Source organism: Alosa pseudoharengus, unplaced genomic scaffold, assembly GCF_046254945.1.
Source record: "Alosa pseudoharengus isolate Yale_2024_CS ecotype anadromous, Long Island Sound unplaced genomic scaffold, YU_APseudo_1.1 YU_APseudo_1.1_scf_18, whole genome shotgun sequence".
Taxonomy (NCBI): Eukaryota; Metazoa; Chordata; class Actinopteri; order Clupeiformes; family Clupeidae; genus Alosa; species Alosa pseudoharengus.
Window position 1 is genome coordinate 20,083,134 of NW_027468650.1, and position 72,089 is coordinate 20,155,222.

The 72,089-nt window shown below is 40.7% G+C and overlaps 4 protein-coding genes across 4 annotated transcripts; 2 read left to right on the forward strand and 2 right to left on the reverse strand.

The window, feature by feature from the left end:
- Window positions 1–6,398: 6,398 nt before the first annotated feature.
- LOC143131480 (perforin-1-like) lies at window positions 6,399–9,063 on the forward strand. Its single transcript, XM_076291132.1, has 2 exons — window positions 6,399–7,615; window positions 8,010–9,063. The coding sequence occupies exons 1-2, from the start codon at window positions 7,104–7,106 to the stop codon at window positions 9,061–9,063; spliced, it is 1,566 nt and encodes a 521-aa protein (XP_076147247.1). The 5' UTR covers window positions 6,399–7,103.
- Window positions 9,064–11,543: 2,480 nt separating this feature from the next.
- fastkd3 (FAST kinase domains 3) lies at window positions 11,544–15,879 on the forward strand. The gene is made up of 7 exons (XM_076290458.1): window positions 11,544–11,648; window positions 12,120–13,627; window positions 13,986–14,071; window positions 14,474–14,648; window positions 15,187–15,256; window positions 15,367–15,481; window positions 15,595–15,879. Exons 2-7 carry the CDS (start codon window positions 12,148–12,150, stop codon window positions 15,691–15,693), a joined length of 2,025 nt encoding a protein of 674 aa, XP_076146573.1. The 5' UTR covers window positions 11,544–11,648; window positions 12,120–12,147; the 3' UTR covers window positions 15,694–15,879.
- A 136-nt stretch (window positions 15,880–16,015) lies between these two features.
- chmp5b (charged multivesicular body protein 5b) lies at window positions 16,016–20,697 on the reverse strand. Its single transcript, XM_076290459.1, has 8 exons — window positions 20,537–20,697; window positions 19,617–19,721; window positions 19,372–19,418; window positions 18,877–18,970; window positions 18,701–18,772; window positions 18,450–18,558; window positions 16,924–17,039; window positions 16,016–16,431 (listed from the first exon to the last, which is right to left on the reverse strand). The coding sequence occupies exons 1-8, from the start codon at window positions 20,603–20,605 to the stop codon at window positions 16,381–16,383; spliced, it is 663 nt and encodes a 220-aa protein (XP_076146574.1). The 5' UTR covers window positions 20,606–20,697; the 3' UTR covers window positions 16,016–16,380.
- Window positions 20,698–28,264: 7,567 nt separating this feature from the next.
- LOC143131668 (delta-type opioid receptor-like) lies at window positions 28,265–31,622 on the reverse strand. Its single transcript, XM_076291288.1, has 3 exons — window positions 31,390–31,622; window positions 29,238–29,590; window positions 28,265–28,809 (listed from the first exon to the last, which is right to left on the reverse strand). Exons 1-3 carry the CDS (start codon window positions 31,620–31,622, stop codon window positions 28,265–28,267), a joined length of 1,131 nt encoding a protein of 376 aa, XP_076147403.1.
- Between the last annotated feature and the right edge of the window lie 40,467 nt (window positions 31,623–72,089).

Consider the following 72,089-nt stretch of genomic DNA (forward strand, 5'->3'; position numbering starts at 1 on the left):
ACCGCTTGCGGTTATATTTAGGGGTCCGAGCAGCGTAGCTGCAGGAACCCTATTGTTTCTGTACCGTTCATTTTTTGGCCAAAATTCTGTAAAAGTCATACTGCAGCCTAAACCGTAACTCCAAAACTCTTGAAATTTTCAGGTATGGTTACCAGTACCCCCCTCTACCCATAACCCAAAATTTGGGGTACTGCACCCAAAGGTGGCGCTATTGAAAAAAAAAGTTAATTATGCTTATTTCTCCTTACCAGATTCACCTAGACTCAAAATTCTTTCAGAATATTAATCTCTAAACTCAGATGCATATTTTTGGCCCTGGTCTTATGGTCTACAAATGTTTACTTTTTCCACAATTTCATGGAAAAGCCAAACATTATAAAAAGTTTCACACTCTTCAAAAATAATCGAATCTTCACCAAAATTCTCACAGACAATGTTTAGACCAAGCCTCACAAAAGTTATCGCTCAGAATTTTGATATTTTGTTCCATTTCAGAGATATAGGCCAATAAAGTTAGACCACTTAGGCCTTTTTTCCTAGATCACCTATATTCCTATAAACCGTAAGTCCTAGAAACTTGACTTTTTCAAGTATTGTTACCAGTACCCCCCACTACCCATAACCCAAATTTGGGGTACTGCACCCAAAGGTGGCGCTCTTGTCAAAAACACTTATTTCTCCTTACCAGAGTCACCTAGACTCAAAATTATTTCATCATATTAATCTCTACATTCAGATGCATCTTTTTCACCCTGGTCTTATGCTCTAAAAATGTTTACTTTTGCCACAATTTCAGAGAAAAGCCAAACATCATAAAAAGTTTCACAGGCTTCAAAAATTATCAAATCTTCACCAAAATTCTCACAGACAATGTTTAGACAAAGCCTCACAAAAGTTATCAAAAGAATTTGGATACGTTCTTCCATTTCAGAGATATAGGCCAATAAAGTTCGACCACTCAGCCCATTTCTCCTATATCACCTATATTCCTATATCAGTAATTTTTTTTTCTTGGCTAACAACCATACAACCATCATTAGGTGGATACCATTAACAGTGCACATTTTCAGATATGTACTCTTTTTTATAAAGCCCTTAATTCTATTGTCAAATGTATGCTAGGAATTTTCTTGATGTTGTGTGTTTGCCAACACACATTTTCACCATTTGAACGTGACTGCTCAATGTGTATGATTGTCAGTGGCTGAGTGGGATAATGCCTAGTGCTGGTGTTTGTTAGGTTGAGAGTTCGAATCCTGCTAGAGCTTTAGGCTCAAGATGCACATGCTATTGGTTATTGAAGATTCACACTATTGAACAGCACCTGAATGACATCAGACAATTAACATTCACACTCATTAGTTGCCAAGAATCAGAATGCCGACACACTCTATGACATATAGGGGAACTTATTTGTTTACTATTTTTCCTTCATCATTAAGTCTATCATATTTATATTTCATCCATTACTGTTCTTCTCTATAAATGTCTAATTGCCCCAGAATATCCAAAAGTTTTCAGGTGTACTTTTTCAGGAAAGCCCTTCATTTTATTGTCAAATATATACTTGGAGTTTTTCTTGTGTGTCTACCAACACACATTTTCACCATGTGAATGTGACTACCCATTATGTAGGATTGTCAGTGGCTCAGTGGGATAATGCCTAGTGCTGGTGTTTGTTAGGTTGAGGGTTCAAATCCCCGGTAGTGCTTTAAGCTCTAGCTCGAATCCTATTGGTTATTGAAGATTCACACCATTGAACAGCACCTGAATGACATCAGGCAATCAACATTCACACTCATCAGTTGCCAAGAATCAGAATGCCGAGACACTCTATGACATTCAGGGGAACTTCTTTGTTTACTATTTTTCCTTCATCATTAAGTCTATCATATTTATATTTAATCTATTAGTGTTCATCTCTACAAATGTCTAATCGCCCCTCCATGCTTGGAGTTTTTCTTGTGTGTTTACCAATACACATTTTCACCATGTGAATGTGACTGGCCAACATGTAGGATTGACAGTGGCTCAGTGGGATAATGCCTTGTACTGGTGATCCTTAGGTTGAGAGTTCAAATCCCACTTGAAGCATTAGTGGGTTGTGGATGTTAGCATACTACAATAGAATGCTGTTGGGTTGTGGAGGATAACACACTATAACATTACAGCTACTTGTCAATATGGACTTGTAGTGCAAGGCAAGTATTACTGTATAATTATAAGCTGTAGCCTATAATTATTTGTCATTTCTTATACATATTTAGTCGTCTCTTCCACTTGACAGAACAACTCTATATCGGTTGTCACGCATGAAACAATGCTGCAGAAACACGAAAATACGACTTTGAGTTTAGTAGGCTATAATTTTCAGTTCCTGTTTATCTATTGCACAATGGGTAATAATTTAAAGGAATCATGTTGCAGTCTTGTAAATAGTGACCCTGCAAGATCCCTAGTCATTGCAAAATCATAGTCTGTGACTTAAAACTCTACTACTTGTCTTTAGATGTGAGAGGGTCTGAGACTGTAGTCTTTCAAAAATCTTTTCCAAATCTTTGCAAATCTTTCCAAAGTTTACCCGCTGGGAAACCCTGTAGCTCCGGAGCAGGGGCTCAGACCAGGATAAATTGTTTGCTCGCCCTCAGTTCGCTCTTTTGTTCATCTCAACCCAGCACTCCAGTGTGTCCTGCTCTGTGTGCGTCTTTGAGTTAACGTAAGTCATCACTTTAATCACCCTCACTATGACTTTTGTGATGTTTATCAGTTTGTAGAGTAGCTCTGCCATCATGTGTAAAGTTAAGGTCTTTGTTTGTTGGTTTGGTGTGTTGGAGTCCCATGTGAGAGATGATTAGGTGATGTTGGTTGACTTGGGATGTCAAGTATTGTTTAGTTGTACCTTATATAGCCATATGATTTCAGTTTATTGTTCAAATGTCAATTGGTTTGTTTGTGAGTTGGGATCTGTACTGATTTACCCCATTTCACTGATTACTCCATTTTCTGTTTGTTTCCTCTTTGATGCAGCACACATACAAGTAAAGAACAAAAGAACAGATGAATTGAAACTCAAATAAAGTTAACTTGTGTTGCACCGAAACCTGCCATCTCCGTGTCATCACTCCATACCATTGAGCCTTCTGAGTCACACCATTGAACAGCACCTGAATGACATCAGGCAATTAACATTCACACTCATTACACACTGCTGGTGTTTGTTAGGTTGAGAGTTCGAATCCTGCTAGAGCTTGAAGCTCAAGATGCACATGCTATTGGTTATTGAAGATTGACACCATTGAACAGCACCTGAATGACATCAGGCAATTAACATTCACACTCATTAGTTGCCAAGAATCAGAATGCCGACACACTCTATGACATATAGGGGAACTTCTTTGTTTACTATTTTTCCTTCATCATTAAGTCTATCATATTTATATTTCATCCATTACTGTTCTTCTCTATAAATGTCTAATTGCCCCAGAATATCCAAAAGTTTTCAGGTGTACTCTTTCAGGAAAGCCCTTCATTTTATTGTCAAATGTATACTTGGAGTTTTTCTTGTGTGTTTACCAACACACATTTTCACCATGTGAATGTGACTGCCTAATATGTCGGATTGTTAGTGGCTCAGAGGGATAATGCCTAGTGCTGGTGTTTGTTAGGTTGAGAGTTTGAATCCTGCTAGAGCTTTAGGCTCAAGATGCACATGCTATTGGTTATTGAAGATTCACACTATTGAACAGCACCTGAATGACATCAGACAATTAACATTCACACTCATTAGTTACGAAGAATCAGAATGCCGACACACTCTATGACATATAGGGGAACTTCTTTCATTAAGTCTATCATATTTATATTTCATCCATTACTGTTCTTCTCTACAAATGTCTAATTGTCCCAGAATTTCCAAACGTTTTCAGGTGTTCTCTTTCAGGAAAGCCCTTCATTTTATTGTCAAATGTATACTTGGAGTTTTTCTTGTGTGTTTACCAATACACATTTTCACCATGTGAATGTGACTGGCAAAAATGTAGGATTGACAGTGGCTTAGTGGGATAATGCCTTGTACTGGTCATCCTTATGTTGAGAGTTCAAATCCCACCTGAAGCATTAGTGTTAAAATACTGTTGGGTTGTGGAGGTTAGCATACTAGAATAGAATGCTGTTGGGTTGTGGAGGTTAGCACACTATAACATTACAGCATTACAGCTACTTGTCAATATGGACTTGTAGTGCAAGGCAAGTATAACTGTATAATTATACGCTGTTTATCTTATTGACTCCGACACAGAACCCACCACCACAAATACAATTCAATTCTGTGGGAAACACTGCCTTCCATTATCAAACCCTTCATCTTATCCACAACAAATAAATAGTCCTGTAGAATCAAGTATCGTTAGAATACTGTTGGGTTGTGGAGGTTAGCACACTATAATGTTACAGCACAGGGTAATCCTAATTTTATGCATCAAATTTATTCCAATCCAACTCAAAAGTTTTGAACGACACAAAGTGAAGATTTTATCCAGATCAAAACCAAGAATAGATTGTGATCTAATCCAATTTCAGGATCCTTGTTTCCCTTTGAACAACCCATTTTCAAAATTTGATCCAATCCGATAGCTGAAATCCGGTAACTGAAATCCGATAACCGAAATCCGATCACGTTTCTTTTGAACAATTGTGCCCAAACAATCAAAGCATATGTAAAACTAAAAAGCTATGCTATCATGTTCGTTTTGCTCGGACCCCGTAAATCACCGCTTGCGGTTATATTTATTATTATTATTATTACACTTCTGCCATTGGAGTCTATGGCAGCCCATAGAACGCCTGGCTAAAAAGTTCAGATTTTTTCGTCGAAAGTTTCGGGACACTCCACTGACCACTCACACTCATTTACGGACCTCTAAACCCAGCCGTCTAGCGCCACCAACAGGTCAAAGTTTGGCTGAAAGTTGAAAAGCTGGGTTGAAAGGTATTTGCAAGTCATTATTATTATGAAATTTAGCGCCCTGATTCAGGACCGTCCCATGATCACTCTCACGAATTTACAAAGCTCTATGCCGAACACTCTAGCGCCACCAATAGGTCGAATCTGGACTCACATTTACGCATGTAACAATTGAACGGTGTGTTCGATTTTCACAAATTAAGCACCGTTGGAATCCCTGGACTGACTTGAGTTGATTGACCCCTATTACATCACTTTTGGCCATACTGGACCTCCGCCATATTGGATTTAGTCCAAACTCTACGAAAAGTTTCAGCGGTTACAAATTTCCTCAGATTTTCACGAAACTTGTTGGAGATGATCTTCTGCCCGAGCCGCACAAACGATACTGGTCAGATTTTTCAATTTCATTTTTGTTTGCCCGTGACAGCCAATCAAATATGGTGACGAGGACGCCAAACAGGAAGTGGACAAACATCTAGGTGACGCTTTGAGATAACATAACAAAACTCAAGACCATTAGTCAGGACACTGTCCCAATCACTCACACCAAATTTCATGCATATACATTGAACACACTAGCGCCACCACCAGTTTAATGCTGCACATGCGTTTATGCGCGTGATCCTTGACTCTTTTGTCTGATTTTCACAATTGAGGTAGCGTCTGAATCCTTGGACCATCCCGAGTTCATCGACTCCTATCCCGTCACTTTCTGCCATATTGGACCATCGCCATATTGGAATTGGTCTAAACTCTACGAAAAGTTTCAGCGGTCACAAATTTCATTTGATTTTCACAGAACTTGGCAGAGATGAACTTCAGACCGAGCCGCACAAACGATACTTGTCAGATTTTTCAGATTCCACTTTATTGGCCTATGGCAGCCAATCAAATATGGCCATGAAGCCGCAAAACAGGAAGTGGGCTAACATCTCGGAGACGCTTTAATGTATGAAGTCCAAACTGGGTACAGGGACTTTGTATCTGATTGTGAGGACACAGCAGGAAATTGGCATCATTTGGCCTCTATAGGGGGTGCTGTAATACAGGAAGTGAGCTTGTATCTCAGCAACGCTTTGGTGTACAAACTCCAAACTTAGTATAAGGACCTGTTACCTGATTATGATGATGCACTAGGAAATTGGAATCATTTGGCCTCTACAGGGGGCGCTGTAATACAGGAAGTGAGCTCGTATCTCAGCAACACTTTGGTGTATGAAGTCCAAACTTGGTAGAGGGACATGGTAGCTGATTGTGAGACCGCACAAAGACATTGGTGTAATTTGGCCTCTTGCTGTAAGTGCTTGCTCATGCCGTGGCAACGCCATTTCTGCTATAGCGCTCTGCTAGGCCCCCGCATTGCTGCTTGCAGCTATATTTTTTTTTTTTTTTTGTCTATTTGAGAAATGTGGTAGTGGGTCTTTTATGGGAGTAGAATTGTCTCAAAGATTTGTACATACTCAAAGAGGTATGCACAAATAGACAAGTATTTGTAAATACAAAAACACAAATATACAAATGTAACATACAAATATATAAAGTAATTAGTCTTCACCTGATCTCTCACCTTCATACAGTCATTTGGTGTACTGTTATATATTTACAATTTATTCATCTTACACCATAATGACTCCATGTTAAGCTGCTGTAAAATTTAGATGTAAATTTGGTAATGTACTGGAAAAACACAGTAATATTTTTGATGCTTGTTTTTCTTAAATATTCTCCTCATGAGAATGGCACATCTGTTATATTAGTTCAGTTTGCCAAAATTATCACCATCAATATGAGAATGGTCCATCTGTTTAAGTTTGGCCTTGCACCTTCTGTATTAAAAGATGAGGAAAGGTTCAAAACTTGTAGAACGAGCAGAGATAGAGCAGCAAAACAGAGAAGTCCAAAAAAGGTTACGTTTTCATTCTGACAATAACAAAAATTGAAAATGTATGTGTTTTTATCAAGTTTTTACATAATCTTACAATTTTACAGTTTATTTATTCTTGTTTAATATGGTCTTGATATTGAAATAACGCTATGTATACTTTCAATATGCTAGCCATCTTTCCTACACTGGATAAACTGCTGTTACTGAAAGTATTCATTACTATTACGGTTTTCTTTTAGGTAACATATAACCATGCCATTCCCCCTACCCTTACTCCTCATCTTAAGCCACTTGGGTGTCATCCACACCTGTCGCACAGGGACTCTACAGGAGTGCCACGATGCACCATTCGTCCCAGGCCACAACCTTGCTGGAGAGGGGTTTGATGTGGTCATGATGCAGCACAAAGGAGCCTATGTGCTGGACCTCCAGACATACCTGACCCCATCAAACACCTGCACGCTATGTGAGAACCCACATCAGGGCGACCAGCTGCAGAAACTGCCTCTTTCTGTGCTGGACTGGCGCCCTAACACCAACTGTAAGCAGGAGCTGACCAGTGCATCGCTCAGCTCTGTCACTAATGTGGCAGAGAGTGCCACCTCTGTCATAAATAATGATTGGAGCATAGGGCTGGAACTGGGTGATATAGGGGACGTGAATGTCGGGGGCAGCCATTCCAATACTGTGGAATATGCCATGGTCCAGTCTAGAATAGACAAGTCAGCCTTTACTTCTCACGAACTCAGCTGTACCCATTACAGGTATGTTAAGTGGTATCTTCTGAAACTTCATTTCAAACATGTCCATTTTGTAACATTATGCTTAACTGTACACCACAGAGCCTAGGGTGGCCATTGCAGATGTTTTTTTTTTATGCAAAGACACAATGCAAAGACTAAACAATGCATAACTTCAAGGAAATAGTGCCTTTGCATAATTTGGGAGATGCATATAAAAGTATATATTCTCAAATGAATTGTCAATTAAAAAGGCCATTAAAGTGTGATGTGATCTTGAAGTTAGGAAATATTTCTGCTTTCTCTTTTAGCACTGCTTCTCCCAGTGCATGGTTTGACAGGAATTGCCATGGAGCCCAATGTTTCAGTTTATTGTTATACCTCTAAATGTTATTTCCAATTTGTCTCCTCTTCTCAGTTACCGTGTCCCAAACTTTCCTCCTCTCAGCCCAGAGTTCCTTACCCATGTGCAGTCTCTTCCAGCCCAGTACACTACACTAACTCAGCACCTCTACAGTCGGTTTGTTGACACGTACGGCACCCATTACATCCGACAGGTGGAACTTGGAGGGCGTCTGACCCGACTCACCTCCATTCGCTCCTGTCTTGCTACTGTAAATGGTCACTCTTCTTCCCAAGCAAAGGACTGCATCAGTACTGGGCTTTCCATCGGCCTGGGCTATGTTGAGCCATCAATGACAACCAGCAAGTGCAGCTCACTTCTACAGAATAGCAACTCCCAAATAGAGTCAGAGCTATCTTACTTGAACCATGTTACAGAGGTGGTGGGTGGAGACGGGTGGTTTGGAGAAGTGTCACTCTCCAAGAATGATTCTGCTGAGTTCAGAAGCTGGCTGCAGAGCTTGAAGGAAATCCCTGACATTGTCTCCTACTCTCTGTTTCCACTCCATGAGCTGGTAGCTGACCTTACTGTTAGGAGAAATGTGAAAAACGCAGTGAGGCTGTATCTTAGGAACAATGCTTTGCCTAAGGAGCAGCCTTCAGAGCAGTGCACTGGCCAGCCCAACCTTTCCCCTGAATGTTGCCCACTGTCCCCTATGAAGGGAAAGCTTAGTGTGACCATCCACAACGCCTGGGGTATGGGGTCTGGTTTGGATCCTATTGGACCACCTGACCCTTATGCCAAATTGTTCTACGGGCATATTCACTATCAGACTCACCATGTCCAAGACAATGCTAACCCCCACTGGAACGCCTATTATAATCTTGGTCATGTGGCAGCTACACATGGGCTTAGAATTGAAGTGTGGGACAAGGACTTGCAACATGACGACCATCTTGGACGCTGCACCGTCTTTCTACATGAGGGCTCTCACACACATTCTTGTGGGCTTGATAAAGGGGGGGGGTTCTCTTTTTCCTATACTCTTACCTGTGACAAATACCTTACGGGGTATCAGTGTTCTCAATACAAGGCGAGCCAGGTAGAAACAACTGAAGAGGGAAAATAATGAGAAATAGTAAAATAAAAAACTCAGATGAATGAATTTTATTCAGTTTTGCTGTGTGTGGTCATCCTTACATGTAGAAGCAACCAGTATGATTTCATGAAGAGAAATATCTAAGAATAAAGCATTCTAGGAGAGTCTAACGTCTGAAGTGGGAGAAAATGGATAAACATTTTCTCCTGAATATTTTTAATTTGGTCGTTGTGGTTACCCTTTCAGTATAAGGTCTTTACAAGGTCTTTAACATTTTATAAGAGCAAACCAGTGAGTCAGTATGCACAGTTATTAAAACAATGAAGAAAACAAATGGTAAGACTTATGAGTAATCAGGAATTATAAATAATACACAAGGGTCATTCTGTGTCAAATCAGAAAATCCAGGAAGATGGTTGCTGCACCATCCCAGATTTTGCTAAAAGTTATTAAGTCCCAAAACTAAGACCTGTAAAATATTTGTGTTAACTTCCGACGTTTTCATACATTTTTCACTCTTGATTTTGTTTTTTACACTCTTAAGAAAAGCCTTATCTTGGAGGCCTGTTTGGGCATTAATATCTTGAAAAGTATTATTCCTAGTCTGCCCAATCGTAGGGTGGAAGACAGACATGTCCTTAGTATGATTGGACCATTACAAATTTGTACTTCATGCCCTAGTTTTAAGGCTCTAGATATGGAACAAAGTGCAAAACTGGTGATATTGGGGGTCTTGTTAACTAATTTTCGTATCCATATGGCTACAATCATTATTTTGTCTACAAATGCAATACTTTAATGTTGAGTTGAGGTCCCTGCAACAAATGCATCAAGGTATTAAGGATAAAACAAGACGTGATTGCAGTAATTTTTTAGTAATGTTCATTGACTGAAATGGTATGTGAGGTAGGTAGTAGGAACAAGAAAATCAATGTGCTCAGGTATATAGTCATTTTGTGTATAAGTGCCAATGATGTACCATGTTTCATAATATAAATAGGCTACACTTTGTTGCATACCTATGCATTTACATTCTCGTCCCTGAGGCAAAACAATGATTTGTCTATGCAGTGGCACTTTGTACATTAAATGCTCATACACTGAGCTATTTCACATACATTTTCAAGTGCCTGAGCTACCCCACATAATATTTTAATCCTATGAAAATGACAGAAAAACACAACCTCCTCTTGTTTAATCCTTAAAATCTTCAAGCGCATTATATGTAGCTCAAATATTGGTATAACATTAATACAATATAGTATGTAGGCCTATAAAGAAAAATAATGACTGATACCAAATATAAAAACAATTTTATACCATACACAGGGTTCCTACACATTTTCCATTTCACAATTCCATATTTTTTCCATACTCAAATTTCCAAACTTCTCGGTAGATTTTTCTGACCATATTCTAGACATTGTCAATGGAGCGTTCTACTAGCATTGTGAAGAGCTGTAATAATGTTTTTTTTTACTTGTTAGCCCAGAAAACACTTGCCCATTGTTGGATACTTTTCGTTGGGGAAGTGCTGTGGAAGTGCACTCACATGTTTAGTTCTCTGTTGATACAGCATAGCCTACATATGTTGGAGACTAGTGCACTGCTGGCAGAGGCCTCAGAAATCGCTGTAAACAGTATTATTTGTTTGCAATAACAGTTTATCAGATAATGCAGAATCCATGTCTTGGTAACTTTTACAAAATCAAAAAAGTCTACCAGTGTTTTAGCCGAAAATAGCAGAGCTACGCAAACATACCAGTGCACAATGGTATAGGGCACGTGCATAGAGCAGGGGTTCTCGATTTGGTTTTGGTACCAAGGTCCCCTTGTGGGAGAGATTTTTTTCTGAGGACCCCCATTCAAGATACCTTGATGATGTGGACTGACAGTTAAGTTACACAACAGTAGGAATGGTTCATTTTGACCTGAGTGAAGTGATTAGTACTGTAGATGCAATAGTCTGGAAACACAAATATTTCTCCATACCCTTATTTGTTTTTTCCATACTTATCTAGACCATGAAATTACTCAAATCAAATTCCATACTTTTCCAGGTTTTCCATACTGCGTAGGAACCCTGCATACACTACTCTTGATGGAAGCCATACATATGTATATTTTTTTAAATAGGGAGAAAACTTTGATATGCTATAGGGCAATTCCATGGAAATGTTTTGTCACATATAACGCCAGTCAAATGCCTTGGCATTTGTATGATGTGAATGATAACATTATTTTTTTGTGCATTTTTCTCATGTACATTCTTCAGCCAAAAATAGCAAATGCTCAAATTTCATGTAATCATTCACAATATAGGCTACCATACCATCACAATTTATTGGCGTTATGGATGTTACAAAAAACGCAATTTTCCATGGAATTGTTAGAATCTATTTTAGAACTGTCTGTTATGTCGCCTTGATTTTACGTCTCCGCTTACGTCAATCTATTGGTTACAAAATTACATCCGGGGATTCTCTTTGATCCCGCCCAGGGCACCGAGGCTGCATGAGTGGTTGTGTAAATTGTAGAAGAACCGCATGTAGATGCTAAGCAGCAACGATGGTGGCGGCGTCGGCTGTTGTAAATAGCTATGTGTAATGCAGAAGGTAAATACATTTATGTTTTGTTCATAAGCCAGAATGCCTTGTGTACGTCTCTGTGAACATTATGTTTACTCACTTGTCTTCACTCACACAATGAATTAACCTGTGTCTGGGTTAAACTGTAACAACTTCCGCTTAGCTAACAACTGCAAGGGCAAAGTCATGTCAAGTTAGATACATTACTTTTTCAAATTACGCAAGTAAATAGATTTAAGGAGTCTCACAGCATTGTTGAATACTACCTTTTTAACAATCAGGTTGCCTAATCTTATGCGAATCATTATGTAAATCATATTCCATTGTCAGTGTCGTAGTTTGAATGAATTAATCCAGGGAATTTAAAACATATAACGTTAACCTTATTGATTATATTGTGTTGGTTTGTTTTCCTTTGCATGTCAGTTGACATACATCCTTAGCTTGTCTTTGGATTACTTAATCTCTACATGAACTTACATTTGTGTCTGTGCTCAGGTTTAGCTGGTCAACTTGATATCCAGCCATGGCTCTAAAGGTGTTACAAAGAGCTCAGCAGCTGGGTTTGATTGGGTCTCCTCTCCTCTCCTCTGTACGCTTCCTGAGTGTGTGTGGCCCTCAGGAGCAAGCTTGTGTGGTGTGTCCGTGGACTTCCTCCAGCCGCTGCTCCCTAAGACATGGCTGTCGTCGGGCCCGTTGGCCACTGCCATCACCATCACCAGGGAGAATGGGTGTCTGCTCAATGGCCGTCCGTGACCCATTGTTGGATGTGGCAGGAACGGTGCGTCTGCATCGGGACTCTCCTCCCGATGGTGGCGTGCGCCTGTCCCTGACAGGGGTAGCGTTGGGCTCGAGGGAAGAGGAGCAAGCCATGTTGGAGCGTGTGTCCTCCTGTGGCACCTCGCGACAACTGCTACGCACGCTGCGCTCCTCACTGCTCCTCTCTGACCGCGTCGCCGCCGCCATCCTCCACCGGCTGGCCGACCTCGAGCAGGATGGGGCGGGTGGGCTGCGGGACCCCACGGTCCTGTCGGACGAGGCCTTACGGGGCCTGTGCCAGAGGCTGGAGCAGGAGAGCAGCCGCCTGGGGGACACAGCACTGGTGTCCACCCTCCTGGCCTGCACGCGCCTCTACCTGGACCCCTGGAGCCGGCTGCTGGTGCGGCTGGTGTCGGAGAGCCAGGAGCGACTGGACAAGGAGAGTCTCGGCGTGGCAGAACTGTGCATGCTGGCCCAAGCCCTGATGGCCCTGGAGGGCCCAAACTGCACCATGCTGGGCCAGGTGATGCAGCAGCTCCAACGCAGCGACCCAGCCCAATGGAGCCAGGATGAGCTGGCGGCTGTGTACGGTGCTTTGGGGGCGGGTGTAGCGGAGGGTGGGCGCTACCAGGACTTGCTGAACACCATGCACACCCACACACTCTCAGTGACTGGACGCTTGGAGCCGATGGCAGTAAGCGAGGTGCTTGGAGCCTTGGTCGCAATGGGTCAGAGCCAAGCACTGCCACTGGTCATCGCCCTGTGCAAGCAGGCTGTGCGCCACGTGCCTGTCTTCACTGATGCCCAGCTGGCTGCTGTGCTGTCTGCCCTCATATACTTTGGCCACAGTGACCACTTCCTAGTTCAGGCGCTGGAGCTCCACGTGCCCAAGAAGGCCTTCACGGCACATCCTGAGACCGTCACCAAAGTGATGCAGTACTTTGGCCGGCGCTGCATCTGGTCGCCGGCTGTCTTTGACGCGGTCGCCGAGAGCTTTGTCTACCGCGCTGACGATTACAGCACCAGCCAGGTGGCCAGACAACTGGAGGCTCTGGGGGTGCTGGGATATGTGCCGCCCAACGCAGCGCAGTTCTTCCGGAAGGTGGAGGCGTTGCTCCATGCACGCTTCTCCCAGTTCCAGCCACGGGTCCTCCTAGAGCTGCTGCATGCCTGCACACTGCTGCAGAGGTTTCCACTCAACTTCGTCTCAAAAGTTTTCAGCCCCTACTTCCTTCAGCAGCTACAAGGTACAGAGTCAGACTGTCTTAGTGAGCTCAACTTTAACTTGAACTTTGCTGTTTTGAATTTTATTGTTAGCTAATGTTTACTGCTTATGAAGAATTGTGAAGAATTGTGTAGGTATGTGATACTAGAGCTGGGTTCTTATACAAAGTCAATTTGTCTTAGTGAATTAGATATGTCTGGTCATGATTCATTTTTATGTTATAGAGCATTACCTAGGTAAATCTGTAATTACCAGGATATTCATCTTAGGTCATATCACACACACACCCAGCCCTAGATGATGGGATACTGTGAAATGTCTGTTATTAGTGTGGTGTGATTGCCCATTATGTGCCCATTATGTGCGTTTGTGTGTCACAGGAAAGGATTCGGGAACAGACAGGATAGTGCTTGCTCAGCTCACACAGCTCTATATGACTGTGAAGCTGGAATGTCCCTTTTATAATGTAAGTGCTTTGGAGAAGCTCAGTCATAACTAAAATGCTCTGGCCATGTAACATTTATATCTGTTATGTAGCTTACACTAGCCACGCACAGGGGCGCATTTCCTAAAACCATAGTTGCTAATTAAGTTAGCAACTTTGTTGGTTGCAATGCAATTTCCCATTGCCAACCAACTAAGTTGCCAAGAGGTTAGCAACTATAGTTTTGGAAAATGCACCCCAGTTCGGTCTACGTACAGTATGCATCAATGTTTTCCTTAAGCACCAGATTGACTATGATCAGACTGCTGATAGTACCTAAAAATTCTTCCTTGCCATGTCCTCTTTCCCCTCTCCAAAAACTTCTGAGCTATAGTTTTTGTCTGCTTTTGTATTTGCTCTTGTGCATTTCTTCTCTGTGACTAGGGGCCGCAGCTTTTGCCAAAATACCGTGTGAAGTCATTCCTGATGCCAGGACGCTCTTTGGAGACACAAGTTGATGCACACCTCTATAACTCTGTCAAGTCAGGGTTAGTGGATTTGCTGGGGGCAAGATCATATTTTGCCTCAAGGGTTTTAACTCCTTATTGCTACACACTAGGTAAGTGGACATCCACTCACACTCAGAATTGCAGTTTATTGCATAGGTACAATAACTCCTTACCTTTAGGTGATACTCACCTTTTTTATATCAAACTCAAAAACAGATCAGAGGAGAAATTATTATGTGGAGGGTTAGAAATATAAAACACCCAACCCTACTCTACCTTTGATTTGGTCTGACCTCTAGCCTGACTGACACCAAACCAATTCTCAAGTGAGAATAGGTTGGGACACGCTCAGTTCACTTTTGATTATCAAGGAACCTACAGCAAGTATCCGTGCAGAACATACTGTATGTCCTGTTCATAACCTTAAACCAAAAAAATGTTTCCCATATCCCTGGCTAAATTTGAAGTCTGTCTTTTTGGTACCCTCTGACTTACAAATAGAAACCCACTATAGAAATATTCTGTATATATCATGAAAGCGTATTTTCTGAGATATACTGCGAAAATAAATCTCATACTAGTGCAACCCTATGCACTACCAATGAGAGAGCAGTGTAATGAGGCAGTGATTCTCCTCTGTGTTCGAAGATGTGGAGATCAAGTTGGATGAAGAGGGATATGTCTTGCCAGCCAGCCACATTGATGAGATCCACAAGAGGTAAAGCCCGCCTGTTTTTTTAGAGCCAACTGCTGACACAAGCATTTAGTATTGATGGAGGTCTTGCTGCATCTGTCATTGCACCAAGTCATTCTCAGTCCTGTGTGCAGGATTGCTGTGTGCATCAACGGGCCGAAGAGGTTTTCTGCGAACGCACAACAGCTGCTGGGTAAAGAAACCATTAAACAGAGACATCTAGGACTCCTGGGCTATGAAGTAGTGGAGGTAAGTGTAGCCATTGTTTTTTAGTTGGAATGCTCATTTTAATAGTTTTGTCTCAATGTGTTACATGATTTGACATCTAAACCACTTTGTTACATTTTTTTTTTCCCAAACAGATTCCCTATTATGAGTTTGAGAAGCTCAAAGGCAAAACAGAAATAGTTGAGTATCTCCACAAGAAGATCTTCCCTCTAAGCTACAGACTCAGCTGGTGAATGCAGACATGTTCCAGCTGTATGGACTCTTGACACTGCCAGGCATCATTTCACACCGACTCAATTAATGCAATCATATGCGACTACATGGTTTAACTCAACATATTTATTAACTTTGTAGTGATTTTGCCATACACCATATTGTACATCATCCTCTGCCATATTAAAGTACACTTGAGGTTTATAGCTCTGGTGTGAGAACTGATGATAAAGCACCTCTTGTGAATTTGAAAGCTAGAAACATCAGGGATATTGAACTACTTTTTTGCGCTTCATACAAATAGAACATAATCAATTAAGAAAAGGCTTATTTCAGAAGAAATGAAATATAGAATAATTTATTATGTCACGTGTTGGCAACATTGTTGCAGTACAAAGTCAGTCAACCATACACCAAGATCCCTGCTATAACTACAGAAACAATGCTTTGCCTGACACCCCCATGAAGTAAAATCAAAAGCAATATAGAAAAAGGATTAACATGAAAGTTTTGATTGCGGTAGATACATTCCTGATATTGATAGCCGTAACAGGTTAGTCTCTGGATGAGCAAAAGACAAACTGAGGTGCTTGCTATCCTAGCATACCCCTTTCCTTCTCAGGCAGATTGGCTGTGTTTATAGGCTTGAGTTTAATATAAACATGATTCTCATATAAAATAAAGAGTGCTCCTTGTTCATGTAGGCTTTATGTTGCAGGGATCTGAGGTAAGCCAAATTCATCAACCAGAACACCATCCTGAAATGCAAACATAAGATAAAAAAAAAATTAGGGATGAACAAAGTACTTCTCACTTACCAGCTTTGATTTAATTATACAAGTATACATTTCAAGTGTAGTATTAAGATGTGTTAAAATAGAAAAGGATTAAATCCAATCTCAGATTCTTATCTCTAGGGATTAGTTGTCCTGCAATAAATAGCCCTTTATCTGGACTCCGGGTAGCACACTATCAATCTCGTCCAGTATGAATCTCTCCTGTCAATTGCACAGCCAATACCAATTTCCCCCTATTGGCTCAAGGATAGCTGGTGGACAGGGGCCAATCCCATTACCCAGCTGGTCCCGTTCCACTGCACTCACCATGAGCATTTGTCATGCTGCTGTGCTGCTTTTGTCACTAAGAGATGTGGAATGGACTTCCCAACTCTCTTAGATGAGAGAGGAACAATGCTGTTCTTGTGAGCATCATGCTTGTAAAAAGAAACAACAACAAAAACAAACATTTACCCTGTTGGTAGATTTGTCTCCTGGTAGACCCTCGGGTATGGATGGAGCAGTGGAGGCTTCGTCAAGGTAAGAGGAGTCCTCATCAAAGAGCAGTTCATCACCAAGTGCATCCAGTTCTAAGAGCAAAGCACATGACACTGCTGAACACTAAAATGATCCCCATCAAACAGTGTAATATCCTTCAGTGTGCAGCATCCTGTTCTTTCTCTTAACGTCTCTCATGAAGAGCAGGGGTGTATTCCAATTAGGTGACAACCCTGAGGAGTATTTCACAAAACCTAGATAAGGGATTAAGCTGGTATTGTTTGGTTATCCTGGCTGAATTTAGCCTCGACTTGGTTTCACAAGAGATGGCACACAAGTTACCATGGGGATTTATTCTGTGCACCTAGAAGGGTCCCAACCAGGCTAACAGCCAGACTTAGTTAATTGGTACGTATCCTGAATTACTTGCACCAGGCTTGTAGCAGTCGCTACTACACATCCTGGAATGGCGTCAGTGAAACTGTGTTGAGCTAGGATGACCAGACTACACTAGGTCAAGCCTTGCTTTACAGTAATTTCTTGTGTATTAGCCGCATTGTATATAAGCTGCAGGACAGTGCTTTATGCAAGTTAAAAGAAACAAAACCATAACTGCCCCTGTGTATAACCTCACAGCTGAAGAAATTTGGCAAAATCAATGCCGAGGCTAATAGTTGGGAAATTACGGTATCACTTATCTTGGATTTCTTAATTCTGCCTTTGTGTAAACCTCCTAATAGAAGAGCCCTTTGGCTTGGTTTAGTTTGGAGATGGAAGCCCCCAGGCGGTTCTGTTATCACGTTTACAATTTCCTCTGGGTTGTCTTACCACTAAACCACCTACTTGGAAACATGACCTGGTGTGCTCTATTGTTTAAAGTTATAAGACACCTTTTCTCAGTGTAAACCTAGACTAATTCTAGGCTGTACAGTAGACCTCATTCTAAAGGCATTGCTTGGTCTTCATGAGTAAACAAAAAAGAGGCTAACGGCTCCCACAAACAGTTGCGCTCCGTCAACGCATACCAGTGGGTGTTCCCGACGGTAGCTATGCAAAGGACTTGAAGCATAACCATAATTTGATTGGCTGGTGCCGTCTGTTGTTCTCCGTCGGTGCAGCAAAAGTCCAACTTCTCGACGCGAGCGACAGGAGCAACGCGACACAACAGACCCACAATTCAGTTTGGCAACGGATGACGTAAGCCCATGTAAAGTGGACGGGATGCGTCTCCAGCACTGCACCGCACGCAACTGTGTGTGGGAGCTATAAGGCTGATCTTAGCCAGTCTGATTAGTTTCACAACCAGCCATCAATAAAATAGTGGCTTTAAATAGACATTGCTTGGTATGAAATGCGGGTTGAAATCTGTCATTTCCTTTTTTCAGCTGTGCTTAAGACCTTTGTCATGATCTGTGGATCTATACTGTGCTAGCTTGCACAATGGAGCACAAAACAGCTGACATGCTAAAATAATACTTCTTGTGTTAGATGGTAATACTGACCCGCCTCAAGGTCGTCTTCATCTATGTCGGGAGTGCCATAGCTTCGGCTCAGGGCCTCCTGTACTTCATTAGCATCCTCCATCATGTCCTCCAGCTGGTCTTGCAGATCCTGCAACCAAACAAAAACATCATCAATATCTTCATCTTCAAGATAATGTTGAATGATCACATTTCTTCACATGCCCGCAAGGCACATGACCAATGCATTGTAGGAATACAGAGAGAATATTGTGAACATGAAAGAAGCTTACGTCAATCTGATCAATCTTCACATTTTTGTATGCCTTTTTCATGTCTTTGGCTGCGATCTTCATGGCGTCCACCTACAAACAGGAGATGGGGGGGGGGGGGGGGGGTTGAATCCATAGTATTTTTAAAGCTGTTTGAGGTTTGTTTGTGTTAATGTGTGGTATGCAGAAGTTCTTACAGTGGTTTTAGTGTCCTTCAGGGTCTGGATGGTATAGTTGGCTTGTTCCATGTTGAAGGATTGTTGCGTCAACTGATCTCTCTGCCCCTCATACCTACAGAACAGAGGACACATCAGACTGGGGTAGGTAGAGATACCTTCTTGTTTGAATTTGTTGACTGCTGGTGATAAGCAGTGTTTTACTTGCCATTATCCGAGCACAACTTGCTAAATGTAATATGATAAACATTTCACCACCAAGAGCACAAATAGCAAAATATAAGGTAAACATCCTTGGCCTTCATTGTAAGCATAAAGTATTAAACTCTTTTGACTTTGGTATCATTGAACATACGTCTAATCACAAGCAAAACGTGATATGGTATATGCTGACTGATGTATTGCACCAGTACTCATTATATGTACAATTTATAGAAAATACATCTTTAATCATACTTCAATCAAAATACCTTTACCTAGTGGTAAGTTTGTAATGACTAAATGTGCGTGACTTACATTCTCTTCTGCTTCAGGACTCGCATTGCTTTCTGCTTCACCATGTTCTGGAAAGATTTATAAGGTAAAATTATAGTCAATCATTCTATTATGACGGGCTATGCAGATGTGTAGGATTAGAATTAGATATAGGGACATTTAACTTATTTCAACAGCACCTCTAATTCTTAAAGGTAATTCTCTAAAGCACCCTTAAACAGGCCACTCAATGTGTATGTTAGTGTCAGGTAAGTTACTGATACTACCTTCGAGGGTCCCTCTCGCATCTTCTTCATCTGATCCTTGTATTTCGCCAGTTCTGCATCTAACCTGGCTATTTTCTTGTCAACGGATTCAGCCCGTGCATCCACCTGTGTGTGTCAATGAGAGAGATACAGATGCAAGAGGCAACATTGTAACATACTGCTGATTTCACCCGGTCTAGAAACCATTATTCGTGCCATATCTGACTTCCTAAATCGGATCGCTTGCATGCAACCTGTCTTTCAAGTCGGACAGTCCACGCCCATAATAGAACCACTTCATGACCCGGATGAATACTTTGTAATTTATGTTTTTATTTATTTCCTCAAGATCACGACAGATAATAGAGCATTGGTCACTCTGGCATTAGATTTGTTTTCAAGTTCCCAAGGTACCAGCTCTGGCAGATGGATAACATCACGCCTATAGTATAGGACTATCACAGCAAAACATTTCGAGCAAAACTAATGTAACCTACGTCATTCCAGGCCGCACTTATTGTAGCACACTACGTTACACTCCATGTCGCTGTTTTTTGTAGCAATGAACTATAGAATAAAAGTGACAACGTTAACGTTACTAGCTATCTTGTTAATGTTAGTGTTCTGATGTTAGCTAAGTAGCTTCTAATGTTAGATGTTCTGTTTGTTTGATGATTCGCCAAATCAGTCTGTTTGAACGACTCTGAGCCCACACAAAATAAATGCACTATCACGTAACGTTAGAATAACGTTATAGTCTGATGAGCATTACTATACATTTTCATGTCTTTCGTATTGACAAAGCTGAGATTCTTCAACAGAAGTCTGAATTCTTTCTCTAGCTAACGCTAGCTGTCATGACAGCTCATTAACAATGAACAAAGTTCCTTTGTTTGTTTGGTACGACAAGGCATTAAAAAGTTATTTGAATGAATACTTACACCTCCTATGCAATCTGTTAAGTTCGGGGGTGGCCCCTTAGCTTTTCCTCGACCAAAAATTCGATTCATTTCGTCTAAAGTTAAACAATTAAGGTAGAACAAATGGCTAAACAGTTTACAGCCCTACGAAACTGAACCCAGCTATCCCGGAAATAACCTCACGATGACGTTTTCAGTCACATGTTTATGAGCCATGTCTACCGCTCTGGCATGTTTAAATGGGACACAACCTGTATACCTAATAGACCTCACCTGACCATTAGAATAATGCACAACATAAAATAGCCTATTTACTCGTCGGAGCGTTGTTTGCCCTTTCAGTCAGGACGTTAATTCTTGAGTCCTGAGTGTCTGAATTCTACCAGCTTTGCATATAGTGCAAAATAGCCTAAAATCATATCAAGGCCCAGGCTAATAATAATAATAACAACAACAACAACAATAATAATAATAATAATAATAATAATAATAATAATAATAATAAATGCAACAGAATAAAGTCAATTAATAAAATCCCTTCCTCTATTGGGTCATTTAGTCTACATCACAATAGCCTAATCAATGTTATGGTTTCCATCAAAACTAAACAAAATAATAATAATAATAATAATAATAATAATAATAATAATAATACAAACCCAATAGGACCTTGAGCTAGTCTCAATATCTGTTCTAAGTGCTACTCCCATTCAGATGACAATTAATCGTCATTGTTCCTTGTCACCCTGTCCATTCCATTGCTTTTGTTCCTCTTCTGTTCATCTTCACCTCCTGTCTCTGATGTTTTGCCTTGGTTCGATCTTCTCTCCCTTCTTGCCTCCTCTCTGCTGAGCTGATGAGCAGAATATTTTTTCTGGCTCCATAGGCCCCAGTCTTTCCCCCCTCCACTCCATCTACAGCGCACTGTCCCCATTTTCATTTTATCCAGAGTTCACCCAGCTTCTAACTCCCTCCTTTCTTTGTTGAGGTGTTGATGCTCAGGATGGTCATTCATAGTTGCTTCAAGTTTTTCCTGCTCTGTCCTGTAAGAAATGCCATTATATCCTGCATGAGAGTTCAAGGCAGTTGTTGTGACCACAAACATCTGGTCAGTATAAACTTCTTGGTGATCTATCTTTGCCATGGTAACGAAATGTCCACACCGATGGCATCGCTCCGAATTCTAGGATCAGGAAGCAAAGTAAAGTGAGTGACAGCAACCATATTGAATGGCATTGACATACCTCCCTGAAGGGTATGTTCTGTGTGCTTATGATCACTGCCCTGATTAATGCATTCTGCATCAACAAGAAACATCCTCTTTTTCTAACAACCCTCTATCCCTCATTCCTCCCATGGTCTTGTGTTTGTAGAGGACTGATTAAACTCTTCTCATCTGTAAATGGCAAAGGACATTTTGTATTTAAAGGGAATTATGATTTTTGTGGTTCATTGAATTAAGAAAGACTATGTCCTGCTTTGTCACTTTTTCCCTTTCATCTCCCCTTTCACTGCAACATTTTCAACTCACTGCGAGTCTGGGCCAAAGTCAGACCTATCAGAAAATGAATAGACTTGGTGACATTTACCCTTCCCCTCCATTTCTCCTAAGGTTATAAAGTGATTACACCAGCGACATCAGCTCTTCGCTCCGTGCTCACCTCCATCAAAGGCTATCTGTCCCTCTAGTCTGGAGTTGTGTGGGTTCCCAACCATGCTTTTACTCTTACTGGTTTTCTACTTGCATTTCTTCACCTGCTTATTAAATCATTTTCTGCTCTAATTGCAAATTCACAGAATGCACATGTTCACACGTCAGAACTAAATATTGCACCGTTTTTGCCTTTATTTTACGTAATGTACTTGAATAGGTCTGCTGTGTCCTTACTGGCTCAGAATAGATACAGATTACATATGTCAGTCACCGTATCTCATGTGCAGGGGAACTCCCCCCCCCCCCCTTACTGGTCCACTTTCTGTAAAGTCTCCATCCTGCTGCTCTCCAGTGTTTCATATCAGTTGGCTCCTGTCCCTTCCTCAGGCTGTTCTCTCTATGTCCCATGGCTCCATCTTCTCCCTTGTTATCAAGAACTTGCTGGGCTCATCTGTTTCGCTGTCTTCCCTTCAGATTCCCACAGAGGAACCTTTCTCAGCTCACTCTTCAGTTTCTTCTCCTTCCTATGGGTCTTTTTGTCCCCGTCTTCAGCTGAATACCCAAAGCTCTAATTTTTCAAGTAATCTAATTTATACTTTCTTAGTGTATTCACACTCTTAGTTTTCCTCCCTCTCCAGTTGATTACAGTGAATTCTAGTGAATGTTGATGTTGATGATACTTTACAATCAAGTCCCACCATGAAGTGTGTGTGTGTTTGTGTTTGTGTGCGTGCGTGCGTGCGTGCGTAGGTGCATGTGTGAGCGCGTTGGTGTGTGTGTGTGTGTGTGTGTGTGTGTGTGTGTGTATGTGTGTTAACAAAGTTATTGTCCTTATTTTGTATACTGTAGATTTTGTAACCCTATGAGCCAATGTTACATATTCTGAGATAGATGTAATAACACTATCACTGCTGAGGCTAAGCTGCTAATAACTATTCATTATTTCTTCTTTTTCTTTTTAAAATGATTGTTATTGGTACCACTACTACTACTAATTAACTTATTATTATTATTATTATTATTATTATTATTATTATTATTATTATTATTATTCAAATCATCTTAAAGAAAAGAAAACTGGGAAGGCCATAGTTAAAGGGTTTGGCCTAAAATGAGTATGAAACTACACAGAATGTCTGAGATTATTATAACATTTTAGAGAGTAAACTCAGCGTAAAACCCCTGTGAAGTCAACTGAATGTTGATTAAATGCACCACACCTGGATGTGAGCCTACAGTATACTTGTGAGTGCTGAGAGGAAAGCATTGTGTAGTACCCACTGTCTGCCTCTAGGTTTTGCTCAAGTACAGCCATGAATGCTACCAAGCATAATAGTCCTAGGGATACACAAAAATGTTTATTAATGTATTTGTATAATCATACTTAAAATGGTAAATTACTTATTAACTGATCATTTATGAGATATCCTGTTTATATAATTAAATGTAAATATAAAAATATATATAATTCTAGATACTGACTAATACCTGCATTAGCCTATAGACTTTTCTACCATAACCCCTGGAATGAAAATGCATTATTTTGCTGATAAATATACAGTCCATATGCCTTGCTTTTGTATAGCTGATTTGACACTGCAAAGGGCACTAATGCATCGTATTAGTTTTGTTTACCTGTATACCTATTGTCTCTCAGTGACCGCATAAAACATTTGCCCACACATGCTCTGAACATAACACAATCCATCTTATTTATCTGTCTGGACCCATGGTTGTCTTTATAATCCATTTTATTGTTCATGTGCTTTTAAGTGTCATTGAGAATGGATTTAGCCAAAGCACTGAAATGTCATTGGAGGCCTTTATTAGCACTAAACCACTGGCACAAAGGAAAACACAGTAACGCTGTAGGGGAGACGAGAGTTGACTTTAAAGAAAGTAAGACCCCGGGTTTGTGACAGAGGTTGGTGACACTCTGAGCCAGACTTCTAAAATCCTGTGCCTCCGTCCCCCTAGGCTGTGTGCGTTGCCATGACAACCTTTTGATCCTTGATTGCCCAAGTCAAATGTAGAATTGGAACTTTCAGAGGTCAGAGAGGCAGAGCGACTGAGTGACTGAGCCTGAAGACATCTGTTGAAACTGGATTTGTTTCTTTGCACCCGAGGTAAGCTGTCAAATCTATTCCGCAGAACTGCAACCACAAGAACAAACCCACAAAGGTAAGAAAACAACTGAATCATGAACTCATGGTTTTCATACAAGCCAGTTGGTTGTCATCTATTCAGTGATTATATTGCATCTATAACAAAAACTGAATTAGATTTGTTTCAAATGCCCATCCCCATTACGGCCACTGCTATAGGGAGGGGAAAAAATCTTCAGTAGAATGATCCATCACTCATTTTCTCACTTGGGACTGACACAGTATCAACACAAGATGACAAAGGCTATTTGACCTTTCTCTCTTGTTCTCCCTCTCTGACACACACTGTATATTATCATAATGCTGCCATTTTTGAGGTTTAACAGCTATTTTCTCTTCAGGAATTATAATGGTTGCCACTAAAGGAAAGGGAGGCTTAAGAACTGGTTGCCTTTCTCAAGAGAGTGAAGAATCACACAATGCAGACAGAAAGGTCAGCTTTTGTGTAATCAGATTTATGATCTAAGTATGTACTATATTTTCTAAGATAGATATTTAGTTCAAGAGTAAAATTAAAGCAAACATACACTGCGCATTTTGGACCCTTCACAAGAGAGGACATTTCAGACACATTTAGATTCAGACACCGCAAAGAAGTGAATCATGAATCCCCCATGTACATCAGCCAGCTTTTTACAGAAATCTAAACATAATACAGTTCAAACAGTCATAACAGCTAAAACAATATAAAGTCATAGTCAGAAGACAATATAGCAATCATTTTAGTTTCAGCTAAAATGAATATAGGTACCACATATAATATCTTATATATTACTGCTACCATACCACCACTATTGTGGATGATAATGATAATAATAACAGCTATAATAATAATAATAATAATAATAATAATAATAATAATAATAATAATAGTGGAAGGAGGAGGGCAGAATGAAGAGACAACAGACTTAAACTGTTTATATTTTTCTGTAAAGGTATAGGCCTACATGAGATTGCTCACAATATAGCCAACAACATGTAGCTATATATAGGCCTAGAGAGATTCAATTAAAGTTGGTTCTGCAGTTAAAGGGCTAGCAGGGCTAGACGGGAGCTCTGCATCAAGGCACTGTTTTTACAGAAGAGCCATGAACCCAAGAGTGCAGAACCCCTATTTTACTGGGCTGAAAAGTAATTGGAGTTCACATACTAAATAATCATAACAGTTATATAGTGCATTACAAAATAAAGTGTTCATGGATGATTAACAAACAGATAAAAGTCTTTCGTCACAAAAATCACATTTTCAAGTTTACTTGTTGTAGCGCTTGACAGGTATTCAGAATGTTTCATCCATTCAATACTGTAGTAGATTTAAAATACAACAGAAGCAGTGACTCCTAGGACAGCATACAAGTTTAGCCTTTCATCCATACAGTAAAGATCCGGTAGCAATAAACACATATATAAGGAGTCCTCTTTGTCTTTTTTCATATACATTCCTGTACAAAGTTGGTGGGATTTGACAAATGTGCACAACATTGCAGAAGCGTTTTTCTGACCTTACAAGCCAGTGCTCACTGGCATTGCTGATGACATTTCAACATTTGTAAAAATAACCATCAAAAAGCATATACATCTCATGTCCATTTACTGACATGAAAACACATTTTAGCCTGGCCTCCGCCTGCCTACGTTCTTCCGGTCGATTTCTATTCCCTACAGTACTCCGAAGTCAGAGAGCCTGGTAGGCTAAACACATTTACCTTCAAAACCATAAAAAAACTATTGTGTAACTATTGGATGTAGGGCCTATACAATTTCTTAGCGCAGTGACAAATAAGAACTTACTGTAGAATGCGCCTGCAAGCTCTTTTCTGACACATCACATTACCTCTGAAGCACTTTTAACTAGTTCAGCCTAAGGCATGTTATTCATTTAACACCCAGGGTCTGTGACCTAAACTCACACAATTCGGAAATGTACAAAGCTGGGAAGCTGGCCCTACTGCAGGTGAGCTGATGCTACACCACAAACACACCTCAATCACGTAGTCTAACACCTTAAAAGATTTAAATCTCAACATGCTTGGTGGAATTCCAGCAATCAACATTGAGTTTGAGCCCTCTGTCAAATGTATGATCATTCAGGTCCAGGATTTTCTCTAGCAAAGCCGTCATTTCCATAGTTATTTACAGAGGTTGTGTAAGTGTGTGTGTGTGTGTGTGTGTGTGTGTGTGTCTGTACAAGTGTGTGAGGGTGTTTATGTGTGTATGGATGTGATGCTTTACATCCTGGACCAATAAGTGCACTTTTGGCTAAAATCTGGATCAGAAACTTTCTGGACTGTTTTTAAAAAAACAGATATAGTAAAAAGTAACAAAATGATACTAACAAAATGACACATAAAAATGTAGAAACAACTAAATGTAAATTAAATAAGCTGATGAACAAAGCAATTTGTTATTGATGTGTAAAATGTAGTACTACATCTAACAGAAAGGCAGACTGTTTTTAAAAAGCATAGCTTGTCCCTGAGGAATGCACTACCCACAGTTCAGAATATTCCCAAAGGCTTCACTGCTGCAGTCTCCCTTAAGAGACCCATGGCTAGTTAATTAATTCCATAATCATGAACACTTCACTGCTATACTGTTTTAATAAATTAGCAAAAACATATGTCATAATTATTTAATTACTCTCCTACATGGAATAGGATACATAACAACAACAGCAACAAAAAACACCTTATACAACCGATATCTGTCCCTGCTCTTGCCTGTCTCTCCATCCAACTCCTCAGTGCACCTGACTTAAGCAGTCCAGAAATCATATCTTCAACTGAGGAATACATTTTCATGAGGAATTGTGGAGGCTCTGAGAGATGGTGTGACATCAAAGTATTTCTGAATAATTCAGTTGGAGTGTGACACCAGTGTCAGACAGGAAGGACACGCGTATTACTGCATGGCCATGCCTGGGAATCAAGATGCCTGAAGATATTAGCAACTTTATCAGATGGACCAAAGCACGGGCACTGTAATGAAAGTCATATCAGCACGAGAGATAGCAAGGGTTATTTTTGTGGATGTAATAGATTATTTCAGTTATTCAGCTGTCACTAAAATAATGGTTTTCATGATAAGACACCCCAGAAATCCTATCTTGACATAAAGTGGATAGAACCCTAATAGGTAGTTTAACCATATTTCCTTTTGGGAAGGAGACACAGGAATTTAAACCTGCATTTCCAATTAAGTGTTAAATTTAAACAATCAATTTTAATGGCCAAAAATAGCAAAGTCACTTTGAGCTGACTGGCAATATAATTGTGTTGAAATGCATGGAATGGAGGAACACTGACTCAGTGACTCAGAAAACAGTGAATAAGCAGCATTGTATAAGATGTCAGCAAAACTGATGGAGCACATTTTCTTTGCTGATAAAGGCTTGATTAGAGTTGCCTCTAATTGGATTGTGCATTCACCACACCGTGATAATATACAATATAATGTATATACAATAAATAAATGGTAAAATGTACAAGTACACACACATATGCACACACACACTGCTATATATACATAAATTACACAAATAAAGATATTTAGAAAATATGAATTTATATTTTAATAGTATCTATATCCTAAATTAATATAAATTAGTATGAATCTGTCTTAGTTTAAACCATGTATATTATTATATCAGAAAACTCATATTGGCCCCTGTCTGAAGAATGAGTAAACCACAGTTGAGAAAAAACTATTTTGAACAACCAATTATGACAATGACAGGATGTCGGTGACAGTTTCCTCCCTTTTGCTGTGTCTGAGAACAAAATGAGAGGGTTCACTTTGGAAGTCCAGCAGGCGTTATTATGAGGGAGGGTTTTTCTGAAGTCGTCACAGGGCTGATGTGACCTGAGTCAATCCTAAGTCATGAGAGTCCTCCTTCCCAGCCTGTGTGATGGAGGACAGTTCCACGGCTAGTCAGGCCGGCTTGGCGGTCCGCGGTGGGCTCTCAGCGGGGCGGGGGAGCTGACGCACCCCAGGCTCTCCCTCCCTGCTGTTCCCCCTGGCCTGACGCCCAGATCTGCCCCTGCCCCCGCGCATGGGGAAGCAGAAGTCCTTGAAGCAGCGCTTGAAGTTCTCATCCAGGAAGGCGTAGAGCACGGGGTTGAGGCTGCTGTTGGTGTAGCCCAGGGCCACACAGAAAAAGTAGGCGGCCATGACAGGCGTGGTCTCTGGCACGACCATCAGAGCCTTGACCAGGATAAAGATGTGGATGGGCATCCAGCACACCACAAACACCAGCACCACCACCATCACCAGGCGTGTGATGCGCCGCAGGTTGCGGTCCTTCTCTCGCGAGCCGGAGAGCATGCGCACGCTGCGCAAGCGCAGAATCATCAGCGAGTAGCAGACAGTGATGATTAGGACGGGCACCACGAAGGCCAGAACAAACACGCACAGCTTCATCACCCTGTCCCAGTACTCATACGGCTCAGGGAACTGCAGGGCGCACTCGGTGGTCCCTGCAAAGGGCAGAAGGGCAGGGGGTGGGGGGGTGGGGGGGACATGATGGGAAAGCAAAGAGCAAAAGTTGAGCAATCGAATGGATAGAGGGATAGAGACATAAAGGAGAGAGAGGGGAAAGAGGAGGCAAGGGTTAATGAGGACGGCCAAGCTGGCACATTTAAAAATGAATCAATGATAAATGCGGTAATTACTGCTGGATTTATGATACATGCTTTGAGATTAAGCAGGCGTCTGGGGGCTCATTTATTTCTGATGAAGCGATCAACAATCCATCAGACAGGCCAGGTAAGCTCTCTAATAAACTCACCAATCAAAAGCCCTGCAGCCAACGGCTCTGCAGTGTTTAGGCCTCAGCACTAGCACATTCCTGTCAGAAGGTGAGGTACATACAACATAAGATCCAATGGCAAGCAACCTGTCTTACCATTATTGGTTTGGGTACCTCCGAGCACCATGGCGGGCACCCCGGCAGCTGAAGAGAGCACCCAAATGCCCACGTTGATGCCCTTGGCTTTAAGTGGGGTGCGGAAGTCTAGTGCCTTCACTGGGTGGCACACGGCCACATAGCGATCCACGCTCATCATGGTGAGGGTTAGAATACTGGTGAACATGTTGTAGTAGTCAATGGAGATGAAGACCTTGCACACCACCTCACCAAAGGGCCAAGAGTGGAGCAGATAGTCTGCATTCTGGAAGGGCATGGTAGTGGTCACCAAAGCATCGGCCAGGGCCAGATTGAAGATGTAAATGTTAGTGGCCGTCTTCATCTTGGTGTACCTTGGCATAGGAAAGAGCACAGACAGGGGGTGAGTTGGGGGGGGGGGGGGGAGGGGCGGCACAGAGACAGAAGAGAGGTCCTAGAGGGCTCCGTTCTGTTGCAAAGATAGCAGCTAAAGGTGCCAATGAAATGCTATGGTCAAGAGGACAATTTTGGTTGCTCAGCCTCACGCTACCAGTCAAAGCTTTGCTGAATACTTCATTAAAAATAAGTTAGACAGTTAGAACAGTTGGAGCACTGAGAATAAAGCAGCGATTTGAAAACAAGACCCTTAATGGCCATAATCTCAATTTTCTAAACATTCCTGCCAGGGATGTCTTTTGATCAGTGAGTGATTTACTGTGCATTTACTCATCCCTAAGGATGGGCAGCCAGGAGTAATGATGGGGTGTGATTTAAAGAAAGAGCAAAGACAATAAAACATGGTGCATATGTCTTTGTGTTAGTGCGTGTGTGTGTGTGTGTGTGCGTGTGTGTGTGTCTGTCCATGGTTTCGAACAAAATCGAGACCTTTAGAGCCATCGGAGCATCAGGCATTAGGTAAACTGCATTTCTGGAGCTACTTTAATTGGATTTAAGTTTTCAAGCATGGCAAGGACAATCAATCAATATTGTTAACATTTTTTTTCTCTTTCAATTTTTTAAAGACCTATAGATCAAATGTTGTGCAGTATAATCAATCAATTATATCAATGATTCACTAAACTGGCTTAGTAAATCACTGAAAAACAAGTTCAATTTGTCATAAATCAGCAGCTCGTAGCCTCTTATGTGACAGAGCGGGGTTACTCAGGAATGTGGTGTGTTATCGATTTGTCAGTGAAATTACACTTCAGGGCTTTCAGGTGCTCATACACACACACACACACACACACACACACACACACACACACACACACACACACCACACACACACAGATACAAATATGTTGTACATCAACTAGTCATGCTCAGATTTATTTGTGTCCCCCATCGTAAATACAGAGCCACCTGCTACAGGCGTCTGAAAAACCGCCATAAAAACAACTGAATCAGCACGCTACGTGTCAGAGAAGGGAATCACTCCATTAAATCACATTTAATCACATACACACACACACACACACACGCACACACTCACACACACACACACACACACACCCCATCCCACAGACACACACATTCTAAAACACATACACACAGTTCTAGCCAGATACAGATCACACACACACACACATACACATGCATACGATATGCATCTATAGCCTACCAAAGAAATCTGACAAAAATGAAAACATATAATTATATATATATATATAATGTCATGAAAACATAATTATGTCCAAAAACAAACTTGAATACAACCAAGAATGCATGACACACACAGGCACACACACACACACACACACACACACACACACACACACACACACACCTGCATCAGTAGCAGCAACCTACAGAAGGGCCTAGGATTATTGAAACAATGCACAGATGCAATCTTGATGTTACAACCACGACACCATTTGTCGTATACAAGTCCACAGACAATCACGGTCAAATAAATCCTTAACCCACAGGATTTAGTACACAAGCATACATGATTTTGCTCCAGGCTTTGAGTGAAAGCTGGGTCAGACAAGCAATCAAATGGACATGCTCTACACAAAATAAACTACGTCACATTTTAACGTCATGAATCATTTAACAAGCAATAAAAGAAATGTCTATGACATTAGCCCATCCATGACTCCACATCATAAATGTTTATAGACATAGGCTATTTGAAACACAACAGTATTGAAGGAAACAGTAATCATACCTGATAATGACGTACATGACGAGGCAGTTGCCCACCAGTCCCACCACAAAAACCACGGAATAGACTGCCGTGATTACCGGTATAATTGGGGACATGGGCTCGTGCGCCCAGCTGCCGCTGTTGTTATGCGTCAAGTTGCGCGTGTCGGGCAGGGAAGAGTTGGATAGACACTCTTCCACTAAAGACGACAGGCATTTGTCTTCTTTGAAGATTTCTACCAAATTTGGCTCCATTCTCCGAAATTAGACTGTAGGACGGACAGAGGCGAGAAGGTGAGGACAGCTGAAGCCTAAAGTACAGGAGAGGAAAGAATCAGAAAGAGGAGAGGAAGCATGAGGAGGGAAAAATGCGCGGGGACACAAAATCGAACGTTGAACTCTGGAAATTGTCATTACAAAGGAGCTGGTCAGAACACCAGAAACAATCTAGCGCTGAGTTTGGGTGAAATAATGATAGTTCATTCACATATGACATATGCCATTCCAACTTTAGCCTGTATTTCTTACCTTAGAAAACCGGTCCCGCGTCGTTGTTCCTGTGCTCCGGGTATTTGAAGGAAATAATGGCAACCAGCGTAATCTTGGCGCACAGACGGGGTCGTGCTGATGGCTGTTACTCAGTAAACTTTGGCAGCGCAAGTCATACTGGAAGATATTGTGCCACCGCGTTTAATCGATTCAGGAGCATTGGGAGCGTGCGTGTGTGCCTCCTCCTCCCTCGATTCTAATATGACATCAGATAAATTGACAATTAAACGTAAGCGTGCGCGATATACGACTGAAATTTGCACTGCCAATGGGGATATGTGAACGGGCGTACTTGCTAAGAGTGTGCTTTTTGCTCATGTGAAGAACATTATCACAATATATAACACACATATATCCACATGTGCAGTTTAGCGTCATGTATTTGTTTTAAGTAGGCTATTATATGAGATACATTAATCGCTACTTTATATAGTTTTAAACTCAAATAATTTAAACAATCTTTTGTCTAGTATGTTTAGAATATACTGCAAAATGCAGGTTTAAAATGTAACTCTTACTTAACTTTGAAGGTGTGTGTGTGTTTTTATTCCTTTCAGGGATACACACATGTGTTGGTGAGACCATGTCTTTCAGAGGGCAGTCTTATAGCTCAGACATATGCCAGACACTCTGCTTGACAGTGTCCTCTCTCTCTCCATCACATCCCAGTCTCTCTCACACGTCTGACAGACACATTCCATCACACAGTCTCTCCATCACACTTAGACATTCAATGGCATGAGGAGTAATGGCATAGTGTGTGGATGTGCATGCATTGTTGAGAGATATAGGTCCTAAATGAGTTGTACAGTTGTGTTAAGTAAGCATATTTCTGTTTTAACTGCTGAACCCCTACCTACCTGTGCAATTGCTATCACTAGAATGAAAGCACCAAAGTCTCCCTCACTCTCTCTCTCTTTCTCTCTCTTTCCCTCTCTCCATCACTCTTTCCATTCTTTATTCATTCCCATCAATTCTACATTTGCATATCCAGACAGAAGTTTTACAAAGTGAACAGAAAGTGAAATGGAACATAACAGAGTCAAACCAAATAGTCACTTACATGAATTAGGCCTAAACCAACATATATATTTCAAAACAAATGTCAAGCTAAATGAAGAAAACGTTTTATTTTCTGTAACTTTTAAAACACAAAGAAAAGAGGGCTCAAAACATTTCTAACCAACATATTTCAACTTTATTTGCTGCCCTAAGATGGTCTAAAAGATCCTGCAGGCAGTGATCATGCTGTTGTATGCTATTTCAGATTGTTTCCTATTTATTACTCTCCTTATAAATTCCATTAGTTTCCATGGCAATGAACAGAAGGCTGCCTGACAGGGAAGCTAGAACACGAGCTTTAATAGAAATGTTAGGAAGAGAAAAGGGTGAAGTAAAGAAGAGAAGTTTGTCTAAGCATATCAAACATTTACAAAAGTACCCTAGTACCCAAAGGCACAATGGCCCTCATAATAAAACACTGTAATTTAAGTATAGATACAAACAACGACACATACATAGCCCCTCTCTCTCTCTCTGTGCCTTTTAATGTGTGTATGTGTGTGTGCATGTGTGATTGCTTGCCTCGCTGTTACTCCCCAATCTGAATCTGATTAAACCAGTTTATTTATGGCCGCTGGTTAACCAAGGCACACTTCTGTGAACCTCAAGCTGTAATCTCCCACTCCAATCTGTGTCCATTCCCCCTCTGACTCCTCTCGCCCTCGTCTCCCTCTTCTCCCTCCAACCATCTTTCTTTCACAAGGAGAGCTGTGTGCCCGGGGGAGGTGGGCAGGCAGAGCAATGATTGCTAGCAGTCAATGATGACTAATAGGTCACACCTCAGCAGGAGGTGAAGAGGGAGGCGGGAACTGATCAACATCATTCACCTCGAAAAACACACAGAATGTACAATGCAGTGGAAGGATGCAAAATCTAAAAGTTTTGCAAGTAGCTTATTATACGCACACACACACACACACGCACACACACAATCTCTAGCTCTCTCTCTCTCACTCACTCACACACACACACACACACACAAATTCACAGAAGTGAAAAACGGAAGTTGAGAAAAGAAATGTCAGACACCCCATACAGCAAAAATAATAGAATGGAAACCAGTCCACTTTTTCAATAATCTCCATCCATCAGCTCTAATGAAAAGCTTTTTACTGCACACAGAGAAAAATATATAGATGCTCTCTCTCTCTCTCTCTCTCTGATTAAATGCAAAAAAAAACTTCAATCTATGCACATGGACATGCAGACACACAAACACCCATGAACAAATGGATTGGACTTCTGACTTTCAACCACTTTATATGTCGGTGCACTTGACAGACCTGACCACACACCACATACATGGTAAACACATTATCAAACACACCAGGACACAGTCACACAAATGGCTTAGAGACTTGTCTGCATCGAAATGCTTTCACACCGTCAAATCTACTACCCACATCCATATAAGGTCTCCATTATACAACATGTATAATCATACAAAATATATTAATCATCATAATATTACATTATGAATTTGTTAAGTTACAAATATCAGTTATTAAGACTGTGAGAGAGCTAGAGAGAGAAAAAGACTGGATGTTTAGTGGGCAGTACATTTGACCAGATGAGCAGATGGTTGGGAGGAGTGTTACCATGAATCAGATTGTTACTGTGTCAACTTGAGAAAGGTTAGCTGTGTTCACACTCCACACACACCCCCTACACACGCATGTTTCAGAATGCATTCAGACACACATGCACACTCACCCTGCTGCACTCGCTTCTTCAGCTCTCAGCCTTTATTAAGTCAGAAACTAAAATCTACTGTAGCAGGGAAGGTCAGTGACAATTTTCACACTGTCAGCATTGTTTAATGAAATGGGTCAAAATCATATAACAGTTACCGTATGTAAGAAATGTAAGGAACCGTATGTAAGAAATGTATTTCAATTAATCATAAAATGGCCCTGATATGTCACTAGACATTAAGAAATCATGTTAATTTCAAATACTTATATCACTGACAACAGTAGTCCGGCCAGGATATTGTCATTTAAAAATTTGAAGTTGCAGCCCTCAACTAATGTTGATGTTGTCATGTTGTGTTTTGACCTGATCCCAACCTATCTACTAATCACAAAGTCAGTAGTGTTTCGCCATCCGGGTTGCCAGCTCTGCCAGTCAGGGGGGAGGGTGAGGGGATACACCGCTCTACAGTAATTTGAAAGTGATTGCAGTACCAGTTTTGGCCACAATCTTACAGTTCCTTTAAAACATTAATTGTGCTTAATTTTAAAGTTTCTTATGGTGTCATGGGTACATAGGTTTTTTTGCTTTGTTACCATGTTAATTTGGCTGCTGTTTTAACATGAATAAACCATTAACGTTAATATCCTGACCTGTAACCATGCCCAAGAAATGTTTAATGCAAATGTTTATGGTTTATGTTAACTAATATGCTGATGATTTAGGCGAAGCAACCACTACCTTGGTTGAATGTTAACTTCACTTAACTTTTGGACAAAATACTTTGAAACTTTGAGAGAAAGCTCTATTGCCATCTGGATATTGGATAGTATCAGTTGATACCAAATACCTGGAATTTGGATAGTATCAGTTGAAGAAATATTTGCTATGCTATTTATGCTGCTTGCTCTTTCAGCTGTTGCCATGCTTGATGTAAAATCGCATGGCCTTAGGCACCCAATAAATGACCTTAAAAAACACCTTCCTACCTGGTCTGCTATATCTCCAACTAATTAGGTATGCTCTAAAATGTTTTAATTATGCATTATGTAAGATTGGCCAGCTGATTAACAAGCAAGCTAAACTATTTAATAGGCTACTCCACACTGCAGAAAAGTGGGGCAGAATATTGTCTTGTCTGTCCACCCTCCAGCCTGCTCTTCTCTGTCACTTCCTAACATTAGCTATCTAAGTTTTAGTCTCCCAAGTTTGCATCATGTCTGGAAAAATCCTTGTTGTTCAGCTATTCATTTTCCATTAGCTTCCCCCAACATCACAGTGAGGCATTCATTGTTCTAAAATACTTGTGCAAACCTCAGATTGTACTCACATCTGATCCCGGACTGATATATAAAGCCTTTTGAAAGTAGGCCTATAATGTGTAATTTATTATTTGTTTACTGGTATGCATTGACATGGAAAACAGCAATTTGGGGGTTCCAATTTGCAGCAATTTGGGTGTTCCTGGAAATGGAACCATCACTGTCAACAGCAAACACAAAGTAAATGAATGTGTGTTTGCAAACATTGTGTGTTCTAGTCTAAATACTAGAACAATTTTGAAGAACAAAATGTGAAAATAGCTAGAGTGCACTTTACTGGATGCCTCACCAAACAAATGTCAGAACTCTCATATTCATGTAGTGCATCTTAGATTTTTAGTAGACTATAGCCATGTTCCTAAAAATAATACAAATAGCTATTTGGACGGAGTGGACATTTTTGCATCTGACAACAGTGATTAACATATGAAACTCATTTCACATGTTTAAAAGGGTTGAATGACCTCTCCTCTACCATGTACCATATTTTGAAAGAGGACTGGCGTAAAAGACAGATTTTTGTATTGTGTGCTATAGATTGTGTGTGAGTGTGTGTGTGTGTGTGTGTGTGTGTTTGTGTGTTTTTTTTATATTATCCATTCCCTGGAGCTATGCTAGCATGATAACTAGATTCTACTGGAACAGTAAAGAGGCAACATCAGCTTCAAGCAGAATGGCGCACACTGTATCTGAGCATTTCTGATATTCAATTGTTCTATAGAAAACAATTCCATCTCTGAAAATGGCAGACACCTGTGTTGGCGAGAGCCTCACAAGTCGTGGGGCAAGGTGTGATATTAGAGTTAATGACCTCAGGACCCTCAACCAACCCTAATACTGTCATCAAAACAGGAAAAAACAAAGGAGACACTCATAGGTATACCCATTTATAATTTAGAGAAATATCAATGGAGTATTCGTTGCTATTTATTATTATTATTATTATTATTATTATTATTATTATTTATTGTTTGTGTCCTCTTTTTGTACATGCTTTTCTATTTATTTTGTACAATAGTTTATTCTGTGCCAAGCTAGATTATTGTATTTACTTACCCAGGCTCACTCAAATACTCAAGGTTTTTGCTTCTTGATGATAAAATATTTGGAGATAGATAGATAGATAGATAGATAGATAGATAGATACTTTATTGATCCCCAGGGGAAATTCAAGGTCACAGTAGCATACAGACAACACACACACACATTCACTAACAGCAGAAAGTAATTAAAAGTATATAATATAAAAAACACAACTAAGCAATAAGGACAGTAGAAGATAAATATATACTAAATACTAAATACTAAATATACTAAAATACAAATTATACTAAATAACACTTAATCTAAATCAATTCTAAAAAAACAGTATCCACATAGTGGGTGATTAATCAATCAAGATGTACTTGCAATGACTGAGGCAGGGATGCTATCACAGGGGGCTTAGTCTGTGATTGCATGGAGCCTGATGACGGGAGGCATGAAAAAGCATCGAAAGTCAGACTGATTACTTCAGCTTCTTGTTCATTCGTTTTTTGACCCTGTACGGCATTTTCACTGGCACCCATATTTTAAAATCCTCTCTTGAAATTGTGTTAATAAATGAATGCACCCTTGAAATATACACAGCACACAGAGGAAGAGGAAGAACATATAAAAGATGTGATAATTCACTCAGGAAGAGGTGGGTAGAAGGGAATTTAAAACTTTGTATAAAGCCAAGTTCTAAACAGATTTTTCAGGATGTGACACATTTACCCTTCATTTAAGGCTACACAGCCCCAAACGCCTCCTTATTCAGACTCTAGAGAGGCTGGGGTAATCAGTTCCTGTGTCAGAGGTCATTTAGAGACAGCAGACATTAGTCTCCTTAATAGGCTCTGTCAAACTTTATCTCTCACATCCACTTTCACATGTGCATGCGTACACAGACGCTTGCACACACACACACACACACAGAGGAAAATTGTGTGTTTGTGCGTGTGTATGTGTGTGTCTGTGCGTGTGTGTGTGTGTGTGTGTGGAAAAAGCTAGAGGCTGATCGCAGTGAGGTTTGGGACCAAGATCCTTATCATCTATCACAGGGATATGGCAGGCAGGGGACCTTCTTATGGTCAGCTTTTTCAGTTGCCACTAGCCTTCCCTCTTCCCAACTCATATTCACCCAGCAGACCTTTCTTCAATCCATACTTGCCTTCATTCTTCATTGACATTTAATCAAGCCATTTACCGTGAGACTATATGCACTCATTATGTTTAGATGATTAACTCTTGAACTCTTTAAGGTCTGATCACTCACTAAGGACACGCTTAGCACCTCAAAATCAAGCAAGCTCATTTAGAAAGGTCTCATTACAGAGACAGCAGAGGACAAATAGAAACATACACATTAACCCACACACACACACACACATACACATGTACACACACGCACACACACACACATGAATACAAAAATATACTCATAAATGGAACTGGACAGAGCTTTGCCATAAGAGGTCAATGTATACACAGCACATGTGTGCAGAATGTGTATAATTATATTAGTGTGTGTGTGAGAGAGTGTTTTGGAGTGTGTGAATGTGTTGTATGCATGTCTGCAATGAGTTGAATTAGTGCTGATGATTCAGGCGATGCGTTAAATAAAACCCAAGTGGCTCTAAGCTGTGGAAATTAGTGATGCTCTTCGGTCATGTGAAAGAATGTGTGTGTGTGTGTGTGTGTGTGTTAATGTGTGTGGGTAACTTCTCCTTTGTAAGAGGTTAAGCTCAGCCAAACAAATTAACACACACACTGTTGCTCAGCACCGCGTTCCGTTCCCCCCAAATAGACACGCTGTTCCTGTCACACATGTGGTCAACATCAAAAGACCTTGATGTTCATTTCAGTGGATGAAATCTCAGACTGGGAATGGCAATAAAGATGGATGGTTAACTTTCTGTCAGGTAGTCAGGCTCAAATCAGGAAAGTCAGACACATCCATTTTAGTTTAGTTATTATGGACTGGCCCCTCCCTGTTTTTAGTGTATTTCCTCTTGATGTGAAGTGTGCTGGTTCCCTAGATACAGTACTCCTTTTTAACATCTCTCAAAGGCACCCGAGATCAGTCTAGATTTTTATTCCACCATATACTCAAAAACGTAGCCTTTATTTTTTTGTATCACATCTAAATCGTGGCCTTCCCATAATGAGATATGTACTGTATATGTAACAGTCATGAAATCTAGCCTTGCAATGTTAGGTGGACATAACATTATTTCAGTCACAGGGAAGCTAGTGGAATAGGTCAAGCAGAATATTGATCTTCCCCTCATATTTAATACATGCGTCCATAAATCCATCCGACATGGCCACCTTGCAGTCAGTGAGAGAGGTAAGCAAAGAACCATGCTATTTAAAACGATCTGGATGCTTTCCCAGAAATAAATATGCAGAAATAAAACACTGCAGCCAGAGAGGGACACAGTTTTGAATACAGCATAAAGAAAGCTTTACATACCATTCCATTAGCATACACTTTGCTTTTAGGACACTATGTGTATCGACATGCGCACACTAACACTCACTCACACACACGCACACTTATACCACGCGTAATCTTCTGTCCTCATTAAACATGTGGGAAGCAGAGGCAGAGGATCAGTTTGGGAACCAGGCTGAGTCAGCAAATCTGCAGAAAGAGCTAGCTACACACACACACACACACACTTGAATGAAAGTACACAAACTCTGTTGCATGAGTGTTGCTGTCTAATGTTGCTAGCTGATGATCCATTCGCTGTGTATGATTGCATTAATTGAATCCTGAGCTATATGGCAAACTCTGTTGGGAATTAAATGTCCTGTCATAATACATTAAACAAAGCCTTCACTTGAAGAAAAAAAAGGATGGAATATGTAATAAGCGAATATCCTTTGAGCTATTTAAAACATGGGCCTCATTATCTTTCAAGCACTCAACTCCTCTTCTTCGAACAATGCATGTACCTTTCGGCACCAATTAGGACTCAAAGGGGGAAAAAAAATGTCGAGAGGAGCGCTCTGACAGAGCCCCGGGCCAGAAGAGCATCTGATTTAAATGAGCTTAAAGAGGGCTGCGCCAATCTGCTCTCCAGCAAGCCCAGCTATCCAAGGAGGAGAAAATGATGGCAAGATGTTTGAGAGACGGAGGGTGGAGCTCGGTGAAGTGAAGTGAAGAATATCCTTTGAGATTTTGCTGCTCAACAAAATAAAGATCAGGGCGATGAGAGGAGGCGGCCTTGGGCTTATTCTACCTCTAATGAATGCCATGTAAACCATTACAGCTGAGTTCACGTTCAAGAATATCCTGATATGAACCAGCTGCTCTTAGTATAAGTTGCAATTATAGTTCAGGTATGGGTATAGCAAATTAATGACCAATAGGGGTCTAGTCACCTGTTCAGACTGTTCAGTCTGTTGAGGAGCTACAGCATAGTAGGCCTACAGTGTCTTCTGCCAGGAGTGAAAACAACAAACAGCAAAAGCAAACTCTGTTGAACTTCAACAAGAGAACATCTATATGCTATTCACTATTTGAAGGTTTGCACATGCTCAGGCTAGAACGATCAGTCTCCATTACTTTCTCTCAAATCCCACAAAGGTATTATTTAGGTTGTCAAAGGCAGATGCCATGGAGGCACTCTAATATACCTATAACTCTATAACCTTTCCTTCAGAAAATTGACATGGGAGTTGATAATCATTGTCATCAAAAAGGCTATATTTTAGCTCAGCTGTAATGAGACGGAAGTCATGACACAATACGTCTTACTTATTTAGTTTTTGGTTGCCAGATGTAGAAATGAAATTCTCCCATGCAATGAGGGCAGTCCAGCCATATCCCGACCCCATCAAGCCTCAGACGTAGTATATATTCAATAGGAACACTGGTAGGCTACATCACAAATATAGTCAATGAAACCGGCTCCCCGTGAAAATTTATTTCAAAGTACTAGGAGTATCAAGGAGGTTCAAAGGTCAAGGTCACACAGGGTCTATATACAATATATTACTAGATGTTGTTTATACAATATGTCTGAAGTGGCTTGAGAGATCTGTGGGCATCAAACTGCCCACTGTTAATCACTCCATAGGCTAGATATACTGTTTGGGTGCTCAAGGTCACAGGGTCAAAGATCAAGATCACATATGATTTTGTGAGTCTTATCCAGGCAGCTTGAAGGGTTTTCATCAATTGTTTCATATTCCATTAGTATAGTGGCTTCATGAACCGATTGAGTATTCAAAGGCATGGGGTCGCATACAGTGCCTCTTTCTTCATTCACATTCTATGCACATACCATTACCCTTAATACATCACATGCCAACAGACTGAACACTCTGTACGCATACTCATATAGCAACCCTCAATAATGGTGGTCTACTGACACACTCAATGACCTGTGGTCTGAAGTCTAGGTCTACTCCAGTGAGTGGATGCATATTCAATGCGTTGTTTTCATTCCAAGAGTCTCAAAAAGAACAGGAGGCAGAGCCTTCTTCTATCAAGCCCCATCCTGTGGAATAATCGAATCTTCTTCCAAGTGGTGGACACCCTTTCCAGTCTACACTAGAAGTATTTCCCTTTAGTCCTACAGTGTATGTAGGAATGTTACATCAAGTCAACACTAGAAACATTGTTCTTTAGTCCTATATATAGGTATGTTGCATCAAGATCCGCCACCTGTCGCAGTTTACTTCCCCTTACATCATGTCAGGCAACCCTTAGCTCAGCCTAGATTTGTATTCAATTATTCTGACTCGGGTTGTTCTCCCAAGGGATCACACAGACCAACATTTTCTGTAATTTCATTGCTAGACTGCATGTTCTGTCTAAATACTCAAGCAGGGCATGGGTTTTATTGTTGGGAAAAGAGCTTTATTACAAGGCTAAATCAAGTAGCCTGGATACCAGACTCTCTGACTTCGCAGAGAGTCTGGCCTAGATCCATTGGCAAACGTTTATTTCCTGGTTGGTGGGCGCTTGTCTGAAGTTTGAAATCATTGGAGTTCAATCACTAATGTTTAGTAATGACGTTTGTTAAAGGAAAATTCTGGTATTTAGCACTTTGAGTCCCTTTTCTTGTTTGTTTTGGATAAACTAGAGTGGTGGACATTGGATATTACCAGTTTTGCACGTCCATTTGCTATTTATGGCCTGCAGGCCTCACTGACATGAGCTCATGGAAGTCAGAAAGGGGAATATTCTATTGGGTTCCAGTGGGGGCTGGCATAGAAGCAAAGAGGGGAAGTGAAGGGGGGTTTGTGTGAATGTGTGAATGTACAGAAGCACAGATACAGTCCATCTGATCAATAGGTATGTTCCTGGACTCAGCCATTCATTTCTAATGGGCGATCATTTTTGACCGGGAACACAATGGGTGTTCTAAAGTTAAATAAAACACCCACATTGTTATGAAAAATTGTTTTGTGTATTCAGATGCCCTATGTTAACAAAGTCATGGAGCCTCATGATAGTCAGAATAAATTAACAATGTTTTTGAGAGAGAATAATTGTCAATCGGACAAATTTGACCTCGAACACAACAGGAGGGATAAAAGATGTTTTTACTTGACAAAGTGCAAATCCAGAAGCAAAATCCAGGTACACACAATCTAAGTAAAATACGATAATCAAAGGTGCAGGTAAACAAATCCACAGTAAATGTAATGCTTGGTCAAGAGAATTATTCATGAGAAGCACCACAAGAAACTGACAATAGCCACCCAAAGGTAAAAATATCTCCAACAAGCAAAAATATCAATGAAAATTATATTGACTCTCAAGACGTTACCTCTTCCATAAAGTAAGTGGTTTGAGAGCAAAGCCTGTTAAAAAAAAAAAATTGTAGTTGCAGTCCCTAGTGCATTTCGTCTAGTGCCTTACAATTGCCAGTGCATAAATCACCGGTGATGGACATATTTTAAGATGACAGGTCAATACAACACGTATGCTGAGAATGACAAATGTTTTATGAGGGCTGGAATAACATGTTATTATGTGTCCCTGTCTAACCAAAGACTGGCAGTATGTAGTGGCAGAGATGAGGAAGCAGGTGGCAGATTTGAATGTAATTGGAGGATGATTGCAGTTGACAGTAATAGGGTGTAATTGGCCAATTAGCCGTCCCTGCATCGACAGCCAGGTATATAAATGGACGGCTCAAGCTTGCTGTTCTCACTCTGTGCTTAAGGGGCTTCTAGATGCTTTCCATCCTGACAATGGTATTGTTCCCCTATATTTTTTAGTACTGTGCTAAATGTTCATTTAACTCTTTTATGTGGGGACAGACTGCAGCTGTGGGTAGTAAGATGACAGTAACGTGGTGGAGTAGCTATTGTAGGATGAGTTGGCGAGATTTATGAAAACATTCGTGGAATATAGGCTGTGTCCAAACATCAGTACATCTCATTGTATTTCATTCTCATTCTCCAGACCAGGGGTGACTGAACTGTTCATATGCTGCGTGAGGCTTTGTACCTTAATAGAAAAAAAAAAAAAAAATATATATATATATCTATATATATATATATATATATATATATAACAACAACTAGATGTGTTCAGGCATAACATTAAACATTTTTTAATCTGAACACACCAGTAAGCTTCTACCAATTTCCACACAAGCCCATAAAATGGAGTGAAAGGCAACTGATGTACAAAAATGTGATGTTAAATGACTTCATTCTCTGATCCTCTTTATGGCATTCTCAGTGCAAAAGGGTCACACACAGGGTCTGACAAATGCAAAGTAGAGGAAATGAGAGAGGAACGTTTGACTCCAGGACGTAACAGTCATCATTTCCATGGAGAGAGTTCACTGAAGCATCAGTTCTCCTGCAGTCTCTCCCTATGGATGTCAGTGAGCATACAGAACACATCGACTTCAACAAGCGGACAGAGGGGAGATTGTCATTGACAGGGGGTAGTCATATTAAAGGCCCACTGACTCATATGGTTAAACCAATAAAAGTACTTACTAGAAAATCTTATGCATGATTACACTATAGTCTGTGCTCAAGCCTAAGGACAGCATATTTCCACAGGACATAAGGATTGTACTTTCCCATGTGATATAAAAAAAATACTGATTTATTTATTTATTGTAGCCTGCCCTGCTCCACCAAAAATGATTGTCTTAAAACTGGGTCGCAGTGTTGCATAAAGAATATTAAAAGATAAGAACAAAGCTCATCCTGTGCAACACCATAACAATATGCATACCTTGTCTTGAAAGGCTATGCCTTGAGAAACAATAGAACTGTGATTAGGGGAACTATGACAAGAACATTTAGTTTGCCAAAGAATAGATTATAGAGAGCCCTGGATTAAACTCTATTGTGGGTTCAACATCAGTTTGGAAAACACATTTTGTGCAGGGGCGTCACAAATAACGTCAGCAAAGCAGCAACATCAGGACCAAATGTGTAGGGAGACCAGTGTTTCCCATACATTGACTTATTTGTGCCGGCCCACCACAATATCAACATTGACCACCACACAATGATTTTTCCAGGTTTTACTAAATTGTACTTAAATCTGGTTAGCATCATAACCACACTGCACTAATTTGTTAAAAATTGTTGCATTCAAGTTAATTCTGAAAACATAAACATATACAAATATAATTAAATTCTGTGGGAAACACTGTTTGTTTTAACAAATGCTTGAGTTTTTATCCAAGTAATCTTGCAATGTCCTAATGGCATTCCTCCAGTATGATCAGACTGTTGACGAGATTGTATGTTGACAAAACATACCTCGCAATCTGCAGCAAACCTGTGCTAGAGTCAATTCCTCAGTTTAACTCTGTCCATGTCTCCATGCTTTTCCATGTTTTTTTGTCAGCCAGAATTTATTTTTATTCTTTATGACTGTTCCAAAGACATTCATAATTCAGAGAGCGGAAACATGATGACACAACTCCAGATGGGCTTTATAAACACACACACACACAGAGAGAGAGAGAGAGAGAGAGAAAGAGAGAGACAGAGAGCCCAGATGGGTCTTCTGTTCTTTGATTTGGCTGATACACAGATAGACAGGCAGATGTGTCTGGTGGAGACTCTCTCCTGGAGAATCTTTGCATATAAAAGCCATGTGACCGATACTGATGGTGAAGATGCATTGAGTGGAGAGAAAGAGAGATGGGAATGCTTCTCTTTTGCCCTTGACATGTGTGTTTGTGTGTGTGTGTGTGTATTTTGCCCCTGGCTTGCCTTGAGGGTTATGAGTGAAGGATCATGGGAGAAGAACAGAAAACCAAGGCCATAACAACAGATTTTCTCTCTCTCTCACACACACACACATTCTGCATTGGTGCTGCAATGCTGGCAATTCTTTTGTTCCAATGGTTGTGCTTGACTGTGTGGTGCATATACTGTATCTACATTCTGAATGAGCGGTCTGCAGCCTGAAAGCCCCCAGGCATGAAATATGCATTCATAACCATCACATATCCTCTCACCTGTGCACACTTGTACTTGCCACAACACATCACACCATCTTGTAGAAGAATTTCTGTCCACACTCAGAGAGAGAGAGAGAGAGAGAGTATAATTGATTAAGTGTAACAATGTAACAATGTTTATAATGTTTGTATATGTTTTCTTTTTATTATTATTATCCCTGTGAATATGCTTTGGCAATGCATCATATGATTTGTTGTAACAATAAAGCATATTTGAATTGAATTGAGAGAGAGAGAGTGACTAACAGTTAAGTTGGGCTTCATTCCCCTACGTCAATTTGTTGTCAGAAGGACAGCCTGATTAAAAAACACTGATTAATGCGCTTTACTATGGTCAGCTATCTACAACACACTTGGACTGAATTAATGTGTTTTTTCAGCCATGCGCTCCTTAACATAGTCTCAGTCTCCACTGGGATTACATGCCCATCCTGTCCTAATCTAAGCAACAACAACAGCCATGACAACAACCTCAGCATCTGCAGTGCTCCGCCAATCTGCACATCTCATCACTGCTGCCCTCTCCACCAGCCTTGACCATCTGGGCATCGAGACAACAGTTGTTCATGGAATGAAACATTCATTTAAATCAAATTTTAGGTTATTTTATTTTTATAATCCTATTAACAATGAGCATTAGGTTAGCTTTAGAGTTCCCCAAAGTCCCCCCAAAAGCAAACAAACATACAAAAAAAATCTTTTTTAATGAAGGAATTGTTTTTTTTTTTTAATTGAGCCTAGCATGAAAATGAAAGCTCGCCTGCCTGGGGCTGGCCCCAGCATTGGAGAAAGGGCATAGCAGATGGGAGAGGCTTGCGTTTGAGATGCCTGGTGCTGCTATGCCACTGAGTGTATGTACTCAGGTAGAGAAGCCCTCTGCTTAACAGCAGTATAACATTGTGAAATTTGTGAGGATGCTACCTGCCTTCACAACTCACCTCAGTATAGGTCATGGTCAATATAAGTGAAAGTCTAAGAACTCAAGCGTTACATCTACAGAGCTGAGACACACACATAGTCACACGTTGTGTGTGTGTAAAGGCAGTTCATTAACTTTCATCAAGCAACAGAATGCTTTCATGCGACCACCACTGTAGCTTATTCAGAGAGAGTACTCTTATAAGGTTGTTAGATGAAGGCAGGAGAGATAAGACAGCATGTTATGCCACCTCAGTGCTTCGCTTAGACCAGTATTTTTCAACCACTGTGCCGGGGCACACTAGTGTGCCGTGACAGATAATCAGGTGTGCCTCAGAAAATTACCCAAATGTCACTTACTGGTCCAGAAAAGCAACTGTTGCATCAAAGAATTTATAACCACATGCTCTAATTGATTTTATGATTGCACTATTTGTGGTATGCAGGCATTGTACAACGGGGGCCCCATATCCAGTATTCACAGAATCATCACATATCCAGTTCATAACAACAATTAAATTAGATATAGTCACCTACAAATGAAACAGAGGGCGCTTGTTTTATTGAGCAGGTCTTGCATAGAAGCCATAATAAGGCCATATCTGTGTATTATTTGAAATTTTAGGCTATGGTATGTTTATTTTTTCTTCACACAGGATGTTAGTGTGCCGTGGGACATTTTAAGTGTCAAAAGTGTGCCGTGGCCCAAAAAAGGTTGAAAAACACTGGCTTAGACAGTACAAGTGTCAGCCTTTCCCCTCCTCCCTTCCTCTTCCTCTCTGCTCGTCGACGATAAATGCCAAGCGCTGCCGGTAATGAATGGCTGTTTGAATGGCTCACGCTTCAGCAAGGTAGACGCAGTGAAAACCACTCTCTGTATAAACTCCTGAATATTAAACAAACTCAGCACTTGTTCTGGGAAATTAGAAGAGGTGGCGGAAACCGCTGGATGCACTGAATCAGAAAAAAAGGCACCGGGCTAAAGATGGCCATGCTCAGAGGAGGAGCGAAGTGGAGGGGGAGATAGGCTTTCATCATTAATTTCCTTTTTGACAGCTCCAAAAGGCCTGTAGGGCTGGCTCTGACTCACTTGGGAGCTGATCTGCAATATACGGCAATTAAATCCTTGTTGTCCAATCACAGGGACAGAAGAGTCCCCTCTGTCCAGTCACAGGCCTTGTATACTGCTGGCATTGCTGGGGGGTTGTCTGTTTCATATGAGGGAGAGGGGAAATAACAACCCAAGGAATTAAACTCAATTTAACCCATAGCCTGGGAAAACATGAGCTAACCAAGCGATAAACCGCACACCAGCACAAATGAAAGTAACCTGGGAGAGAGAGAGAGGGGGGGGGGATGAAAGTGATAAGGAAAAATGACAAGATAGGACCGCCAAGTTTAGAGGAATTTCCTACATCTGCTATTCAACCCACAACTCATAAATGTATACAAATCTAGATCTACCATCTTCTTTCTCACACACTTGCACAACCATATAAATATGTCTGTAGTGATCCATATAGACAAACAACGCAAAGCGATGTCCTGCTATGTACTGTGAGCCTCCTCAGACGTCCTCAGTGTTCCCATCTGTCCACTGCCAGTATATCTCGCTTACACAGAGAAAAGATGAGGATCTCCAGATTGACCAAGAAAATGTTTCACATGTCCAATACTGTTTTGTGATTTGTTTTTATTTATGTAATAACAACTACCTAATTTTCTCATTTACAGACAAACTTTACTGTCCCTACCAAGAAAAATGCCTTTAGACATTTCAATGCACAATGACAAAAATAAGTCAACCCATTAAATCTGCAATATGTGTCAATGACCCAGATGTGGTCAACATGGTCATGATGGATGACTTGTAATCAGAAGCAAATCCCTGCTTTAGGGTATACAAGCTTGTATGTACACTTGTGCATTGTTCTTTTGGAAATGGAGGAGTTGTGATGGAATGCAACAATAAAGAATGTGTACAACACATTGTTTACCCCCAAACAACCCTTATTTGATGTCAAATATCTTGAATAAAGCCATCAATCATATTTGTCTTTCTTACGCACAGACAGATGGATAGACACAAACACATTTACACACACACACACACACACACACACACACACACAAATGTGCTTATAAGCACAATAAAAAACTAGAATTGCGGTTCCGAGGAACTGCAAGAGTGGGTTTGATCAGTGGCACGGAACTCGGCCTCATCCAAGGATTCCAACGGTACCTCATTTATGAAAATCGGGCACACGGATCAAAAGTTGTCTGCATTAACGCAACATCCAATAAGCTAAAACGCATAAATAACATGGTTGCTATGCTGGTTGCTATGGTGGTCGCTAGGTTGACATTACAGGGGTGGTTTCTAGGTTGTTGCTAGGGTAATTAGTTAGTTGCTAGTAAGCCATCTTAAGCTGACTGCATAAAGTGATTATTTTAAGAGATACATTTTCAAACCAGAACTGTGTATAGGTCATGGTTAAAAACGTATCAGAATCTCAGAAATAATCACGTAATGCAGCCAGTTTAATATTTTTTAAGAAGTCAGATTTTTTAAAGGCAATCAAATTTCTGCTGACTCTCTTCTGGCTGCGGTTAAAGGCCAGCGCCTCCTGAGAGGCCTGAAGGGTCAGTTCTGAGGTTGTTGGCTGCTGGAACCGAAAAAAGGACTGCATTTTCTTAAAAGACAATGTGACTGAAGTGCGGGCAAAGTTTGCACAGAAATGTACGGTTTTTCCCACCCTCATCGACCTTGTCATAAAACTTGTTTAAATGATCACACGACGCCTCCTTGCTGCTTTGTTGTCTACATCAGCATTTCTCAAACTTCTTTGACCTGAGGCCCAGTCAAGGCATACTTTGGGGTCATAGGGCCCACCTACATGAACCCACCCCCTCCTCCCAACCCCTATCAAATTGTAATGATATCACAATTATTATTTTTATACTATATTGCTATACATGCACTTTAAAACAGTCAATGTTTAAAGTGCTAAGATTGTTCACAAAAGTTTGTGAAAGCATGCACATCAGAGTACTGCTTTACTAATGTAAAATATAATTAGGCCTACACTAGTTTCATTGTTTTTGCATTGTTGCATAATTGATATGCTATTTAATTACATTTCATTTGAATGCCTGAATGTAAGAATTCAGGAAACACAATACCAGCTTTTAACATTTCTGTTGTTAGTTTATGTAAATCACATAACACATGAACTGTTTGCATACTACTGATAGCCCATTACTGTACACAATAATACTGTGCCCATTCATTAACATATATTAAACATCAGGCGTCTTGTTTACACATTTAAACCATATTTGCACTTTGAATTTCGCTTCCAAACTGTAATAACTACATCTACAAAGTCTAAAGAAGATAACCATGTAGTCTGTTCATAGATAAGATCAATTTTGACAGAACTACAGACTTCGTGAAAGTAGCCTAGTAGTCCTACATAAAAGGCTCCATATTCACTTCATTGCAAAATCGCGGTTGGTCTGTTTACACACTAAAACCATATTTACACTTCGAAATTCGCTTCCAAATTGTAGTAACTACATCTACGAAGTCTAAGGAAGATAATCATGTAGTCTGTTCATAGATAAGATACATTTTGACAGAACTACAGACTTCGTGAAAGTAGCCTAGAAGCCCTACATAAAAGGCTCCATTAACTTCATTGCAAAATCGCGGTTGGTCTGTTTACACACTAAAACCATATTTACACTTCGAAATTCGCTTCCAAATTGTAGTAACTACATCTACGAAGTCTAAGGAAGATAACCTTGTAGTCTGTTCAACGACAAGATACATTTTGACAGAACTACAGACCTCGTAAAAGTAGTACCTAAAATTAGTGTGATAAATGGCCATCACATAGCCTAAAGCATATAGCACTAGCATATGACAACAGCAAATAGCTAACGTTTACGTTAGCCTAACTTACTTATCGTTGACGTTGACCCGACACGTTTATAAGTTAGACCATAGACTGATAAGGACGTCCATCAAAATTCCGTGTGTATCCTTCCGTGTATCTTTCGTGCTGCTATCCTGTTGCCTTTTCCCTGTTGTTCCGGCAACAAGGTTTTTACGCGATATTTGCCACACCCCAGAGAGTTGTTGTTTGGTGGGTCAGGTGACGAGCCGTCGAATCACAGCACAGCACCCAGAATGCATTGCAACACACCGTCTAGAAGGGACTCAGCGTTAGGTCGGCTTTAAATAGCATACAGAACCTACGGTAATATAACGTTGTCTGTAAGCTCCACAGATCGTGGCAAGACAATTGAATTGATTGTGGACTTCTTGCTGGGCAACGATGAGTAACTTCATTAGTAATGCTGCATGATATCTGAATGAAAGTGTGTTTCTCAATGTAATAATCTATACAACTGTACACATGACTAAGTTCAAATGGAGCTGGCTGGGTATAGGACTGGGCTGAATGGATTGGTAAAATACAGTATTTATTTATTTTTTTAATGACCTATATGAACATGGTTTGGCTTTAAAAAAAAGAGGAGACAGCGCGACATGACCTTTACACTTAGTGCTGGCAAGGCATTGAACTGGGCTGAATGGATTTGGAAAATATATATATATTTTTTTTAATGACCTGTATCAACATGGTTTGGCTTTAAAAAAAAGAGGAGACGGCGCTTCGCGCTGTCTCCTCTTTTTTTACATTACCTTTACACTTAGTGCTGGCAAGGCATTGAACTGGGCTTCATTCAAGGATTCCAACGGTACCTCATTCATGAAAATCGGACATACTGGTCAAAAGTTACATGCACACACCTTCATATACACAGACAGCCCAGCCCAGCCCATTAGACATTGCCAGATGGCTTAGAACTCTGCCAGGTGCAAGTAATCAACTCTAGCAGCAGAGCTCTACCAGGTGCAAGTAATGAGGTGCTGTGATGTCATAAAGCCCCAGCATTCCGCCATTGATTTCAATGGGGCCCAAAAACGCCGAAAAACGGGAATACCGCGAAAACGACAAGGGCCAGCGACACGAAAGCAACAAGCAAGTTACACCGGTTCGGGCCTGAATTTTTGGAGTTCGAACCGCGTCGATAGCTCAAACGGTCTAGGAGCAGTAGTTCGGCCAAAAAGTGGGTGAATAGGAAGATATAATAACTAGAATTGCGGTTCCGAGGAACTGCAAGAGTGGGTTTGATCAGGGGCATGGAACTCGGCCTTATCCAAGGATTCCAACGGTACCTCATTTATGAAAATCGGACATACGGGTCAAAAGTTACATGCACACACCTTCATATACACAGACAGCCCAGCCCAGCCCATTAGAGCTCTGCCAGGTGGCTTAGAACTCTTCCAGGTGCAAGCTTAAGCAATTAGAGCTGTGATGTCACAATCGAAATTTGAATTCTGAACATTCCGCCATTCATTTCAATGGGCCCAAAAAACGCAGAAAAACGGGAATACCGCGAAAACGACAAGGGCCAGCGACACGAAATCAACAAGCAAGTTACACCGGTTCGGGCCTGAATTTTTGGAGTTCGAACCGCGTCGATAGCTCAAATGGTCTAGGAGCAGTAGTTCGGCCAAAAAGTGGGTGAATAGGAAGATATAATAATAATAAGTAAACTTAAGAAGAACAATAGTGGGCTTGCTCCGCAAGCCCACAGCATGGCTTTGCCATGCTGTGGGCTTGCTGGATCAAACCCACTAATAATAATAACTAGAATTGCGGTTCCGAGGAACTGCAAGAGTGGGTTTGATCAGGGGCATGGAACTCGGCCTCATCCAAGGATTCCAACGGTACCTCATTTATGAAAATCGGACATACGGGTCAAAAGTTACATGCACACACCTTCATATACACAGACAGCCCAGCCCAGCCCATTATAGCTCTGCCAGGTGGCTTAGAACTCTTCCAGGTGCAAGCTTAAGCAATTAGAGCTGTGATGTCACAATCGAAATTTGAATTCTGAACATTCCGCCATTCATTTCAATGGGCCCAAAAAACGCAGAAAAACGGGAATACCGCGAAAACGACAAGGGCCAGCGACACGATATCAACAAGCAAGTTACACCGGTTCGGGCCTGAATTTTTGGAGTTCGAACCGCGTCGATAGCTCAAACGGTCTAGGAGCAGTAGTTCGGCCAAAAAGTGGGCTTATAGGAAGATATAATAATAATAAGAAAACTTAAGAAGAACAATAGTGGGCTTGCTCCGCAAGCCCACAGCATGGCAAAGCCATGCTGTGGTCTTGCTGGATCAAACCCACTAATAACTAGAATTGCGGTTCCGAGGAACTGCAAGAGTGGGTTTGATCAGTGGCACGGAACTCGGCCTCATCCAAGGATTCCAACGGTACCTCATTTATGAAAATCGGGCACACGGATCAAAAGTTGTCTGCATTAACGCAACATCCAATAAGCTAAAACGCATAAATAACATGGTTGCTATGCTGGTTGCTATGGTGGTCGCTAGGTTGACATTACAGGGGTGGTTTCTAGGTTGTTGCTAGGGTAATTAGTTAGTTGCTAGTAAGCCATCTTAAGCTGACTGCATAAAGTGATTATTTTAAGAGATACATTTTCAAACCAGAACTGTGTATAGGTCATGGTTAAAAACGTATCAGAATCTCAGAAATAATCACGTAATGCAGCCAGTTTAAGATTTTTTAAGAAGTCAGATTTTTTAAAGGCAATCAAATTTCTGCTGACTCTCTTCTGGCTGCGGTTAAAGGCCAGCGCCTCCTGAGAGGCCTGAAGGGTCAGTTCTGAGGTTGTTGGCTGCTGGAACCGAAAAAAGGACTGCATTTTCTTAAAAGACAATGTGACTGAAGTGCGGGCAAAGTTTGCACAGAAGTGTACGATTTTTCCCACCCTCATCGACCTCGTCATAAAACTTGTTTAAATGATCACACGACGCCTCCTTGCTGCTTTGTTGTCTACATCAGCATTTCTCAAACTTCTTTGACCTGAGGCCCAGTCAAGGCATACTTTGGGGTCATAGGGCCCACCTACATGAACCCACCCCCTCCTCCCAACCCCTATCAAATTGTAATGATATCACAATTATTATTTTTATACTATATTGCCTACATGCACTTCAAAACAGTCAATGTTTAAAGTGCTAAGATTGTTTACAAAAGTTTGTGAAAGCATGCACATCAGAGTACTGCTTTACTAATGTAAAATATAATTAGGCCTACACTAGTTTCATTGTTTTTGCATTGTTGCATGATTGATATGCTATTTAATTACATTTCATTTGAATGCCTGAATGTAAGAATTCAGGAAACACAATACCAGCTTTTAACATTTCTGTTGTTAGTTTATGTAAATCACATAACACATGAACTGTTTACATACTACTGATAGCCCATTACTGTACACAATAATACTGTGCCCATTCATTAACATATATTAAACATCAGGCGTCTTGTTTACACATTTAAACCATATTTGCACTTCGAATTTCGCTTCCAAACTGTAATAACTACATCTACAAAGTCTAAAGAAGATAACCATGTAGTCTGTTCATAGATAAGATCAATTTTGACAGAACTACAGACTTCGTGAAAGTAGCCTAGTAGTCCTACATAAAAGGCTCCATATTCACTTCATTGCAAAATCGCGGTTGGTCTGTTTACACACTAAAACCATATTTACACTTTGAAATTCGCTTCCAAATTGTAGTAACTACATCTACGAAGTCTAAGGAAGATAATCATGTAGTATGTTCACAGATAAGATACATTTTGACAGAACTACAGACTTTGTGAAAGTAGCCTGGAAGCCCTACATAAAAGGCTCCATTAACTTCATTGCAAAATCGCGGTTGGTCTGTTTACACACTAAAACCATATTTACACTTCGAAATTCGTCTAAATTGTAGTAACTACATCTACGAAGTCTAAGGAAGATAATAATGTAGTATGTTCACAGATAAGATACATTTTGACAGAACTACAGACTTCGTGAAAGTAGCCTAGAAGCCCTACATAAAAGGCTCCATTAACATCATTGCAAAATTGCGGTTGGTCTGTTTACACACTAAAACCATATTTACACTTCGAAATTCGCTTCCAAATTGTAGTAACTACATCTACGAAGTCTAAGGAAGATAACCTTGTAGTCTGTTCAACGATAAGATACATTTTGACAGAACTACAGACCTCGTAAAAGTAGTACCTAAAATTAGTGTGATAAATGGCCATCACGTAGCCTAAAGCATATAGCACTAGCATATGACAACAGCAAATAGCTAACGTTTACGTTAGCCTAACTTACTTATCGTTGACGTTGACCCAACACGTTTATAAGTTAGACCATAGACTGATAAGGACGTCCATCAAAATTCCGTGTGTATCCTGTGTATCTTTCGTGCTGCTATCCTGTTGCCTTTTCCCTGTTGTTCCGGCAACAAGGTTTTTACGCGATATTTGCCACATCCCAGAGAGTTGTTGTTTGGTGGGTCAGGTGACGAGCCGTCGAATCACAGCACAGCACCCAGAATGCATTGCAACACACCGTCTTAAAGGGACTCATCGTTAGGTCGGCTTTAAATAGCATACAGAACCTATAGTAATATAACATTGTCTGTAAGCTCCACAGATCGTGGCAGGACAATTGAATTGAGTGTAGACTTCTTGCCGGGCAATAATGAGTAACTTAACTTGAATAGTGATGCGTGGATGTGCATAGTGTCTGTATGAATGCGTGTTTCTCAATGTAATAATCTATACAACTGTACACATGACTGTGTTTGAATGGAGCTAGCTGGGCATAGAACTGGGCTGAATGGATTGGGAAAATACTTTATTTATTTATTTTTTTAATGACCTATATGAACATGGTTTGGCTTTAAAAAAAAGAGGAGACAGCGCGACCTTGAACTGGGCTGAATGGATTTGGAAAATATATATATATTTTTTTTAATGACCTGTATCAACATGGTTTGGCTTTAAAAAAAAGATGAGACAGCGCTTCGCGCTGTCTCATCTTTTTTTACATTACCTTTACACTTAGTGCTGGCAAGGCATTGAACTGGGCTTCATTCAAGGATTCCAACGGTACCTCATTCATGAAAATCGGACATACTGGTCAAAAGTTACATGCACACACCTTCATATACACAGACAGCCCAGCCCAGCCCATTATAGCTCTGCCAGGTGGCTTAGAACTCTTCCAGGTGCAAGCTTAAGCAATTAGAGCTGTGATGTCACAATCGAAATTTGAATTCTGAACATTCCGCCATTCATTTCAATGGGCCCAAAAAACGCAGAAAAACGGGAATACCGCGAAAACGACAAGGGCCAGCGACACGAAATCAACAAGCAAGTCACACCGGTTCGGGCCTGAATTTTTGGAGTTCGAACCGCGTCGATAGCTCAAACGGTCTAGGAGCAGTAGTTCGGCCAAAAAGTGGGTGAACAGGAATAATAAATAACTAGAATTGCGGTTCCGAGGAACTGCAAGAGTGGGTTTGATCTGGGGCACGGAACTCGGCCTCATCCAAGGATTCCAACGGTACCTCATTTATGAAAATCGGGCACACGGATCAAAAGTTATCTGCATCAACGCAACATCCAATAAGCTAAAACGCATAAATAACGTGGTTGCTATGCTGGTTGCTAGGGCAATCATGCTGGTTGCTCAGGTGGTCGCTAGGTTAGAGGGCAGTGCCTCCTGAGAGGCCTGAAGGGTCAGTTCTGAGGTTGTTGACTGCTGAAACCGAAAAATGGACTGCATTTTCTTAAAAGACAATGTGACTGAAGTGCGGGCAAAGTTTGCACAGAAATGTACGATTTTTCCCACCCTCATCGACCTTGTCATAAAACTTGTTTAAATGATCACACGACGCCTCCTTGCTGCTTTGTCGTCTACATCAGCCTTTCTCAAACTTCTTTGACCTGAGGCCCAGTCAAGGCATACTTTGGGGTCAAAGGGCCCACCTACATGAACCCACCCCCTCCTCCCACCCCCCATCAAATTGTAATAAAATCATCACCATTATTATTTTTTTTATACTATATTGCTATACATGCACTTCAAAACAGTCAATGTTTAAAGTGCTAAGATTGTTCACAAAAGTTTGTGAAAGCATGCACATCAGAGTACTGCTTTACTAATGTAAAATATAATTAGGCCTACACTAGTTTCATTGTTTTTGCATTGTTGCATGATTGATATGCTATTTAATTACATTTCATTTGAATGCCTGAATGTAAGAATTCAGGAAACACAATACCAGCTTTTAACATTTCAGTTGTTTACTAGTTTATGTAAATCACATAACACATGAACTGTTTACATACTACTGATAGCCCATTACTGTACACAATAATACTGTGCCCATTCATTAACATTAAACATCAGGCGTCTTGTTTACACATTTAAACCATATTTGCACTTCGAAATTCGCTTCCAAATTGTAGTAACTACATCTACGAAGTCTAAGGAAGATATCTATGAACATACTACATGGTTAAGATACATTTTGACAGAACTACAGACTTCGTGAAAGTAGCCTAGTAGCCCTACATAAAAGGCTCAATTAACTTCATTGCAAAATCGCGGTTGGTCTGTTTACACACTAAAACCATATTTACACTTCGAAATTCGCTTCCAAATTGTAGTAACTACATCTACGAAGTCTAAGGAAGATATCTATGAACATACTACATGGTTAAGATACATTTTGACAGAACTACAGACTTCGTGAAAGTAGCCTAGTAGCCCTATATAAAAGGCTCCATTAACTTCATTGCAAAATCGCGGTTGGTCTGTTTACACACTAAAACCATATTTACACTTCGAAATTCGCTTCCAAATTGTAGTAACTACATCTACGAAGTCTAAGGAAGATAAAACTGTAGTCTGTTCAACGATAAGATACATTTTGACAGAACTACAGACCTCGTAAAAGTAGTACCTAAAATTAGTGTGATAAATGGCCATCACGTAGCCTAAAGCATATAGCACTAGCATGACAACAGCAAATAGCTAACGTTTACGTTAGCCTGACTTACTTATCGTTGACGTTGACCCGTTGACGTTCTTTTTAATAAACTGCCTGTAGAGTTCTGAATGCTTCGCTTTACATGTAGATACCCTCATTATGCTACGGTGTAAGTGTGTTGCTATTTGGAGCCTTGGTAGCTATTTATATTTACTACGTTTAGCTAGTTCAAGTGCTCTGGTTCAAGCATCGTTGTGTTTGGTGGGTCAGGTGACGAGCCGTCGGATCACAGCACAGCACCCAGAATGCATTGCAACACACCGTCTTAAAGGGACTCATCGTTAGGTCGGCTTTAAATCGCATACAGAACCTATAGCAATATAACGTTGTCTGTAAGCTCCACAGATCGTGGCAAGACAATTGAATTGATTGTGGACTTCTTGCCGGGCAATGATGAGTAACTTAACATGAATGTGTCAGGTGTGTAATGTGTGGATGTGCATAATATCTGTATGAAAGTGTGTTTCTCAATGTAATAATCTATACAACTGTACACATACATGACTAAGTTTGAATAGAGCATGCTGGGCATAGGACTGGGCTGAATGGATTGGTAAAATACTTTATTTATTTTTTTTTTTTTTTAATGACCTATATGAACATGGTTTGGCTTTAAAAAAAAGATGAGACAGCGCTTTGCGCTGTCTCATCTTTTTTTACATGACCTTTACAACTGGTGCTGGCAAGGCATTGAACTGGGCTGAATGGATTTGGAAAATATATATATATATATTTTTTTTTAATGACCTGTATCAACATGGTTTGGCTTTAAAAAAAAGATGAGACAGCGCTTCGCGCTGTCTCATCTTTTTTTACATTACCTTTACACTTAGTGCTGGCAAGGCATTAAACTGGGCTTCATTCAAGGATTCCAACGGTACCTCATTCATGAAAATCGGACATACTGGTCAAAAGTTACATGCACACACCTTCATATACACAGACAGCCCAGCCCAGCCCATTAGAGCTCTGCCAGGTGGCTTAGAACTCTTCCAGGTGCAAGCTTAAGCAATTAGAGCTGTGATGTCACAATCGAAATTTGAATTCTGAACATTCCGCCATTCATTTCAATGGGCCCAAAAAACGCAGAAAAACGGGAATACCGCGAAAACGACAAGGGCCAGCGACACGAAATCAACAAGCAAGTTACACCGGTTCGGGCCTGAATTTTTGGAGTTCGAACCGCGTCGATAGCTCAAACGGTCTAGGAGCAGTAGTTCGGCCAAAAAGTGGGTGAATAGGAAGATATAATAATAATAATAACTAGAATTGCGGTTCCGAGGAACTGCAAGAGTGGGTTTGATCAGGGGCATGGAACTCGGCCTCATCCAAGGATTGATTCCAACGGTACCTCATTTATGAAAATCGGACATACGGGTCAAAAGTTACATGCACACACCTTCATATACACAGACAGCCCAGCCCAGCCCATTATAGCTCTGCCAGGTGGCTTAGAACTCTTCCAGGTGCAAGCTTAAGCAATTAGAGCTGTGATGTCACAATCGAAATTTGAATTCTGAACATTCCGCCATTCATTTCAATGGGCCCAAAAAACGCCGAAAAACGGGAATACCGCGAAAACAACAAGGGCCAGCGACACGAAATCAACAAGCAAGTTACACCGGTTCGGGCCTGAATTTTTGGAGTTCGAACCGCGTCGATAGCTCAAACGGTCTAGGAGCAGTAGTTCGGCCAAAAAGTGGGCTTATAGGAAGATATAATAATAATAAGAAAACTTAAGAAGAACAATAGTGGGCTTGCTCCGCAAGCCCACAGCATGGCAAAGCCATGCTGTGGTCTTGCTGGATCAAACCCACTAATAAGTAAACTTAAGAAGAACAATAGTGGGCTTGCTCCGCAAGCCCACAGCATGGCTTCGCCATGCTGTGGTCTTGCTGGATCAAACCCACTAACTAGAATTGCGGTTCCGAGGAACTGCAAGAGTGGGTTTGATCAGGGGCATGGAACTCGGCCTTATCCAAGGATTCCAACGGTACCTCATTTATGAAAATCGGACATACGGGTCAAAAGTTACATGCACACACCTTCATATACACAGACAGCCCAGCCCAGCCCATTAGAGCTCTGCCAGGTGGCTTAGAACTCTTCCAGGTGCAAGCTTAAGCAATTAGAGCTGTGATGTCACAATCGAAATTTGAATTCTGAACATTCCGCCATTCATTTCAATGGGCCCAAAAAACGCAGAAAAACGGGAATACCGCGAAAACGACAAGGGCCAGCGACACGAAAGCAACAAGCAAGTTACACCGATTCGGGCCTGAATTTTTGGAGTTCGAACCGCGTCGATAGCTCAAACGGTCTAGGAGCAGTAGTTCGGCCAAAAAGTGGGTGAACAGGAATAATAAATAACTAGAATTGCGGTTCCGAGGAACTGCAAGAGTGGGTTTGATCAGGGGCATGGAACTCGGCCTTATCCAAGGATTCCAACGGTACCTCATTTATGAAAATCGGACATACGGGTCAAAAGTTACATGCACACACCTTCATATACACAGACAGCCCAGCCCAGCCCATTAGAGCTCTGCCAGGTGGCTTAGAACTCTTCCAGGTGCAAGCTTAAGCAATTAGAGCTGTGATGTCACAATCGAAATTTGAATTCTGAACATTCCGCCATTCATTTCAATGGGCCCAAAAAACACAGAAAAACGGGAATACCGCGAAAACGACAAGGGCCAGCGACACGAAATCAACAAGCAAGTTACACCGGTTCGGGCCTGAATTTTTGGAGTTCGAACCGCGTCGATAGCTCAAATGGTCTAGGAGCAGTAGTTCGGCCAAAAAGTGGGTGAATAGGAAGATATAATAATAATAAGTAAACTTAAGAAGAACAATAGTGGGCTTGCTGGATCAAACCCACTAATAATAATAATAAGAAAACTTAAGAAGAACAATAGTGGGCTTGCTCCGCAAGCCCACAGCATGGCTTCGCCATGCTGTGGTCTTGCTGGATCAAACCCACTAATAATAATAATAATAAGAAAACTTAAGAAGAACAATAGTGGGCTTGCTGGATCAAACCCACTAATAATAAGAAAACTTAAGAAGAACAATAGTGGGCTTGCTGGATCAAACCCACTAATAAATAATAATAAGAAAACTTAAGAAGAACAATAGTGGGCTTGCTCCGCAAGCCCACAGCATGGCAAAGCCATGCTGTGGTCTTGCTGGATCAAACCCACTAATAATAAGAAAACTTAAGAAGAACAATAGTGGGCTTGCTCCGCAAGCCCACAGCATGGCAAAGCCATGCTGTGGTCTTGCTGGATCAAACCCACTAATAAGAAAACTTAAGAAGAACAATAGTGGGCTTGCTGGATCAAACCCACTAATAATAATAAGAAAACTTAAGAAGAACAATAGTGGGCTTGCTGGATCAAACCCACTAATAATAAGAAAACTTAAGAAGAACAATAGTGGGCTTGCTCCGCAAGCCCACAGCATGGCAAAGCCATGCTGTGGTCTTGCTGGATCAAACCCACTAATAATAATAAGAAAACTTAAGAAGAACAATAGTGGGCTTGCTCCGCAAGCCCACAGCATGGCAAAGCCATGCTGTGGGCTTGCTGGATCAAACCCACTAATTAAACAAATACAGTTAAGAACAAAATTATTCATGCCCCTGGCAAATATTGATTTACCGGTAATGTTGATTTTCTCTTTATCAATATGTTTGTTCTGACTGAGAATGACACTGCCACATGCCAAAAGGTTGCAAGACAATGTGGTTGCAACATGGAATCAGAAAAAGAAGCGTTTTCATCTTTTTTTAAAAAATGTTTTATGAAAAATGGAGCCCAAAACTATTCATACCCTTTATAAATAATCTGTGGAAACATCTTTATTTGCCATCACAGCTCTCAAAATGGACCTACCAAGCCTCTCCATGTCTCCACAATGATTCTAGTCTGCATCTTTTTAGCAGCAATTCAGGTTTTTAGACAGGAACGATTACTTGCCATCACTCTGGCCTTGTGCTCACTTTTTGGCGGATTGAGGTCTGGACTGGCTCGGCCACTCTAAAATGTTGATATTGCTCTCTGTTAACCATTTCTTGCCTTGTTTGGCTGTATGTTTTGGATCATTGTGTGGTTAAATGGTCCAATGCCGCCTATTGGGGCAGGTCTCTCAGCAGACTGATCTTTTCATCCAAAAATCTCCCCCCTTAAAACTTCCACTTGGTTTTGATTGCCCTCAACATTAAAGCCCCCTCGACAAGGGAAGTGGAGGTGAAGATCTTTCCCTATAAATTGGGACACCACTAAATGCAAATTAGCGTAGCGAACGTGCTCACCTACGCCGCGCGTTTTAGTGTTACCATTTACTTTGAGAAGGTCACAAGGTCCCATTGTCTGAAAAACACCCAAAACAAATCTCTATAGCTATTGTCCACTGTGGGTAGGTGTTTTAGTGGTTGAAATATTCACACAATCCCAAAATGGACCACATCATGGACCACTGTTCTCCAAACATGCACAACTTACTCAGCTTAACTTTTATAAGGGTACACCTAGACAAAGACTTTAGCTTTTGCTGGATTTTTTTTTTTACCCAGGGACATGGCCTGAGATTGGCATTAAACCCCAATGATGACATGTCTATTTCATGTGTGGAGGTGAAAAAAATTATTCCTTTGGGGTGTTTTTCAACCAGGGGGACCTCGTGACCTTCTAAAACAAGGGGCTACATTAAGGGCCCGTCCCAATACCTCCCCTACCCCTAGATTTTTGCCCTAACCCTCGTTTTTGCGCGTGCACGTGTAGGGCTAGGGTGTCCCATTACTATAGGGAGCAAGGGGAAGTGCTATTTTGCCCTTAAAATCAACCCTCAAAACATAGCCAGGACCGATGCAGGCTTAAAACGAAGTGGGAGATGAAATTACCCTGGATACCGTGCGAGCTCAGCGAGCCGGCCACATTTTTCATATATTTTCGCAAATAAGCATATTAAAATTTCGGAATATGTTGGAATATGTTAGCTGGATGCACATCTGATGGACTGTTGAGTTTTGAACACTAATGTTAGAAAATATCTCACGAAGCTATCTGACGATGTTCATGACATCTGCTGAGTGCTTTGAGAGAGTCTGCCCATCAAATAACGTTATATATCTGATCTGGGTAGTTTCGTCAATATTTAAGGTGGGTGTTCTGGCGTTCACATGAACACGAATATCTTTGTTGATTAACTAGACGTAGATAAACCAGCACAGCCCACACAACAACGACCGCTGGAATGGGCATGTTCCTGAATGAAAATAGTAGCAGGCTACTACCGGTAGACACGTCGGCGCTGCGCGTGGCGTAGGTGAGCACGTTCGCTACGCTAATTTGCATTTAGTGGTGTCCCAATTTATAGGGAAAGATCTTCACCTCCACTTCCCTTGTCGAGGGGGCTTTAATGTTGAGGGCAATCAAAACCAAGTGGAAGTTTTAAGGGGGGAGAAATGGGACAGGCCCTAAGTTTCTGAAGGAAAAGATCAGGCAGTGGGCCGAGAGACCTGCCCCAATAGACGGCAAAACAAGGCAAGAAATGGTTAACAGAGAACATTATCAACATTTTAGAGTGGCCCAGCCATTGTCCAGACCTCAATCCGTCAAAAAAGTGAGCAAAAGGCCAAAGTGATGGCAAAGAATCGTTCCTGCCTCAAAACGCGGATTGTTGCTAAAAAGGTGGGGTCTAGAATCATTGTGGAGACATTGATGGGCTTGGTAGGTATTACAAGAACCATTTTGAAAGCTGTGAATGCAATTAAGGATGTTTCCACTGATTATTTAAAAAGGGTATGAATAATTTTGTGCAAGAGGCATGCACATCCCAAATGTTAAAGTGGGTTCTGGAATCAAAAACACTTAGATGAACACCACTTCTCAAATGTACAGTAATATGTTGTGCTTTATGACCTTGATGTTTTTATTTGCACTTTTGCGGAGACACTTTGCACTTTAACTAATCACCTGCATCATGTGACAGGTCAGGTGCTGCCTCTAATGGGTATATGTATGTGCTGTGTGTTAACTGTTTCATGTCTGAGGAAGGGCAATGTGGCCCAAAACGTTACATTACTTGTGGTGATTAAACCATTTCATCTATTGGAGTTTTTAGTATGAATCATTTTGGACATGCCGTTTTTCACAAAAATGTTTAAAAAGATGAAGCTTCTTTTTTTGAAGTCATGTTTCTACCACATTGTTTTACAACCTTTAGCCATGTGGCAGTGTCATTTTCAGTCAGAACAAACGTATTGGACAAGAGAAAATCAACATTAAATCAATATTGCCAGGGGTATGAATAATTTTGTTCTTAACTGTATGCACACACATACAAAAATGATGTTTCCTGTTGGGTAACATTTAAAAGATAGGCATGCTTCAGTTAATTCATTTGGAAAAAAGTGTGGATGGGAACAGCCGGTAGTGACTCTAGGGACTCTTTATAACTAACTCTCTCTCTCACACACACACACACACACACTCCCTTTCACGCTCTCTCTTTCTCTCTCTCTCTCTCTCAAACACAAACACCACAGTATTCTCCACTGAAGAGCACACACACCTCGTATTCCACTCAGCAAAAGAGGACAATAAATCTTTAATTCATCCCCAGTATGAAGATGAAAGTTTAATTTGGCTGTAAATCCTGGAAATGTAATTTTAAGCGGCGTGGTTTGTCTTTTCTCCTGTGAATCCCGTGACAGAGAGAGACACCAGGCGTGCTGATTCATAATTCAAGAATGAATGCACAATATTTAGGACAAATCTCTCCCTCTCTCTCTCTCTCTCACACACACACACACATACAGAAACATACGCTATGCGAAAGGTTGCACCCCGACACTTGCAGAGGGAATTTCGATTCCATTCGAACATAAAAAATATTTGACTGCAGCCATAAACTTGCACTCTCTGCCTTTCTCCCACTAGAAATTGATCGTATGGACCGGTTTAACAGTGTGGTTGACTGGCCGTGTCTCCCTGCCCTGTAATATGAATATAATTTATTTGTTGCCTTTGAAGCTTAGTGCGACTGGGAACACAAAATCATGGGGGTCACTCACAAGATCTGATGGAAATGAGAGGAGGATAAAAGGGGAAAAAAAGAAAACAAAGCTTGATCAAATCATGGGTGCGTGGCTTGGCAGCAATGATGAGTACATATGGGATGGCATCACTACATACAGGAATTGTACAGTTGATTCCATGGGGAGCCAACACACATGTGCGTGCATGCACACACACACAAATACACACGCACGCACGCACGCACACACACACACACACACACACACACACACACACACACACACTGCTCAGCCTCAAAGGATTTCCATTGAGACACCTTAATGGGATATTCAACCAGTGGGCTCAATTAATATGACCTTGACAAAGTGTTTAGCCGTGGGAGTTAATTAACCAACACAGACTTTTAATGAACAAAATCAGCCATTTGTGAGGATGTTTTAAAATGCTGTATGATAACTAATTATTTCAACTTGTCAAGAATCTTTGTGTGTGTGTGTGTGTTAGTGTATGAGAGAGAGAGAGATAGAGAGAGAACAGTACAACAGTACAGACCACCAATTAGCCATCAGAAAAAGAAGATACAAAAATAATTCATGGCTACTAAAAGAACACAGACTAGTTACTGTTCGACAAGAAAGGTTGAGATGGAAATGTACCTTCTCCTACGATATAAACCATATGTGTGGCCTACTAAACAAACACACAAGCACACACACACACACACACACACACACAAATAACTGCACAAGCATGTTTTGATTCTGTTTCTGGTTCTGTTTTCTGAATATTCGTGTGAATGTTTGGTATATGTTCAGATTTATCCTGCTTTGCCAATACAAGTGTATATTGTCATGTCAATAAAACCCTTTGGATTGCAATTTTCAGATTCAAACCTCAAGACTTATATCTCATTTTTATGCAATTTCTCTCTTCGAGAGACTCTTAGGCTTGGGCTGTGCATGTGTGTGTGTGTGTGTGAGTGCAATGGCTATCGGCGAGTGAGTTATCAGTGAGTGTGGTCTGTGTGATGGGTCATTAGCTCTGTGAGCATGTTTCTGTCCATGGAACATGCCTCCTCAACCCTCCCTGTCTCTCTCTCTCTCTCTCTCTCTCTCTCTCTCTCTGTCTGTGTCTCCACTTTCAGACAGAGCTGCTGACTCTTACAAACCACTGATGGGCCTCTAATGAGTCTCTAATAAGCCTTCATAGGGCTTTGACAAAAGAAGCCCCGTGAATCAATCCATCACACATAGCAGATGCATTCAGATATGAGCATGTTGTGGTAGGCAATATTATTTTTGAGACAAGGTCTCTAGAGTGTTTTTGCTTAGCCTACACACCTCCCCTTCCCGCTTCCTCATTTCAGTACCTTATGAAATGATAAGAGAAACGTGCAGCATCGCTGTTTCATCTAAATGCTAATGACTCTGAGAGTTTTTGTGTACATATGATTACTTACCCACATATGCCATACATGTGTGTGTGTGTGTGTGTGTGTGTGTGTGTGTGCCTGCGTGTGTGTGTGTGTGAAATTGCGATATGGATGTCTGTATGGTTCTTGATGACAAATACAGTGGGTTGCATAAGTATTCACCCCCATGCTAAAGTTGACTAAAAAGAGGAATAAAAAAAATCATCTTTTGGAAACCTATTAGCTGGTTTGATTTGCACTGAGCTCATGAGCGTCAAACCAGCTAATAGGCTAACTGAAATACACACCATGCCAATCTCTAGGTATGGTGAAGGGTATGTGATGATTAAGGGCTATTTTAATTTCAAAGACCAAGGGAACTTTATCAGGATGCATCCTGGATCCATGAAATAACTGGCCTTTAAAAATAAAAATCTGCCTGCCTCTACGGGAATTTAACAAAGGGGGGTGTAGCCGATACTTATGCACCCCATGTTTTAATGAAGGACATTTATTTATTTACGATACATTATTCATTCACAAAGAAAATTTGTGTCCTTAAAGGTTGATTTTTTTTAATTAAGGCTCTTAATCAATTTCCAAAAGATGATTTTTTATTCCTCTTTTTAGTCAACTTTAGCATGGGGGTGAATACGTATGTAACCCACTGTAGGCTAGGCTACATCAGAGATGGGAAGTAACTGTAGGCCTACTTAAGTAGATTTTTCAGATATTTTTACTTTACTTTACTATTTATTTTTGAGGCGACTTTTTACTTTTACTCCTTATATTTTAAACACGAATATCGGTAGCCTACTTTCTATTCCTTACATTTTACAAAACTGGCTCGTTAGCCTAGGCTCAAGGGCGTAGGTTTGGTCTGAGCTTTGGTGGGGACACCACAACCATCCCCCCCCCCCCCCGAAAAAAAGCCACTCAACCCTTTCACCAGCCACTATAGATATATAAAATGATTAAAATGTGCTACTGTCCAACTACTATCCATGATTAAAATGTGCTACTGTCCAACTTGATCTAACTATACTGTGTAGCCTACATAATCTGATTTTAATATGTACAGATATGTATGATATGTAGGCTATGTTTAACATTTATTTTCTATTTGGTCTGTTATGAAATCATGCATTGACCCATTTAAGCACAACTTAAATACATGCAATGCATGCTTAGCAATTTGTGAAAAGAATCATTAAGGCTACATTGACAAACTCTTAACCGTGAGCTGCCTGTATATTCTCTGATTCTGATATTTACAGATATCTAGGCGATGTAAGCACAGCTCAGTTTTAAGAAATGCTTAAAGCCGAAAAACCATGTTGAATTTTGCTACAATTTATTTCAAAACCGAATTACTCTGGAACAGCTAACTATACACGGGAATGCATTACACCTTTGTGTTCGGTAAGGTTTGCTGTTTATTCTGATATATGGTTTGTCATGTGTTTGTCATGCGTGAAGAGTGTGTATTCCACCAAGACGAATGGATGTGGAGATGTGCGCAGAGAATAATTATTAAATCTCTTGAAGTTATTTTTCTGGCGAACTGTTTATCACTGCAAATAGTGGCTAGCTAGCACCGTTTCAAAGCTGAGAAAAGGCTCTTTCATGTGACACATGTGTGATGAGTAGCCTACTTCTCGAGGAGTTCAACTGAGAAGAATGGGTGAATTTGGACGCACTTCATATGCCTTGTAGTGAAGTGAAGCTGAAGCGCTGCGCCATGCTGCGCAGGAGACTGCGGCTCACTGGTAGTTATTATATAGGTAACTTTAAGGGCCTGTCCACACGGAGACGCTTTTTAGGTTAAACGCAGAGGTTTTGCTTTGTCTTGGCCGAGCGTCCAAACGAATCCTGTAAACGCACTGCCCGAAACCGCACTTTTCTGAAACCTGGTCCCAGAGTGGAAAAATCTGAAACCGTAGCCCGTTTGAATTCGTTTAGACAGCGAAACCGCACATCCTGCTTGCGTATCGATGATGTCATCGCCACACCTCAGCTTCCCTGGACTTGCACTTATAGTATTGCCTAACAATACTAGTTTTCATACATGACATTACCTATGATTACACTCCGTAAGATAAATATCACAACTGGTGCTGCGCAGCGCCGATAGCTTATGACTTGGTGGACTGAACACTGTTTTTCCCGGTGTTTTTTTATGCATTCTAGCTACTGTCAGTGACGCGAGAGAACTTAAGTTATTAAGAAAGTGCGGTGTAAGTTTAGGCTACATTAATTTGTGCGTAGTGCCAGTGTCATTCATTTATTTTACATGTCTTACAACATATATACATGCATTCACAGTCGAGTGAAATCAGATTTAAGCATACAAAGACGCTTAGAACTCACGTTAAGCCGATGGTAGCACACTGAATGCAAATGCGCGATTTGATGCAGGCAAACGTATTGACTGTTACTAACGAAGGTTTTATAGCAATATTATAAATGTGGCGACAGAATAGCCTAGAACTTGGGTAAGCCTTGCGTTAGCCTAATTGCGGTGATAGCCAAAACTAATGTGAATTACGGACTATCCTACAACCAAAGAAAGTAAAGGTGATTAGTAGGCCTACCTGAGTTAGCCTAATAAAGGACGGGACTGCACCCTTCAAACCGTAAAATAAAGTTTATTAGTTTTACAGTTGACTACAGTGGACAGTTCACCATCAGTCCACACAAACAATTCTGGTTTCCTTGCACTAGCCATTTCGTCGTAGCCAGAGAATGTCTAATAAGTAGGGCTGTAACGATATACGATTCGAAACCGAAATCACGACATTCATATCCACGATACTGTGTCGCGGTGTGAAAAGGCAGAATCGCGACACACCCTTTCTAGTGTTTCACGCAGTGCTTTGCAGCTTACGCGGCCGCAAAAGCAACCACATCTCCCGCTTTACTTATCGGTAGCCTACGTTGTCCAAAAACAAATAAATAAATAAATAATAATTTCATACCTCTCCTTGCTTTCATTGTAGACTATGTGTGCAACTTTACCAAACAGTATAGAAGTAAACCCCCTCTCCTTGCCCCGCTCTCTCTCGCGCTCCCTCCCTCTCCTGCTCAATGAACACGCGCGACTTAAATAAAACATTCACAATCGTGAAAGCAAGGATGCATAGAAGACGACTAGCTAAATTACTATTAAATCCGCTTAGCATCATCAGCATGCTGCACATATTTTTTTTAAACTCTTGCATTGAAGTTGACTGATCATCTCAATACCAACGTTTCCCAAAAGGGCCTGTCCCAAGGAGAACAAGTATTACCTTGAAACTTAAACACACATGGGGAAACTAAACAATCCAATCAGTAGACTATGATAGCATAGTTGGCTAGCTTAGCCTACTTTGTTTACAATATTTCCAGGCTTCAACCAGACAGCTGAATTAAAGACATAGAGTTGTAATAAAAAATAGTAGGCCTAGGCTATAGGCTAATCTGCATAAAGTGTGCTGTCATAAATATCAGTCATTCAGAAAAATATCAGGATATAAAATAATAGATATATTATATTGTAATCCTCTGGTGTTCTAAGGGAGGCTATTAAAATGTTATTAAATAACAACCCCCCCCCAAAAAAAAAGAAAAATCGAGATTCGTATCGAACCGTGGGTCAAAAATCGTGATACAAACCGAATCGTGAGGTTGGTGTATCGTTACAGCCCTACTAATAAGGGGAGAACCGCCACTCTCGGGAAACTTCCGGTTTCTGAACTGGTTGCAGTTCCTGTTCTGGTTCCACATGAGGGCGCTCACGAATAAGTGCAGAATGAATGGAGGTCTATGGAGCTGTACCCCTCAAATCCACTTTTCTCGGGATATCATTTTTTTGCCAGAAATTGGAATGTTGCATGCGAAAGAGGGGGCAGAGAAAATATACACCGCTGAGTATTATATTTTTTGAGTCACTTATTTGTTCTAAAAAGCCTTTCAAATGCGTCAATGACGTCATTCATTAGCAGCAAGCTAGTGAGTTGTGGGCAACAACGACCCAACCTGTAAGAAATCGAAAGGACGTAAGTACTCGTTCATTCAACTTTTGACCTATAATCCATATTGATCTTGCAGAAACCACAATCCAATCTTCGATTTGTCAACGACAACCAGGTGAAAGAGACACATTTAGCCATCTAGCTCCATAGACCCCCATTGTTTTTGCACTTATTCGTGATCGCCCCTAGCTGAACTGCAGCAGATTGCAGGTACAATGGAGTTAGGGAGTGATCCGGCTCTCCGTAAACGGGCTCTGGTCGTAGCCTATTCTGTCTGTTTGTAAAGCGCAAGTTTTGGTCAATTTCTGTAAAGAAACAGTGCCACCTATAGGCCTGGGGTATGAAGTAACGTGTTGAGTCGTGTTGAGATGGATCCGTTTGGACGCAAATATTCTTGATACGGTTCCAGGGAAGACGGGGGAAAAAAAGATCCGTTTGGTACGTGTGGACTAGGCCTAAATCAGCGCGATTTACCCTTATAGGCTACTGCACATACAAGATCTGTACGAGATGATCCGTAGCACTGAAGTGAGAAATGATTTAACTCTTTGTGTAGCGCATGCGAGCGCTTTTTTCCCCATTTTGACCTGAATATTGGTGGGGACATTTCAGTCATTATTTGACATTGGTGTGGCCACGTCCTTCGGTCCCCACGCAAATCTACGCCCCTGCCTAGGCTACTTTAGTTTCAAATAATTTCAGTGGAGTTACCGTTATAGAGGGAGAGCAGATAGCTAACAAACGTTCAGAAAAAGTCCTGTTGGCAAATTTGAGGAAAAGTTGGTAAAGGGGCTATTTCACACAATTTGAGGGTGCTGAATTCAAATATTTTGTTTACCAAGTTCAATTTTGAGCTTGCTAATTAGCATAATTCACATACTTTTTGGTTTTGCCATCAGATATCATAGGAATTGCAAAAAAAAGGCATTAATATACTCTTTATGTATCAGATATGTTGTGGGACAGGACATGAATTACCCCAATGACCCTCAAGTAGTAAATGAAAATAAGCTAAAATTAAAATATAAATTGAAATAATAGCTAAAATTCAGTAGGCTATGACGTTTAGAAGCAAAATAGATTCCTTGATAATAAATTGATATAATAGTAGGTGACTGCTCATTTTTCTGTAGAAAGTACTTTGTCACTAACTATTATGAACAGTTGTATTTTTTTTTTACTGTAAAGGCGACTGTGCTTTCCTAGTTAAAACATCTCACTGGCGCTCTTTCCCATCATTCAAATCCCAGCCATGCAAAAAAATGGAAGAGTGTGCATTTTTGAGGGTTGCTGAAGAGTGCTATGGAGATTGCATTATTTAAAAAACATTTACAAGATATCCTTTATAGTGCAACAAAAAGAAACATTCTCCAGTGCATCATTAATGATGCTGAAAGGGAAGTGGACCTATCCTCAGCTATGAACTGATTAATGTCCCTGGGCCTAGTTCCCCGAAAGCATCTTAAGCCTAAGAGCGTCGTAAAGTCCCCCTTATGAACGTCTTAAGATTTGCTGACTGTTTCCCGAAACCATAGTAGCTTAAGAGCGTCGTGAAAACACTCGTAGATCTACGAGTGCTCCAGAGTTCTCGTTACCGGCTAAGATCGTCTTAACAGTACTTCTCACTGAGGTCACCAACAGGACATACAGAGGAATTACAACTTAGAATACATAATCCAATTTACGTTCCCATTCTTTATTGTGTTTACCTGTGATGAATCAGATTTTAGCGTGCAAAATAGCATAGCCTACATTTAATGGTCATAATAATGTGATGAAAAGCGGACAAAAATGCAATCAAGTTATGAAACGAGACGTTGCCAGAATAGTTTGCCATTATCTTTGCTATGTGAGGGTTATATTTTATTAGGCCTATGAGGTAAAAGCAGAGAAAGGAACATGTGGTTTAGTCTGTAGGCCTACTGCATCAAAATCTAAGCCTACACATGTCCTCACTTTCTTACTCGACTTCTTTCTTATCTTCAAATGTGTTCTTAAGTGACACAGCAAAAAAGTATTGCATAGTGCAACAATTTAATCTTAAACAGGGGCGTGCAGAGACCTTTGAAGGGGCAGGGGCTCAAATTTAAAAAAAGGGCACATGGAACAAAATGTTCTTGTCTACACAGAGATCATAGGCTATAAGGTACATCTTATTGATTAAATTCAAAGCTAATTTTAATAGCCTAGAAAT

Coding starts and splice junctions, on each gene's coding strand:
- LOC143131480 (XM_076291132.1), top strand. CDS start 7,104: ATGCCATTCCCCCTACCCTTACTCCTCATCTTAAGCCACTTGGGTGTC. Junction 7,616..8,009: donor CTCAGCTGTACCCATTACAG/GTATGTTAAGTG, acceptor TCCTCTTCTCAG/TTACCGTGTCCCAAACTTTC.
- fastkd3 (XM_076290458.1), top strand. CDS start 12,148: ATGGCTCTAAAGGTGTTACAAAGAGCTCAGCAGCTGGGTTTGATTGGG. Junction 14,072..14,473: donor TGGAATGTCCCTTTTATAAT/GTAAGTGCTTTG, acceptor CTCTGTGACTAG/GGGCCGCAGCTTTTGCCAAA. Junction 15,482..15,594: donor TGGGCTATGAAGTAGTGGAG/GTAAGTGTAGCC, acceptor TTTCCCAAACAG/ATTCCCTATTATGAGTTTGA.
- chmp5b (XM_076290459.1), bottom strand. CDS start 20,605: ATGAATCGAATTTTTGGTCGAGGAAAAGCTAAGGGGCCACCCCCGAAC. Junction 19,419..19,616: donor TGCGAGAGGGACCCTCGAAG/GTAGTATCAGTA, acceptor AAATCTTTCCAG/AACATGGTGAAGCAGAAAGC. Junction 17,040..18,449: donor TGAAGACGACCTTGAGGCGG/GTCAGTATTACC, acceptor CTTTGCTCTTAG/AACTGGATGCACTTGGTGAT.
- LOC143131668 (XM_076291288.1), bottom strand. CDS start 31,622: ATGGAGCCAAATTTGGTAGAAATCTTCAAAGAAGACAAATGCCTGTCG. Junction 29,591..31,389: donor GTCATGTACGTCATTATCAG/GTATGATTACTG, acceptor TCCTATGCCAAG/GTACACCAAGATGAAGACGG. Junction 28,810..29,237: donor AGGTACCCAAACCAATAATG/GTAAGACAGGTT, acceptor TGCCCTTTGCAG/GGACCACCGAGTGCGCCCTG.